This window comes from Lampris incognitus, chromosome 12 (genome assembly GCF_029633865.1).
Source record: "Lampris incognitus isolate fLamInc1 chromosome 12, fLamInc1.hap2, whole genome shotgun sequence".
NCBI classification, from domain to species: domain Eukaryota; kingdom Metazoa; phylum Chordata; class Actinopteri; order Lampriformes; family Lampridae; genus Lampris; species Lampris incognitus.
In genome coordinates this window covers 3,766,162-3,838,028 of record NC_079222.1, presented here as the reverse complement: position 1 = coordinate 3,838,028, position 71,867 = coordinate 3,766,162, and the positions used below count along the sequence as shown (strand labels likewise).

Sequence of the window (71,867 nt, the reverse complement as noted above, 5' to 3'; positions counted from 1 at the left end):
CACCGGGTGGTGTTATACAGGGATGCTGTGTTGCACCGGGTGGTGTTATACAGGGATGCTGTGTTCCACCAGGTGGTGATATACAGGGATGCTGTGTTGCAGCAGGTGGTGTTATACACGGACGCTGTGTTGCAGCAGGTGGTGTTATACAGGGATGCTGTGTTGCAGCAGGTGGTGTTATACAGGGCTGCTGTGTTGCAGCAGGTGGTGTTGGATGATTATTTCGGGACTGTTAAAAGATGCATGTTAAGTGTTTGTTTGTAATTTGACAGATATTGTTCATGTTGTTAAAAAGATTTCAAGTCTGTTTTTCGTTAATTGTTTTGTTGAATAAAGATTCGTTTTAAAAATTCAAATTCTCTTTCTCTCTCTCTGCTGCTCTCTCTCTGCTGCTCTCTCTCTCTGTTGCTCTCTCTCTCTGCTGCTCTCTCTCTCTGCTCTCTCTCTCTGCTGCTCTCTCTCTCTCTGTTGCTCTCTCTCTGTTGCTCTCGCTCTCTGCTGCTCTCTCTCTCTGCTGCTCTCTCTCTCTGTTGCTCTCTCTCTGTTGCTCTCTCTCCCTGTTGCTCTCTCTCTCTGCTGCTCTCTCTGTGCTGCTCTCTCTCTCTGTTGCTCTCTCTCTCTGCTGCTCTCTCTCTCTGTTGCTCTCTCTCTCTGCTGCTCTCTCTCTCTGCTCTCTCTCTCTGCTGCTCTCTCTCTCTGTTGCTCTCTCTCTGTTGCTCTCGCTCTCTGCTGCTCTCTCTCTCTGCTGCTCTCTCTCTGTTGCTCTCTCTCTCTGTTGCTCTCTCTCTGCTGCTCTCTCTCTCTGTTGCTCTCTCTCTCTGCTCTCTCTCTCTGCTGCTCTCTCTCTCTGTTGCTCTCTCTCTGTTGCTCTCGCTCTCTGCTGCTCTCTCTCTCTGCTGCTCTCTCTCTGTTGCTCTCTCTCTCTGTTGCTCTCTCTCTCTGCTGCTCTCTCTCTGCTGATCTCTCTCTCTGTTGCTCTCTCTCTGCTGCTCTCTCTCTCTCTGCTCTCTCTCTCTGTTGCTCTCTCTCTGCTGCTCTCTCTCTCTGTTGCTCTCTCTCTCTGCTGCTCTCTCTCTCTGTTGCTCTCTCTCTCTGCTGCTCTCTCTCTGCTGCTCTCTCTCTCTGCTGCTCTCTCTCTCTGTTGCTCTCTCTCTGTTGCTCTCTCTCTCTGTTGCTCTCTCTCTCTGCTGCTCTCTCTCTCTCTGCTGCTCTCTCTCTCTGCTGCTCTCTCTCTGTTGCTCTCTCTCTCTGCTGCTCTCTCTCTTTGTTGCTCTCTCTTTCTCTCTCTCCCCCCCGGTCTCTCTTCCTCTGTCCTTCCTACTTTTTCACAAGCACTCCTTTATCCTTTCTCCCAGTCTCCTTATCTCTCCCACACTCGTCCACACAAACACACTCTCTCTTTCTCTCCCTCTCGTTGTTTCTCTCTCAAACGCTCTCATTCCTCCTTTCTCTCTCTTCCTGTCTTCCCCCTTTCTCTCTCCCTCTCCCTTTCTTTCTCTGTCTCTCTCTGTCTTTGTCTTTCTCCCTTTCTCTCTTTCTCTTTCTCCCTTTCTCTGTTTGTCTTTCTCTCTCTGTCTCTCTCTCTCTGTCTCTCTCTGTTTGTCTTTTTCTTTCTCTCCCGCTCTCCCCCCCTCCCTCTCTCTCTCTCTCTCACTAATGTTAAGACAGAATTAATAATCAATACCATTTCCAAGTAAGCGATGAAATTGTTGCTTTAACCGTCCTGTACAGTGATTTTTTTTTGTCATGGAAAAATTTTTTGTGACTTTTTTCAGTCTTTTTAATAAATGCTTTTTAAAAAATAAAAATCTCTCTGTCTGTTTGTCTGTCTCTCTCTTTCTCTCTCTCTCTGTCTGTCTATCTGTCTGTCTGTCTGTCTCTCTGTCTGTCTGTCTGTCTCTCTCTCTCTCTCTGTCTGTCTGTCTGTCTGTCTGTCTGTCTGTCTCTGTCTGTCTGTCTCTGTCTCTCTCTCTCTCTCTGTCTGTCTATCTGTCTCTCTCTGTCTGTCTGTCTGTCTGTCTGTCTCTGTCTGTCTGTCTCTGTCTCTCTCTCTCTCTCTGTCTGTCTATCTGTCTCTCTCTGTCTGTCTGTCTGTCTGTCTGTCTGTCTGTCTGTCTGTCTGTCTGTCTGTCTGTCTGTCTGTCTGTCTCTCTCGGTCTGTCTGTCTGTCTGTCTGTCTGTCTGTCTGTCTGTCTGTCTGTCTGTCTGTCTCTCTCGGTCTGTCTGTCTGTCTGTCTGTCTGTCTGTCTGTCTGTCTGTCTGTCTGTCTGTCTGTCTCCCATTAAACAGCAGTGCTTCCCGAGCAGCGCCCCCGTCTCTCGGGCTGTGTCTCTGTCAACATGGAGACTTTCCACTGCAGATGGAATGTCGGAACTTTCCAGAACCTCTCGCAGCCTGGACGCCTGAGACTGCTGTACACCACCGAGTGAGGCGCTCACATGACAGCACTTACCATTCAACAGTATCGAAAAAAACAAACAAAACACAAATGATCACAGATTTAAAATAAAAAAAGAACAAAAATAAAGCAAATGCACAACATAGCAGGACACCATGTCTCACAAACAGTCTAACTACGTCTGAGTGTGTGTGTCTGTGTGTGTGTCTGTGTGTGTCTGTGTGTGAAGAGTGAAGAACACCAGTCACACCAGGAATCAGGAACTGCACAGTCAATACACACACGGTAGCAGGCTGTCTCTCATTATAATATATGTATCATAATACTACGATAAACAAAAATCTGTGCACACCAAAATAATGTCTGCCGCCTTCCTCCTCCTCCTTCCTCGCCTGACCCCCGGGGGGGGGGGGGGCTGGGAGGAATAGCGTGACCCTCCCACGTGCTACGTGCCCCTGGTGAAACTCTTCACTGTCAGGTGAAAACAGCGGCTGGTGACTCCACATGTACCGGAGGAGGCATGTGGTAGTCTTCAGCCCTCCCCGGATCGGCAGAGGGGGTGGAGCAGCGACCGGGACGGCGCAGAAGAGTTGGGAAATTGGCTAAGTACAATTGGGGGGGGGGGTTAAAAAAATCTCATCTCATCTCATCTCATCATCAGCCGCTTCTCCCAGGACGGGTCGCGGTGGCAGCAAGCTAAGTAGGGCAATCCAGACGTCCCTCTCCCCAGCATCGCCCTCCAGCTGCTCCTGGGGGATCCCAAGGCGTTCCCAGGCCTGATTGGACATGTAGTACCTCCAGCGATTTCTGGGTCTACTCCGGGGTCTCCTCCCAGTTGGCCGTGCCTGGTAAACCTCCAAAGGAAGGTGCACAGGAGGCATCCTAATCAGATGCCCAAACCACCTCAACTGGCTCCTTTCGACGCAATGCAGCAGCGGCTCTACTCCGAGCTCCCTGCGGATGTCCGAGCTCCTCACCTTATCTCTAAGGCTGAGTCCAGACACCCTACAGAGGAAACTCATTTCAGTCGCTTGTATCCGCCATCTCACCCTTTCGGTCACTACCCAAACCTCATGACCATAGGTGAGGGTTGGAACGATGATTGACTGGTAAATTGAGAGCTTTGCTTCAGGCTCAGCTCCCTTCTTCACCACAGCGGTCCGGTACAACGTCCGCATTACTGCTGATGCTGCACCAATCCACCTGTCAATCTCCCGCTCCATCCTACCTTCATTCGTGAACAAGACCCCGAGATACTTGAACTCCTTCACTTGAGGCAACAACTCATCCCCAACCCGGAGCTAGTAATCCATTATTTTTCGGTAGAGAACCATGGCCTCAGACTTGGAGGTGCTGACTCTTATCCCGGCCATTTCACACACAGCTGCAAACCGCCCCAGTGCGGTTTGCCAACTAAACCACATCGTCTGCGAAGAGCAGAGATGTAGTTCTGAGGTTCCCAAAACAGACACACTCCTCACCTTGGCTGCGCCTGGAGATCCTGTCCATGAATATCACAAACAGAATCGGAGACAAAGGGCAACCTTGGCGGAGTTTGACACCCACCGAAAACGTGTTTGACTTTGTGCCGAGAATGCGGACACCGCTCTCACTTTGATTATACAACGACTATGCGGCTTGTAGCAACTGCCCCGGTACCCCACACTCCCGTAGTACTTCCCACAGAGAGCCCCGGGGTACACGGTCGTAAACCTTCTCCAAGTCCGCAAAACACATCTAGACTTGCTGGTCAAACTCCCATGCCTCCCCCTCAGCACTCCCGCAAAGGTAAAGAGTTGGTCTGTTGGTTCACGGCCAGGACGGGATCCGCATTGTTTCTCCTTGATCTGAGGTTTGACAATTGGTCGAAGCCTCATTTCCAGCACCCTAGAGTAGATTTCCCAAGGGCGGCTGAGCAATGTGATGCCCCGATAATTGGAGCATACCCTCCGGTCTCCCTTTTTACATATGGGAACCACCACCCCAGTCTTCCACTCCACAGGTACTGTCTCCAACTTCCACGCGACACTGAAGAGGCGTGTCAACCAAGACAGCCCAACAATGTCCAGAGCCTTCAGCATCTCAGGGCGAATCTCATCCACACCCGGCGCCTTGCCACCAAGGAGCTCATCATCTAGCACAGTAATTAATTCTGAGGCAATGTATAGTATACTGAGATGCTATTTAGCAAAACCCCTGCGCCCTGTTCAGCATTGGCAGATTTCTATACCACTCAGCCAACAGTAAAGGGAACACCAGTAGATTACTGGATTAAGCTGAATACAGCTGCCGCAGCAGCTTGCAGACGCTCGAATGGGCAGGGAAGCAAAATGGACAATATGGGTGCAGAAATAGCTATGCTGTTCATTAGAAACTGTCCTGATTCTACTGTCGCCTGTGTTTTCAAATGTGAGCCCATATGTAATTAGTCACTCACAGAGGTGCAGGACGCTATCTATGAACATTAAAGAGAGCACCAAGTGAAGGAATCAAATGCAAATATGGCCAAAGCACATGTCCTCGAGGTAGCTGAATGGGCTAGCATTTAGCTTAGCCCGTCCCGCTTCCATGTCCTGTCAGACCGCCCGGTGTTAGCTCTTCGGGCACAGCTCCAGGAAGGGCCATGGTTCCTTTGCCCACAGGACGTAACAGACCAAGCTCTCCCTGCTGATCCAGCACCAGCTCTCCCAGTCATCAAACGAAGACAAACTTAGACGCAGATGTGGACAAATACACTGCATGAGCGGTACTGGGTGAGGCCGCCACAAACGTGAATTTGCGCCGCCGTCTTCCCACCACTTTTGAATATTGCACTCCTCCCATGTCTTACAGAGTTAGACAAGTTGTTTTGGAAATGACAGCGAGAGCTTAAATGCATTTTGAGATCCTACATTCAAATCCAAAAGCAGAAGATTATTTAAGCTTTGTCAAATAGATTTAAGAAAAATAAAAAATCCTCCCATTCAAAGACAGAACACCTGAGGTAAAAGACGTTTTTGGTCGTTGTTCTCAAAGGGCAACAAGATTCCCCCACATTCCTAACGTTTACATTATGATCAGAAAATCTGCATAAGGAACATTTACAAATTAAGTATCGAGACAGTAAACTGTGCGCTGATAAATGGAAATGCTCAATGAGTGAAGCACCGTTTCTTGTCACCTCATTCCTTTAGTGCATGCAGTGTTTAAAAGCCCATGCTGTCTTTCCAACCATTGCAGAATCATCAATGAGTGGAGTGAGTGTCCCCACTACAGCTCTGACAGAGAAAATGAATGCTTCTTCAGTGAGAACTACACAACCATCTGGAAGTACTATAAAGTACAGCTTCGCTCGGAGGATCAAACGGTGCTTTATGACGAGGATCGCTTCACCGTTGAAAACATTGGTAAGCTGGGCCAACTTAATTCGTTGGGCTCAAGTTGGCTGGTAAAATCTAATAGCACATCCAAACCATGATTGACCACTTGTCAAAGTAGCTGGTGAAGTTGATTACTTTAGCATTCACAGTAAACATTGAAGTAAATTTCAAATCCCTTGAAATAATCCAAATAGTGTCACTACAAACTTGATCATTTTAATCCAACAGATGTGCTCATCTGCTGCTTATGTATTGTCATTTAGAACCAAAGATGTTACAGTGTTACAATTTCATTTAGCAGACACTTTTATCCAACGCGACGTACATCTGAGAGTTAATACAGCACAAGCAAGGATCTAGTCAGGAGACGACAACGCAAGTACCTGCTAAAAAACTAGATTCAAGTCCGATAGGACGTAGTAGGTGTCAACAGGCAGTGCACAAAAGCAATGCATAAGGTGCATAGAAGCAATATATATATATATATATATATATATATATATATATATATATATATATATATATATATATATATATATATATATATATATATACCACCAGGTGTGTCGGTGTTGGAAAAGATAGAGAGGGACTCAGTGGATCAAATGGAGTTTGGTAACTCCCACTGGGGAACTACAGAAGAGAAGAGAAGAGAAGAGTCTGGCTAGTGACTTTGGGCCCCGTTGTGGCGGAAGTGCCAAGCGCCTGAGTGGGACTGAGTGTAGACCTGAATGAGGGAGCTCGGGTAGGGGGGAGCCGTTTTAGTTGCTGTTTTGTAAGCGAGCATTAAGGTTTTGAATTTGATTTGGGCAGCAACTGGGAGCCAGTGGAGGGATATGAACAGCGGAGTGACATGTGCTGTTTTGGGTTGGTTGAAGACCAGATGTGCCGTCGCTTTCTGGATCACTTGCAGAGGTTTGAAAGTGCATGCAGGGAGACCTGCCAGTAAGGAGTTACAGTAGTCAATGTGTGATATCACAAGAGCCTGTACCAGGAGTTGTGCTGCATGCTCAGACAGGTAGGGTCTAATTTTCCTGATGTTGTACAGGGAAAATCGGCACGACTGAGCAATCGAGGCCACGTGAACCTTAAAGGTTAGTTGGTCATCAGTCATGACACCCAGGTTTCGGGCAGACTTTGTGGGCATGAGTTGGGTTGATCCGAGCTGGATATTGATCTGTTGTTGAAAGGATGGACTGGCTTGGATGACAAGGAGCTGTCCTGGATAAGCCATGCGGTTTGGACACTTCTCCCCTCCAAGATACTCTAAAAGATCTCCCTGAGAGGTGGGACATGAACCAGCAGAGGGCAGATCTCAGGATCTGCCCTCTGCTGAGTGAGTGTGGAGCTCAGTGAGTGTGGAGAGGAGGATCTGGTGGTTAACCGTGTCAAAGGCAATTGACGGCTCTAACAGCAATAAAGCTGAGGACTGACCAGCAGCTCTAGCCAAACGCAGTGATTCTGTCAGCGACAGGAGTGCAGTCTCGGTAGAGGGACCACTTAAAGCCAGACTGATTCAGATCATACAGATTGTTCTCAGAAAGGAATTCAGAGACTTGGTTAAAGACCGTTCGCTCAAGTATTTTTGAAAGAAAGGGTAGGAATGAAAGTGTTAGAATTTCTCCAAAGACCACTTCTGCAGGGGAAGGGTGCTTAGGATCATACTTAGTTATGAACAAAGACAAAGATGGTCACTGATTGTTTGAATAATTGTGTCCTACATGCTTGTAGCCAACAATCTTCAGGGCCATTGTCGCCCGTTAGGTGAGTGTGGTAGAGTAAGACAGCAAATGGCGTAGATTAAGACAGTATTGAAGAACACAAGTACTGTTGGTTTTTCAATGAGGTTTAAAACCACTCATGGGTTGCCGTTGCTAAAAGCTAACACTGTGAATGAACCCCTTCCTCAGTGCGACCAGATCCACCAGTCAGGCTAAACTGGGCACTTCTGAATATGAGTTTGACTGGGACTCACTTTGACGTACTGATGAACTGGGAGCCACCACAAACTGCAGATGTGCATATGGGTTGGATGAGACTGCAGTATGAGGTCCAATACCGGGCGGTTGGCTCGGACCGGTGGAAAGAGGTGGGTGTTTGTTTGTTCGTTTGTGTAATTGAATAAATTGGGATTTCCATATATCACTACTGTGGGAGTCACCGCAGATGTGGTCTAAGTATTGTACACCGAATCTGTCTTTTTTCTGGCCAGTTATGCTCCAGCTTCAAATTATGAACAGTAATGCTAAACTGATGAATGATATGGTATTCCTGAGATGTTGTTGAACTCCTTCGGATAAAATAAAAGAATCATGTAAAACCTGGAGAACCTGGTAATATGTAGACTAGCTTTCTAGTCAGGAAAAATACCTGGAAAATTACAAAATTGCTCAAAAGTATTGGAAATAGTATTGACGTAATGGAAAATTGTAAAGTTAGGTTATAAAATTGTATTTTTGCAAGCTGAGATGGCATATTTTAGTGTGATTTGTAGCTGATATTGCATTTTAGTTCATATTTTTAGGTGCTGTGGTTGGAAGTCATTAGCTAAGAGTTGCACAGTCTTTTTGGAAATTGTTGAGGCTTCCACCGACAGTTAATACTGTATACTAAAACCTTACGTGAGCAACAGCTGTCATGTATATCCAAGCACAAATCGTGGGAAAATGTCCTTAAATGTCTTGGAAAGGGTGAGAACCGAGACGTCCAGGTAGCGCAGCGGTCCATTCCATTGCCTATCAACACGGGAATCTCCGGTTCGAGTTACCTCCGGCTTGGTCGGGCGTCCCCTGTGTAATGTTTGTACTTTGTTTGAGTTCCATGCTCAGACTGTTCCACAAGTTTACCCCACAGATTGAAATGCCCATGCTCTTCAAAGTTGTACCAGCACATAATTTCTTGAAGTTTAATTTGCTTCTCAAATTATATTCCCCTTCTCTATCTGAGAATATGTTTTGTATATTACTCGGTAGTAGATTGTTTTTTGCTTTGAGCAATATTTGTGCTGTGTTAAATACTACTAAATCGGCGCGTCCGGGTGGTGGGGCGGTCTATTCCGTTGCCTACCAACACGGGGGTCGCCCGTTCGAATCCCCGTGTTACCTCCGGCTTGGTCGGGCGTCCCTACAGACACAGTTGGCCGTGTCTGCGGGTGGGAAGCCGGATGTGAGTATGTGTCCTGGTCGCTGCACTAGCGCCTCCTCTGGTCGGTCGGGAAGTACAGAATGAACAGGTTTGGACCTAAAACCGACCCCTGGGGTACACCACAAGTAATATCCATGCATGACGAGTTATGGTCACCTGTCTTTAGAAACTGCTCCCTGTTACGTAATTACGTAGCTTCTTAGCCAATTCTGCACCACCCCTCTGACACTACGCCTTTCCTATTTATCTATTAATCTGTTGGGAGCAATGGCATCCCAAGCTTCTTTCTTTTTAGGTCTATAAATATTCCCACGGCAAACTTTTTTGGTCTAAGCAATTAATTATTACTGCAATTAATTCAGTGAGCATCAGAGATAAAGATCTGTTTGGTCGAAACCCGTACTGACTATCGGTCAGCAGATTGTGCTTCTCAATGAATTTGTCTAGTCTAGCAGCAACTAGTTTTCCCAATATGTTGGAGAATTGTGACAATAATGAAATCGATCGGTAGTTTGTAAATTGGTGTCTATCTCCAGTTTTATATAAGGGTATCACTTTTGCGATTTTCATTTTGCTTGGAACTTGTTTTTGTGTTTTTGATAATGAAGACAAGACTACAAAAAATTCCTTAATTTTCTAGTTGTGGTACTCGTTTATGATTCATTTGCGACGATGACTCGTTTATTTTTGTTAAACTCAACGACAGAGCTCTCAAACTGAGGCGTTCTCAGAAGACATGCTCAGGAAATCTGTGTTCTGCACCACAGGTCGGCCTCGATAAGGACACGCAGCGTTCACTCTACGGGCTTCAGACTAATGTGGACCATGAGGTCAGAGTAAGGTGCAGGATGCTTGGGTTCATACAGTTTGGAGAATTCAGTGATTCTCTGTTCATCCATGTGCCATCAAAAGGTAATGCTGAGTGTTACACATCTGTCCTTCATTTACTTGATATTATCTCCCTCATGCATTATATTCATTATGTTTTGGTTGTGCATGTGGTTTTGTGTGTGTGTGTGTGTGTGTGTGTGTGTGTGTGTGTGTGTGTGTGTGTGTGTGTGTGTGTGTGTGTGTGTGTGTGTGTGTGTGTGTGTTTACTTTCCATAGCGTCTAGATTCCCTGTTGGTGTCGTCCTCATCTTTGCTGCCTTGTGTTTGGTGGGTGTCCTGATGCTGATCATTGTCTCCAAGCAGCAGAAGTAAGAAACTTGCATCAGTTACACTTGTGTAAGGCTTGGTCTAGAAAGACTAAAAAGCTACAGGGACGTCCGGGTAGCGTAGCGGTCTATTCCGTTGCCTAGCAATATGGGGATCGCAGGTTCAAATCCCCGTGTTACCTTCCGGCTTGGTCGGGCATCCCTACAGACGTAATTGGCCGTGTCTGCGGGTGGGAAGCCGGATGTGGGTATGTGTCCTGGTTGCTGCACTAGCGCCTCCTCTGGTCGGTCGGGGTGCCTTTTTGCCTTACTTGTCTTTGAGATGTGATAATTGCTATTTATTATTCCAACCATTATTAACTCGCAGTGTAAAGTGGCCAGTGGATGGAAAATGACCTATCATGGCAACACATTAAAAGTCTGAAAATGCACCAACATTTGAAACTGATGACGTCAAGGTGGCGCAGTGGTTAGCGCAGCTGCCTCAGAGCAAGAAGGTCCTGGGTTCGAGCCCCGGGGAATTCCAACCTTAGGGGGTCGTCCCGGGTCGTCTCGTGTCGTCCTCTGTGTGGAGTTTGCATGTTCTCCCCGTGTCTGCGTGGGTTTCCACCGGGTGCTCCGGTTTCCTCCCACAGTCCAAAGACATGTGGGTCAGGTGAATCAAAGACATGTGGGTCAGGTGAATCAAAGACATGTGGGCCAGGTGAATCGGCCGTACTAAATTGTCCCTTGGTGTGAACGTGTGTGGGTGTCGGCCCTGTGATGGCCTGGTGGCCTTTCTAGGGTGTCTCGCCACCTGCTGCCCAATAACTGCTGGGATAGGCTCTGGCATCCCCGCGACCCTGAAGAGCAGGATAAGCGGTGTGGATGGATGTGAAGGAGCCCAGTTAATTCATGGGAAAGATAAAAACACCGACCACTTTCTAAATATGTGTTATTTGTGATATTGGGCTATACAAATACAATTGACTGTATGCAGTATGAACACGAGTGAGGGTAGGATGGAGTAGGAGACTTACAGGTGGATTGGTGCAGCATCAGCAGTAATGCGGACGTTGTACAGTTGTGGTGAAGAGGGAGCTGAGCCGGAAGGCAAAGCTCTCAATTTACCAGTCAGTCTTCGTTCCAACCCTCACCTATGGTCATGAGCTTTGGGTAGTGACCGAAAGGGTGAGATCGCGGACATAAGTGGCTGAAATGAGTTTCCTCCGTAGGGTGTCTGGGCTCAGCCTTAGAGATAGGGTGAGGAGCTCAGACATCCGGAGGGAGCTCGGAGTAGAGCCGCTGCCCCTTCACGTCGAAAGGAGCCAGTTGAGGTGGTTCGGGCATCTGATTAGGAGGCCTCCCGGGCACCTTCCTTGGAGGTTGCAGGGCACGGCCAACTGGGAGGAGACCCCAGAGTAGACCCAGAACTCGCTGGAGGGACTACATGTCCAATCTGGCCTGGGAACATCTTGGGATCCCCCAGGAGGAAGTGGAGGGCGTTGCTGGAGAGAGGGACGTCTGGAGTGCCCTACTTAGCTTGCTGCCACCGCGACCCGACCCCAGAGAAGCGGCTGAAGATGAATGAATGAATGAATGAATGAATGAATGTTAGTATAGTTTCCCACTGTCAAAGTAAAGTTAACATAATCTGCTCTGTGCTTCTTTAAGGCTGATGGTCATTCTTTTACCTCCTGTTCCTGGACCTAAAATTGGAGGGATTAACCCAGAACTACTCAAGGTATCTCCTTACATTTGACTCTATACCGGTAAACAAAGGCTGATTTTGGGACAACAGGTTGTACTTCGATGCCCTCTGAGTGTGTTGTGTACCTACACAATTCAGTCAAATATTTGCAGTTTAAATTGTCCAATTCCAGTCACTTCAGATGCACATTTACGTTTTTCAAAACAAAGTCTTATTTAAGCAACATTGGTGTGTCCATTCTGATGGTGGCTCGACTGATTTTGTTGTAGAAAGGCAAGCTGGCTGAAATGACGTCCATCCTGTGTGACCACCATAACTTGAGGCCCGATCTGTACAACAACGACCCTTGGGTGGAGTTCATCGAACTGGATATCGAGGAGCCCAGCGATAGGTTGACGGACATGGATACCGACTGTCTTATGGACCGTCCGTCCCCCAGTTGTTTGCCCCTGTCCATTGGCTTCGGAGATGACGATTCGGGCCGTGCTAGCTGCTGTGACCCGGAACTCTCCTGTGACCCCGAGGCGTCTCCGTTCCACTCGCTTCTCTCAAACCGCAGCCCCAACACAACCGCGTCTGTTGGTGCGGAGGCCTCAGAGCCTATTTCCCCCATCCAAACCCCTGCTCCTGGTGAAGGCCCCAGGGCAGTTCCTGGCAGAGAGGACCTGTACGCCCAAGTTACTGAGGTGAGACCATCTGGAGACGTGCTGTTAACGCCTGAGGAGCAGAAGGAGCCAGAGAAGACCGCAAGTGGAGTTACAGAGGTAGGAGTGAAGGATGGGGAGGAGAAACAAAATGGGATGAAAGAGCATCAGCCGCTGGTAATGAACACAAATGATGGCGGGTACACCTCCAAGGTATATGTTGGTGAAATTAGACCTGAACTGTCCTCAGAGGAAACTAGTGAACCTTGTGAGGGAGAAAACTCACTTTCTGTGCACTCTCAGGTTGTGCAGGACTACCAGAGGCCATATCTCAAATCAGATCTGACCCCCATGCCCTCGCTTTCCCCTGCCACCGTCTACACCATGGTGGAAGGGGTCGACAGGAAGAACAGTCTCCTGCTAACACCAAACCCAGCACCCGCCCTCCAGCTTACCACGCCAAAGGCCATGCCCACCCCAGACGGGTACCTGACCCCTGACTTTTTGGGAGACATCACACCATAGATGAACGGTGCACTGTTGATAGCTGAGGGTAATCCTTCAAAGGTAGTATAGGGCGGGGAAAAGTCTGAGGGTGACAAAGTGTCAAGGAACAGTGACCAGGAGAATTCGGGCATGTCTTAGGGAGCTCAGATGCCTTTTGCTACACAACATCATGAGGTTGACTTCAGCTGAGACGTTGCTAACCAACACAAAAAAATTACAAGTTCACAAAGAAATTGCCAACGGAAAGCATGTTGACAGTCGGTATTACTGCCACTTAAGATCGACATACCTTCAGTTGTCACCTTCTTCAGGTTCGGAAAGTAGCAGGGCTTGCTGTTTAGCAAACAGTCTGACAATGCACTTGAAGAAAAGAATCAAAGAAATAATGAGAAATTATAGTATTAGGGCTTCCGGGTAGCGTAGCGGTATATTCCATTGCCTACCACCACGCGGACCGTCAGTTCGAATCCCCGTGTTAACCTCCGGCTTGGTCGGGCATCCCTACAGACACAGTTGGCCGTATCTGCGGGTTGGAAGCCGGATGTGGGTATGTGTCCTTGTTGCTGCACTAGTGCCTCCTCTGGTCAGTCGGGGGGCCTGTCTGGGGTGGGAAGGGGAACTGGGGAGAATAGCGTGATCCTCCCACGCATTGTGTCCCCCTGGCGAAACTCCTCACTGTCAGGTGAAAAGAAGCGGCTGGTGACTGCACATGTATGGGAGGAGGCATGTGGTAGTCTGCAGCCTTCCCCGGCTTGGCAGAGGGGGTGGAGCAGAGACCGGGACGGCTCGGAAGAGTGGGGTAATTGGACAGGTACAATTGGGGAGAAAAGGGGGGGGGGCTAAATAAATAAATAATTACTATTGTGGCTGGATTCTCAGATACCCTAAAAGCATTACTATAAATCTCACAGCAGCATTACAGATATACAGCATATGGTTATGTATATGGTTTCCCTCCTCACCGTGCATTAGTGTCATCAGTGGCCCATCAGCAAGCAACAATTACTATGGTGTCATGGCGGTTTTCAGGCCATCTTTTCCTGACAGCCATCTTTGACAATATACCGCAAAACTTCAAGGCACAAATAACTTACATGCAAACCGTAATGGACTATGGCCTAGGTCTGGTCTTCCCATCTGCCAAGGCGTTTCTTTGCTTAAAGGATGTAGGAAACAAGTTATGTGGCAACGAGGCCCCTTGCCTTCATAGAATAGACAATCCCTGTGCTCCTTGTCATGGCTGCCTTAAAATAGATCTTGAGAATAATCCCTTTCTTGCTCTATTTCAGCATTCCGATGCACCTTCAGTCTGCCATTGAACGTTGCGTGTGTCCGCTTTCTCAAAATCCAGTAAGACAAAACTGCATCCGTGCCCCCTTCACCCCTATAGGTTGACACAGGTCATGATAACTCCCAACGCTGTGCTGCTGCTGCAGCAAGCAGGAACCGACTTTGTTGCATGGAAGCTCGGCACCGTTGCGCCCAAAGTTCGGCCCACTGACTGCGTAGGACAGTGGACAGCAGGACATTATTCAATCGCATAATGCAGTTTTAATGCCAAAATATCACAATTTTTCTCGCCGCCATCTTGCTGGCAGTTTGCACAGTGGATGAAATTTGGAAACGGAGTCTGCGTATTAGAGACGGGAGGCGGAGCAATGCGTCACTCGCATCCCCTCATGTTGCACTGAGCTGCCCGTTGCTGCCATGCCATTTTCAATATCTTGTATGAAATACAGTGATCTGAGAAATGTATGAGTCACACGGGGGGAGATGTGATCTTGAGAGGAACCAGCTGAAATGACAAAAACCCTCTTGAGGGAAAAATTGTTCAATATGTATCTTGATTTTGGTTTTTTTTGTTTTTGTTTGTTTTTTTAAGTTTGGTCTGTGCTCCATTGTGAATGGGATTGAAATCTGTGCTGGAAACAGCCTCTAGCAGAGCACGAGAGATATGTTGACTACACTTTCCAAAAGCTCTCATGTTGTCTGTTTAAATTCACGGTGGCCCAGTGGCTAGCGCTGCTGCCTCACAGCAAGAAGGTCCTGGGTTCAAACCCCAGACCGCCCCAGGTCCTTCCTGTGTGGAGTTTGCATTTTCTCCCTGTGTCTGTTTGGGTTTCCTCCGGGTGCTCCCGTGTTCTGCCGCCATCAAAAAGACATGCATGCTAGGGCTGATATTCCTGCCCGTGCCCCTGAGCAAGGCAATGGTAAGAAGAACTGGCACCACCTATCTCCCACGTACAATGCCGTCCTTTCATCTCTACCCAGGAGACTCCAAAGCTTAGCCTCCAAGAACAACAGTCGGTCACTAACGACTCCAGCGACTCTCATGACCACTGAATGGAGCACCAACGAAGTCGAAACTAACAACCCCAACGACCGTCGCTGCTAAACATCGGAACACAAAAGAGCCATTGACATCAATAGCTCTGATAATGACTCCAGAGAGACTAACCAGCCAGTCAGTCTAGTCAGGAAGGCACAAACTGATGAGGCCTCTTGGATGAGAGGCGAAACGTCTTCACGGATATTTACCAAGTCCAGTTGCACTTGATTCAACTCCTTTGGATAACCGTGACCTGGATGAACGAGAACATTCATAGACATTGAATTGTACAGACTGTAATGAGATGTGCCCACCGGGCCAATAGGTGGCAGTAGACATTAAGCAGACACTGGAGGGAAAACGTTTACATGAAATTAAATAAGTGTGGCCGTCAATTTGGTTCAGAACTCTCCCAAATGCTCACCGAAAATGAGGATTGTGGCCTTCTAACAAGTCGGAGCCCAGTATAGGTGCAATGTCGAGCAAACCAGCTACGTCAGTTCGACTCTTCCTCGTTTTGGGTTATGGAAATCCTGTCCGTTTTGCATGCTGTCCTGACAATGAGAGATGGGCAGGACAAATTTGCACCTAGGCCCAAAGTGGACACCAAGACTAGTTCCTGTAACCACCACCTCATATTGGGACCGCGGAGCCAACAGGGGAACATTTGTTTTTGGGGTAACCTGTTGTATCAAGGGAACCCTTCAAAGGGAAATTAACACCAGGGAGGCCTTGGTATTGTCTTAAGTGGGCAACACGGTGGCCCAGTGGTCGGCACTGTTGCCTCACAGCAAGAAGGTCCTGGGTTCAAACCCCAAGCTCTCCCAGGTCCTTCCTGTGTGGAGTTTGCATGTTCACCCCGTGTCTGCGTGGGGTTCCCCCGGGTGCTCCGGTTTCCTCCCACCACCAAAAAGACATGCATGTTACTGTTAATACTCCTGCCCGTGCCGCTGAGCAAGGCAGTGGAAAGAAGAACTGGAATTGGTCCCCGGGTGCTGCGGCTGCCCACTGCTCCTATACAACAGGATGGGTTACATGCAGAGAACACATTTCACTGTAACCTGTACAATGTCAAAATAAAGTGGCTTTCTTCTTCTTTCTCTCTTCTCTTCTCCTTCTAAATGTTTTGATACTGGTACCTATTTTAGCTCTGCAAATTCACAACCGGGTCCTTAACACTACGCTTTACACATACGTATATCTTGGTTGAGTAAAAATGTATTCATACTGTGGCTTATCTTCAGTTTTACATGTGTGTGTGCCAAAGACATGTCTGCAGGAAACAAAGTCAGGTGTAGCTCATGTTGTCACTAGCAGGAATCAGGAATCAGGAATCAGGGATCAGGGATCAGGAATCAGGAATCAGGGATCGGGAACATTTGTCATTTCATTGCATGAACGTGCGCACATGAAATAAAACGCAATAGTGCTTCCCCCAGCCCACAGCAGTGCAACGCAGAGACACAACCACATCCAAACTACAACAACACATATAGTCAACATATTATAATAGATAAATAAATAAATAAATAACTGTCCAAGAGAGTGAACGCCAGGATGGCTGTCGGACTGCCGGTCTGCATGGGCTAGCAGTTAGCTTAGCCTGCCCTGCTGCCTCGTCCTGTCTGACCGCTCTCGACGTTTCCTCCTCAGGGGGCAGCTTCCAATCAGGGCCGTGGTCCCTGGGCCCACCGGACGCGGCAGACCAGGCTCCCCCAGCAGAACCCACTTGGGGATTTCCGTGTGGGGATTTCCGTGTGTGTGATTCCGGCATGTCAACCCCCCTCGGCATCTCTCTATTCACAGTGACGCAGTTAGGCTGATGGCGATGTAACACGTGCTCGGCCGTCGCTTCTTCTTCGTGTGTTTTGGCTGGGGTCTGATTATTTGGATTTCACGCTGACGGCCGATGTGCAAAGCCGAACTGCAACGCTTGTCTCATTTCATGCCGTGACACACTGTCCACATAACTTCATTTTCACGACGGATTACCAACTTTTGTTTTTTATTGTTTCGGTTTGACCTCTCGGTGAACCCTCGGTGTGTGTGTTGTGTTGTGGTGTGGTGTGGTGTGTGTGTTGTGTTGTGTGTGAATAGGTCTTAAACCCCCGAGCAGCTGGTTGTCATTACTGGTGAATTTGTAACGTCACTGCACTTAATGTGTTGAAATGTGTGATTATAAATAAAGCTCTTTCTTACTCTCCTCCTGGTGTCCTTACTTCCACACCAGCCATGCCTCCATGATGGGGCCACTTCATTACACCATGTCTGTCTATCTATCTATCTATCTATCTATCTATCTATCTATCTATCTATCTATCTATCTATCTATCTATCTATCTATCTATCTATCTATCTATCTATCTATCTATCTATCTATCTATCTATCTATCTATCTATCTATCTATCTATCTATCTATCTATCTATCTATCTATCTATCTATCTATCTATCTATCTATCTATCTATCTATCTATCTATCTATCTATCTATCTATCTATCTATCTATCTATCTATCTATCTATCTATCTGTCTATCTGTCTATCTGTCTATCTGTCTATCTATCTGTCTGTCTGTCTTTCTGTCTGTCTGTCTGTCTATCTATCTATCTATCTATCTATCTATCTATCTATCTATCTATCTATCTATCTATCTATCTATCTATCTATCTATCTATCTATCTATCTATCTATCTATCTATCTATCTATCTATCTATCTATCTATCTATCTATCTATCTATCTGTACATATTGCCAAAGCATGTCAACAACAACAACACAATACAACAATGATTACAATGATAACAGCAACAACAACAATGATTATGATATTGCAGTTTTTCTCAGTGGCTTTGGTGCATTTCTCACATCACTATTTACATTTGCACAACAGTTAATGCATTTCTCAAAACGATTAGTACAAACTGCAAAACCTAGTGGATAACCTGCAAAAGTGTGTCACTTGCTCAACATGGATAGTTCATTCCTCAAAAGCAAGGATTCACGTCAATGACAGTGTCAGTGTCCTCAAGATGAAAGGTCCTGACACCATTGTTTATGAACAAGACAGTCAAATGGCTTTGTCATGTTTTCATTAGGACAGTTTACTCTGTCAATGTTTTCCAGTGCAAAAACTCAGATCTTGGTGACACTACCTGAAAATGCTCAAGACAGCACGAGATACTATTTACGCAGCCGTTTGAAAACTACAGTAAAGTTACACATTACGGTATTTAGTGAGGTATCTGAGTACAAGACGCTGAATATGTATGTTTCACATTTTTACTGCACATGCTCTTTGCAATTCTAATTGGTTCACAGCATTGTGCAAAAGAAAAAATACACCCTTATTCACAACAAACGTACACTCCCTTTGGGCAGAGCTGTGCACAACTGTGAACAATATTGCCGTACATACTGGAACTGAACACACAACATACACAGACAGTACTGTAAATCATTCATGCTCGTCCAGACCTTCCTCTCTGTCTGGCCACATCGTTTCATCTCCATCACAGCCAACATCCTCTCCTGCAATGCAGCGAGGAAAGCGTCTCCTCCAGTGGCGACTCCACCCTCTGCAGGACTCTGCTGTGATGTCATCACATGCTGCATCCATGGCCGCTAGCAGGGCCATTTGGGTATGTGGATGCCGGTCATATACCTTCCACCTCCAGGAAGAGAAAAACTCCTCTATTGGATGTAGGAATGGTGAGTAGGGGGGGGGGGAGATATTCCACCAGCATCCTATCGTGTGCTGCAAACCACTGTCTGACCACACCGGAGTGGTGAAAATGCACATTATCCCACACAACAACATACTTGTTCACATGGCCTCCAGTTAGACCCCTCTCATCCTCAGGCAGTATGTCCCTGTAAAGAGTGTCTACAAAAGTCAGCAGATGTTGTGTGTTGTATGGACCAAGACGGGGGGATATGGGGGAGGACGCCGTTTTCTGAGATGGCTGCACACACAGTAATATTCCCTCCTCGTGGGCCTGGGACATCAGTGGTTGCTCTCTGTCCAATGCGATTCCTCCGCAGCCTTCTACCTTGTGCCAGATTGAAACCCGCCTCATCAGGGTATATGAATGTGTGCAGCGGTTCCCTGGCCTCCAGCTCCAGTACACGCTGTCTCACAGAAGAGGAAGCGAGAAAAACTATAACTATAACTATAACAACATAATGCATTTGGGACAACATATTGTACAGTATGCACTGTGGATACACATACACAGAACTGGCATGTAAGTGTAGTGCATGGCACTACACAAAGTAAACAGTTTGCAGCACTGGACATTAGAGTGTGCATAGAACACATCCATGTTCTACCTGGTGACGGAGCTCCTTCACTCTGTCGCTGCTTCGTTCAAATGGCACTTTGTACAATTGTTTCATGCGCATTTCATTTCTCCTGAGCACTCTGTCAACTGCAGTGATTGAAACGGATTCAATATTCCCAAAGATGTTGCCATCCTCTATAACCCCACTTTGTATCGCTCTCAACCTTATGGCATTGTTTGCAATCACCAGTGCAGGAATGGCTTCCTCTTGCTGCGGAGTAAAAAGGGGCCCTCTTCCACCTCTGCAAGGTTGTCTTGCAATCCTATGGGGTGCAGAGTAAATATGGCAAATCTTTACTGTAACACAACTGTACACTACAATACACTAAGTCTGCGCTGCAGTAAAGCCGTAGGTCTAAATGTAAAATGTAAAAAGTGGCAAGTTCTGGTCCCACTGCAAGCTTCCTGTATGACACAATGACAGTAGTGCAGTGCAGACTGTTCAGTGCTGGATTACTGTCCATTACACACACACACCGGTTCTCCCGACGACACGTCTGAATAATTATATTTACAGTGGTTCTCCCAACATGTGGCTGCACCCTTCGACCGGCCTCAGCCATTGTGAGGCCGTGACTGACAACATGATCCACAATTGTGGCCCTGATTTCATCAGGAATCCACCTATGTACTTGGCCTCGTCTTCCTCTTCCCCTGTTTTGTCCCCTTCCCCTTCCTCCCCGCATCCTCACCCCTCTTCCACGAGGCTGACCTTCCATTTCTGTGTCACAGTATTGTAGAAATGGTACACACTATGTCCTGCTTGGTTCATATATGCTTGTAAAGGGGGGGGGGGGTCATGGGATTCAGCTCTGAGTGACGGTGGAGAAGTGGCTTATCATTGGTTGCAACTAATGCTTCACACACCCCTTCTCGTCAGTGAAAGCTGAGGTTCACCCTGAGAGACATTGTTCAATTTAGGAGAAATTTTCAGGAAAAAAAATAAGATAACATTTGCTTGAGAGATTTTGACAACTAGTTCAACATTTTTGTATGTAATGACTCAAGCAATGAAATGAGGACTATTAGTTTTATAGGGAATGGCTGGTCAGCATTCACAAGTATAGTTCATTTTGACTGACAGGACATAAGCAAACGATAATGTTATAAAACAGCAGAGAGTTGTATGAAAGCAGTTGATGCATGTCCAAAAGCATTTGCAATTTGTTGGAAGGAATGAGAAGCTGCTACTATGATGTGCACAAATGACTAAATGTTGTGGAGGCTGAACTAACTGTTGTGCAAATGTTGATAGTGATGTGAGAAATGCACCAAAGCCACTGAGAAAAACTAAACAACAACAGTAGCAATAGGTGGCGCCCCCCACTGTCTCTCAGGTGGTGGCAAGATCATATAAATCTTGCTGCAATGCTCGCCGCTGCCCCCCTCCCAGGACCCCCCGCAGCTTACCTGCGTCCTCCATGTCCTGCTACTCTGGAGTCACATGTTCCAGTTCCTGGACAAAAGCCCGGCGCTGTTTTTGAAATGTGTCACATTTAAGGAGGAAGTGCCCCTCTGTCTCCACCTCACCTGTCATGCACTGACCACATGTTTGATGCTCTTTTGGCAACCACGTCTTTTTGTGTCTCCCCTTTCAGTGGCGAGACTGTGGTGACTGAGCCTGTATTTGGTGAGGATCTGTCGCTGCTTCCTGTCTCTGACAGTTAAGAGGTTATCTGTCTGTCTATCTATCTATCTATCTATCTATCTATCTATCTATCTATCTATCTATCTATCTATCTATCTATCTATCTATCTATCTATCTATCTATCTATCTATCTATCTATCTATCTATCTATCTATCTATCTATCTATCTATCTATCTATCTATCTATCTATCTATCTATCTATCTATCTATCTATCTATCTATCTATCTATCTATCTATCTGTCTGTCTGTCTGTCTGTCTGTCTGTCTGTCTGTCTGTCTATCTATCTATCTATCTATCTATCTATCTATCTATCTATCTATCTATCTGTCTGTCTGTCTGTCTGTCTGTCTGTTTATCTACCTACCTGTCTGTCTGTCTGTCTGTCTGTCTGTCTGTCTGTCTGTCTGTCTGTCTGTCTGTCTGTCTGTCTGTCTGTCTGTCTGTCTTTCTGTCTGTGTATCTATCTATCTATCTATCTATCTATCTATCTATCTATCTATCTATCTATCTATCTATCTATCTATCTATCTATCTATCTATCTATCTGTCTGTCTGTCTGTCTGTCTGTCTGTCTGTCTGTCTGTCTGTCTGTCTGTCTATCTGTCTATCTATCTATCTATCTATCTATCTATCTATCTATCTATCTATCTATCTATCTATCTATCTATCTATCTACCTGTCTGTCTGTCTGTCTGTCTGTCTGTCTGCCTACCTACCTACCTACCTGTCTGTCTGTCTACCTGTCTGTCTGTCGTCTGTCTATCTACCTACCTATCTGTCTGTCCGTCCGTCTTTCTGTCTGTCTGTCTGTCTGTCTGTCTGTCTGTCTGCCTGCCTACCTATCTGTCTGCCTGCCTACCTATCTGTCTGTCTGCCTACCTATCTGTCTGTCTGTCTGCCTACCTATCTGTCTGTCTGCCTATCTGTCTGTCTGTCTGTCTGTCTGTCTGTCTGTCTGTCTGTCTGTCTGCCTACCTATCTGTCTGTCTGTCTGTCTGTCTGTCTGTCTGTCTGTCTATCTACCTACCTATCTGTCTGTCTGCCTATCTGTCTGTCTGCCTATCTGTCCGTCCGTCCGTCTGTCCGTCTATCTACCTAACTATCTCTGTCCGTCTGTCCGTCTGTCTATCTACCTAACTATCTCTGTCTGTCTGTCTGTCCGTCCGTCTGTCCGTCTGTCCGTCCGTCTGTCTGTCCGTGTGTCCGTCTGTCTGTCCGTCCGTCTGTCTGTCTGCTCTCTTGACGGCGAGTTCCCGCGCAAAGGCGCTGATAGCCCGCGTGCGCGTCCTACGGTAATATCTGACGTCGGCTTTTGTCGTTCAGATGAAGCAGCTTAACTTGTCGGGCAGTCCGACGTTGCTTAACATAATATTATTAATAATATTACCATTATTAGTTTTGCTCTACGTAACTAAACTAGTCTGTTACCACCGGGGCAAAAGAAGGCGAGACATGTCGAGCTTGATACGTGTGGATACGGACAAGTTGACCAACAGTTTCAGGCAGCTGGAGAAGGTGCGAACATGGCGGCTACACGGCTAGCGCGGCAAAAAGACGATTACTACTTTATTAGACGATGAGTAACCGTAGTTAACCCTAGTTAACCGTAGTTAACCGATGTTAACCGTAGTTAACTGAGGAAAATACATGTACATTTGGGCTAAATGCAACTGGCGCTTCTGTTCCCGCTTTTACTGGTAAAACTGGAAGATGGCGGCGCGAATTCCGGTTCGCGGCGGCCTCGCTCAGGCCGGCCTCGCCCGGCAGCGGCTTTGTCCCCGTCTGCGTCTGAGTTTGTGTTTTCGTTTGACGGCCGGGAGAGCTGGCGCTGGATCGGCTGCGGGAGCCTGGTCTGCTGGGTCCTGTGGGCCCAGAGACCACGGCCCTGCAAGGAGCTGTGCCTGAAGAGGTAACACCGACGGCGGTCTGACAGGACGCCGAAGCGGTGCAGGCTAAGCTAACTGCTAGCCCATGCAGCCCGGCCATCAATCCTAGCTGGCCTTCGTTCGTTTTTAGTTTCTACTTTAGATATGTGTGTTCGTTTGGATATGTGTGTTAGTTTAGATATGTGTGTTAGTTTAGATATGTGTGTTAGTGTGGATATGTGTGTTAGTGTGGATATGTGTGTTGGTTTAGATATTATGTGTGTTAGTTTGGATATGTGTGTTACTTTGGATATATGTGTTAGTTTGGATATGTGTGTTAGTTTGGATATGTGTGTTAGTTTGGATATGTGTGTTAGTTTGGATATGTGTGTTAGTGTGGATATGTGTTAGTGTGGATATGTGTGTTAGTGTGGATATGTGTGTTAGTGTGGATATGTGTGTTAGTTTGGATATGTGTGTTAGTTTAGATATATGTGTTAGTTTGGATATGTGTTAGTGTGGTTATGTGTGTTGGTTTAGATATTATGTGTGTTAGTGTGGATATGTGTGTTAGTTTGGATATGTGTGTTCTTGTAGTTTTCGGGTGTGTTTTTGTCTTTGTGTTGCACTGCTGTGGTCTGGGGAAACTTTCGTTTCATGTCATGTTCATGTGCGCAAGTGCATGAACTGAAACGACAAGTGAAGTGTTTCTGATTCAGATTTCTGATTCTGAAAATAGAAAATTGTAGATATTAAGGACATGAACGACATTATGGAGGACAAGATGAATGACTCCGCCCGGGTGTTGAGATGGTCACAGACCAGAGAGAGGTCTCTGGTGCAAGGTACTTTTTCTTTTCTTATCTTATATCAAAGTGTGTCTGTATATGTATACAGACGGGTGACATATTAAAGGAAAACCCAACATAAAGGGTCTTAGTAAGGTGTTGGTCCACTACGACCCTCCAGAACAGCTTCAATTCTCCTTGTATAGATTCTACAAGTCTCTGAACTCTACTGGAGGGATGGAACACTATTGTTCTAAAAGGTATTCCCTCATTTGGCGTTTTGATGATGGTATTGGTCCAAAATCTCCCATAGGTGTTTAATTGGGTTGAGATCTGGTGACATATGACTTACATAATTTTCATCCTCATCAAACCATCCAGAGACCCCCCGTACCCTGTGGATGGGAGCATTGTCAAAGGTGATCACTCAGAATAATATAACTTTGATTTGCAATTACCCTTCCCTGGACAAGTGGACCCAAACCATGCCAGGAAAATGCCCCCACCACATAACAGACCCCCGGACCCCTCACTGTAGCGGTCAAACATTCAGGTCACCTGTCTGTATATAGATGGGGGACAAACTAAAAGAACAGCTTGGATAAATACACTCACTTATATATTTATATTGTTATACAATTAGAAGGTCAATAAATTCATTCATCATCAGCCGCTTCCCCGGGTTTGGGTCACGGTGGGAGCTAGCTAAGTAGGGCACTCCAGACGTCCCACTCCCCAGCAAGGAGGAGCTGGAGGGCCTCCTGGGGGATCCCAAGGCGTTCCCAGGCCACACTGGACATGTGAGCCCTCCAGCGAGTTCTGGATCTGCCCCGGGGTCTCCTCCCAGTTGACCGTACCCAGTAAACCTCCAAAGGAAGGTGCCCAGGAGGTATCCTATAATCAATAAATCTGTTTTTGAATTAATCTAACTTTTGCCTATAGGCCTACATACTAATTTCAACAATTTGAGCTGTTAATACATTGATTTTGATCTAAATGATAACCATAATCCTCACCATATTTTTTTAACTGGAGTCTGAACTGATAATGATATGCCAGACCATGTCAAATCATGTCAAATGTTGAGTTTCTTTTTGGCCTATGTAGACGTCCTGTTTTCAAAGAAAGAAGAATCTCAGATCAACATTTGACGTGTTGGCCTTGTCTTTCAACTCCAGACATTACCGTCACCATATTTCTAACTTGAATCTGACCAGCGATATTGTGTGAATATGAGGGCATCTCTGACATGAGGGAGATGTAGTGTCCTGTGTCTCCCTCCTGTGGTTGACTGGTCTGAACAAAATGCATTCCTTCTGACATGAGTTGACCTAGTCAGTGTCATAGGTTTTCTCTTCACCAAACATAAGCTGAGGTCCCCAAACTCACCTGCCACTGTCCGTTTTTATTTACGCGTTATCGCACCTCCACTTTTGGTGGTTGGTTTTACACCGAACAAAAATTGCCCGTTATACTTGGCAATCTTGTGAGACTTTCTAAACGTTGACACTGACCCTATTGGCTCATTGTGATCATTCTCATTGGTATTGCCAGTTTAAAGTGCATCACCTCAACGCTTTGTTATAATGGTCACTCAAACTTCAAAATAAGACAGAACGCAGAATCTCCTCCTCCTCCCCCTACTACTACTACTACTACTATTTTCGGCTGCTCCCGTTAGGGGGCGCCACAGCGGATCATCCGTTTCCATCTCTTCCTATCCTCTGCATCTTCCTCTGTTACACCAGCCACCCTCATGTTCTCCCTCACCGCATCCATAAACCTCCTCTTTGGCCTTCCTCTTCTCCTCTTCCCTGGCAGCTCCATATTCAGCATCCTTCTCCCAGTATACCCAGCATCTCTCCTCCACACATGTCCAAACCATCTCAACCTTGCCTCTCTTGCTTTGTCTCCAAACCGTCCAACCTGAGCTGTCCCTCTAATATACTCGTTCCTAATCCTGTCCTTCTTCATCACTCTCAATGAAAATCTTATCATCTTCATCTCTGCCACCTCCAGCTCCACCTCCTGTCTTTTCATCAGTGCCACTGTCTCCAAACCATACAACATAGCTGGTCTCACATCCATCTTGTAAACCTTCCCTTTAACTCTTGCTGGTACCCTTCTGTCACAAATCACTCCTGACACTCTTCTCCACCCACTCCACCCTGCCTGCACTCTCATCTGCACTCTCCGTTACTTTGTACAGTTGACCCCCAGTATTTAAACTCATACACCTTCTTCACCTCTACTCCTTGCATCCTCACCATGTTGAGACAGAATTCGGGAATACGGGTGTTTAAAAATTTTGCACTGATGATACTCGTGATGATTATGACTAGATGCAGGGGTGGGTAATCTTATCCAGAAAGGGATAAGGGTGTGGGTGCAGGTTTATGTTACATACGTCATCCCACTAACCAACAAGTAGAGTCTTTGCTGAGGAACTTGATTAGGAGACACAGGTGTGTAACTGCTTGGTTGGAACAAAGATCTGCCCTTCTTTTTTGCTGAAAACATTTGCTTAAAACTGGTAGCGTGCCAGATAGGTTGGGTTTAGCACATTCAGAGAGTGATTTCTGTGACACAGAAGCTCTCCATCACAGAAAAGTTATGCTTCATTTATTTCAAAATACCTTCTAGTAAATTCTCTGGAACGCGTTGTCTTTAGTGTGTAGGGTAAAACAAAACATGAAAAGATGCCAATGTGATTCAACCCATTTCTGGTTTGTGTTGCAGAGAGAGATGGCATCCTAGCCACCGTGAACTCGCTTCAGCAGTGTCTGCAGGAGCAGTGTAACCTCAGAGGTATTTCTGTTGCCATCAGCGAGCAGTCTGGTCATATTTCTAGTAAATCCCTAGAAACCAAAGTGGTATTCTTTGATTTTTTTATTATTTTTTTTCCCAAAATTCCCTTGGCTGTTCTTGTCAGGCTGTAAAGGAGGGTATAATGTGTTGTCTCTATATTGGCTCAGCTGTGGTGCACATCCTCGGAGAGTACAGTACCTCTAGAAATTGAGAAAATGTTCATAATTAATATGTCTTGTAATGTTTAGATTGTGTTGCGCTTTTTATGATACCGTGTCTTTGGATCAAGATGCTGCCACTCTGCCATCTGGTGGCCATTCTGTCATGGTGCGTCTTAATGTTGATATTTTCATGTTGCAGATGTGAATGAAAAGCTGAAGAATGAGATCGCAGAGCGGGACCAGCAGATTGAGAGAACATTAGAGGTTATGATCATTACTTCATTTAACGATTTTACCGCCATCTAGACCCGTTGAGTTTATTCAAGAGTAGAATGAATGTCGCAAACCAAAACTGAATTGAATTGTACAGGATATGTCCTCATTATTGGGATCTGCTTTGCACAACCATCAGTGTACAAAAACGTGCTCATGACCAAAATGGATAATAATTTTCCAGTCATTCTCTTAATTCTAATTGTAAAGACATGTAGGTCAGGTGAATCGGCCGTACTAAGTTGTCCCTAGGTGTGTGTGTGTGTGTGTGTGTGTGTGTGTGTGTGTGTGTGTGTGTGTGTGTGTGTGTCCGTGTCCGTGTCCGCCCTGTGATGGCCTGCCCACCTGTCCAGGGTGTTTAGATAATGGATGGATGGATGGAGACCTTCATCAGCGCACACATCAAACATATGCTCTGTTGAGGGTCTTGTTGACTGACAGCTCAGGACATTAAGTGGAATTTGCACTGACCTGCCTGAGCCAGGCACCAGGCTTCCTGCTTTAATCTGGATCCCCGGTGCCAGTCGCCTGACATCCAGGCACACACTTCCCCACCTCTCCCAGTCTCTCCTGGTCCCCCTCACTTAGCATTCCCACAAAGGATGAATGATCCAGTGAGGACTGGAATCAAACTCATGCCCAACCTCTGCCCCACTGCAGCCCCACCGCCCGGGCTGCACCCTGTCCGCTGGCTGAAGGTTGCTGAGATGTTTGTGTTCCTCACAGCGAAGACCCTCATCAGCGTTCAGAATCAGAAACACATTTATTGCCAAGCACAAGAACATACAAGGTATTTGTCTTGGTATGCTTGTGCGACAGGGACAAATTAAAAGTAAATGTTAAAGATAAAAGTCAAAAGGAATAATAATAAAATATATATACACAAAAATAAAATAAAATAAAAATGTAAATAAGGTGCAATGAGGCGCAATCAACACCGGTTCAGAGTTCAAACATGAGAAAACATGGCCGCCACTGATGCCCGGCGCTCGGTGGCAGTAGCCGTATTGACAAAAAGGTAAAGTTAGAGTTTTAAGGAATTCAGAGACGCCATTATTTAGCTGGAGCCCTCAGCCTGTCTCACGGTTTCCTCTCTTACTGTTTTGTCTAGGAACAGAAGGAGTACAGCCTGCCCTTCCAACACGCTCTCATCCCCAACTCCTCAAATACGGCAGCTTGGTGCGTGACCTCACGCGTCACACTGGGACACTCGAGGTTCCCCTTTAGCATCAGTTTTGCGCGTGCGGGGCTGTGCAGTGGGTATCGGTGGTGCAGCCTTCCAGTCGGAAAAACAACCCAGGCGCCACAATAACATGTTGGCGTTTTACGTTTCTGCAGACCACAGATACGTTAGAATGTCGACGTGTCCGAACCAACAATATGTTTCATTTCAACATTTCAACTTCTAGCCAGTGTTGGTGGACGTCAGGTGACTTGTCAGCTTTCTGTTCTCAGGACCAGGAGGCTAAAGTGGCGGGACTGCTTGCTCAGATTGATGCTGAGGAGGAGAGACACCAATGGGAGCTCACGAGACAGCAGAGCAAACGTAAGTCAGATGATTCACACAACCAAACCCTCAGTCAGTGTAAATCCTCAGTCACGGACGGTCAGATAATGTTGATCCTCAAACTGTTTCAGTTCATTTGACTTGGAACTTAGTGATGCTTAATGCTGCAAAATACTGTTATACATGAACTGTTGATAAATTAATGATGTTTAAATTTAATGTAGTGATGCCGGAGACCGGGATTTTTTAAAAGAAATCAATACAGAAGGGCGTCCAGGTGGCGTGGCGGTCTATTCCGTTGCCTGCCAACACGGGGATTGCCGGTTCGAATCCCTGTGTTACCTCCAGCCTGGTCGGGCGTCCCTACAGACACAATTGGCCGTGTCTGCGGGTGGGAAGCCGGATGTGGGCACATGTCCTGGTGGCTGCACTAGTGCCTCCTCTGGTCGGTCGGGATGCCTGTTCGGTGGGGAGGGGGAACTGGGGGGAATAGCGTGATCCTCCCACGCGCTACGTCCCCCTGGTGAAAGTCCTCACTGTCAGGTGAAAAGAAGCGGCTGGCGACTCCACATGTATGGGAGGAGGCATGTGGTAGTCTGCAGCCCTCCCCGGGTCAGCAGAGAGGTGGAGCAGAGACCGGGACGGCTCGGAAGAGTAGGGTAATTGGACAGGTACAATTGGGGAGAAAAGGGGGGGGAGTAAATGAAAAAATAAGAATCAATCACCATCATCATCTTCATCAGTTCTGTAACCTATGGAGGTTGTAGGAGCACAGCTGATGCCTCAACGAGTCTCTTCCACCGTCCCCTATCCATCGCAGCTCTCCCCACCTCCACTACACTCATCTGTAGCCATTCTCAGGTGTTATTTACCCAGGTTTTTCTTGGTCTCCCTCGCTTCCTAGTCCCTTCTACCAGGCCTTGCAGGACGTCCTTTGCAAGTTTCCTTTCCATTCGGCAAACGTGCCCAAACCAGTTTAATTTCCTTTTTGTACCATTGTCAGTAAACTATCATGGTGACCAGTAGCTTCCTGAACTCTGTTCAGCACTTCAGTGTTGGTGACGTGCGCTGTGTATGGCATTTGCAGCATTCTTCTAAATAAAAAAATAAAAATCAATACAGAATACAAAATAGGTTATGTGTATCACTCAACGCAAATGTATTTTACATTTAGTCACTGGTGTTGCATCTAGTGTGGCTGCAGCTGTGGAGGGGGTTTGGTTAGTGTGCACCGTGGCTGTCCAGTGGTGCGTTGCATTCTCTGCATATTTGAACAACATTTGAAAGAGTGTGGCTGTAAAGAGTGACATGCCCTAAAAAAGCCACAAAAGTAAAGTAATAGAACACAGACTACTATTACTACTACTACTACTACTACTACTACTACTTTCGGCTACTCCCGTTAGGGGGCGCCACAGTGCATCATCCGTTTCCATCTCTCCCTGTCCTCTTTATCTTCCTCTGTCACACCAGCCACCTGCATGTCCTCCTTCACCACATCCATAAACCTCCTCTTTGGCCTTCCTCTTCTCCTCTTCCCTGGCAGCTCCATATTCAGCATCCTTCTCCAAATATACCCAGCATCTCTCCTCCACACATGTCCAAACCATCTCAATCTTGTCTCTCTTGCTTTGTCTCCAAACCGTCCAACCTGAGCTGTCCCTCTAATATACTCGTTCCTAATCCTGTCCTTCTTCATCACTCCCAATGAAAAGCTTATCATCTTCTCATCTTCTACCTCCAGCTCCACCTCCTGTCTTTTCATCAGTGCCACTGTCTCCAAACCATACAACATAGCTGGTCTCACTACCATCTTGTAAACCTTCCCTTTAACTCTTGCTGGTACCCTTCTGTCACAAATCACTCCTGACACTCTTCTCCACCCACTCCACCCTGCCTGCACTCTCTTCTTCACCTCTCTTCTGTACTCCCCGTTACTTTGGACAGTTGACCCCAAGCATTTAAACTCATACGCCTTCATCACCTGTACTCCTTGCATCCTCACCAGTCTGCTGTGCTCCCTCTCATTCACGCATATGTAGTCCGTCTCAGAACACAGACATAAGTCCAAATTGTGCTATTGAAGCACCTCAGACCACATACTGCCACATCCTGTCATTTTGTTCACATCCTGTCCAGGGCGTCTCCCTGTCTTTTATTCAAAGTAGACTGGGATCAGCTCAGCAAGACCCCAGTGACCTTGAAAAGGATGAAGTGGGTGAAGAAAATGCGTAAATAAAATACCTTATGAAATGAAACATCCTGGAATGGCTGCGTTTATTTCACATTCTTTCACTGATGCTTGGCAATGTTTGTTTTGTTTTTTTTGACAGTGGAAGAGAAAGATGCAGAGGTAAAGAAGCTGCTGGAGAGGAAGGAATCTGAACTGGATGCGATGAGGGAGAAATTCTTGAACCAGGAAAAAGAAAGGCAGAGTGACCTCCTGAGGATGCAGATAGAGGTATGGCTTCACCAGGAGATCCACAGAAACAACACAACAGCCGCCTGGGAGGTTTGAGATGATTTCAACAGGCTGTGGGGGGGGGGGGGATTTATGGGATGTGGGGAAAAAAAGGCTGTGTCTATGGTGTTTGTAACAAGTGCATTTATCTTGTGAAATAATACTTTTCATCCTGCATAAGCATGGCAATGAAAAAAAAAACCCCATCATTCCTTGATGTCACAGTTCCATGCCATACATAAATAATAATAATAATAATGATAATAATAATGTATTTTATTTGTGAGCACCTTTCAGAGCACTCAAGGACACCTTACAGAACACAGTAAAAAACCAGCAGCACTGTATCAGACAGCATAAAGTCAAAACAAAGCAGGTAGACAATACAAAGTTAACACAACAGATAAGTATAAAATCATCATCTGCACAAAACTCAGTGAAGCATGGATCAGACTGAATATGCCAATCTGAAAAGGTACGTTTTGAGATGGGATGTGAAGATTGAAAGAGAGTCAGTGTTGTGATGTCTTGTGGGAGAGAGTTTCATAGGCGGGGGGCAGAATGACTGAAAGCTCTAGACCCCATGGTAGTCAAACGGGCCGATGGTGTAGTGAGTTGGAGAGCAAAAGAGGATCTGAGAGTGCGGGAGGGTGTGTGGACATGAAGGAGTTCAGAAAGATATGAAGGAGCTGGGTTATTAAGGGCCTTAAAGGTGAGGGGCAGGATCTTGATGTCAATACAGTATTTAACAGGGAGCCAATGGAGTTGCTGCAGAACAGGAGTGATGTGATCTGTGGAAGGAGTTCTGGTACTGATACGGGAAGCTGAATTCTGGACCAACTGAAGTTTATGAAGACACTTGAGGGGAAGACCAAAGAGGAGAGAATTGCAGTAGTCAATACAGGATGTAACCGGGTGTGAATGAATATGGCAGTGCTGTTAGGTGTAAGTGACGGGCGAAGAGGATCAATATTGTGTAGGTGGAAGTGTGCAGCCCGAGTCACATTGTTGATGTGAGCTTCAGAAGAATGCCTACCGACCAGAGCAATGCCTATGTCAGGGTCACCAGTGGGAATCACTGCCTTTATAGAGGTTGCTAGAGACAAAGTTTGTAAAACTGGGGCGTCCGGGTAGCGTGGCGGTCTATTACATTGCCTACCAACACGGGGATCACCGGTTCGAATCCCCGTGTTGCCTCCGGCTTGGTCGGGTGTCCCTACAGACACAATTGGATGTGGGTATGTGTCCTGGTCGCTGCACTAGCCCCTCCTCTGGTTGGTCGTGGCGGCTGTTGGGGGACTGGGGGGAATAGCATGCTCCTCCCACGCGCTACACCCCGCTGGTGAAACGCCTCACTGTAAGGTGAAAAGAAGCGGCTGGTGACTCCACGTGTATCGGAGGAGACATGTAGTCTGCAACCCTCCTCGGATCGGCAGAGGGGGTGGAGCAGCGACCGGGACGGCTCGAAAGAGTGGGGTGATTGGCCAAGTACAATTTGGGGAGAAAAAGGGGGGCAATATTTTAAAAAAAAGTTTGTAAAACAGTGCTGGACTCCATAAAAGACATGCTGTCGATAACCTGTGTGTGTCTGTCTGCCTGTCTACATGTCTGTGTGTGTGTGTCTGACTGTAAGTTCCGGTATTTCTAGTCTCATTTGATGTCCAGTTCTTCATACCAAGAGACAACATCAGTTACTCAGGCTTAACCTTGCTCTTGTTCTGTCAGTTTGGCGCTAAGCTTTCCAAGGTTCAGAGTATGGCACAAAGGAACCAGCAGCCCCAGAGCTCCAGCCCGTTCCTCCACATCTACAAGAGGGTGAGTTCTCTCCCCCTCTCTCTCTCTTCCTCTGTCTTTCTGCCCTTCTCATTCTCTCTGTCCGCCTTTATTTCTTTGTCTTCCCTCTCTCTGTCTCTGTCTCTCGCTCCTCTGTCATTCAAAGGTACACAAACACCTAGTGTTCTACGCTCACAAGTGTTGTGTCGTGCCTTAACTTAACAACTGTGTTGTTTCTATCTTGACTCGTGTGTGTGTGTGTGTGTGTGTGTGTGTGTGTGTGTGTGTGTGTGTGTGTGTGTGTGTGTGTGTGTGTGTGTGTGCGTGCACGCACATATTTATGTGTGTTTGTTTCTCCATGAGTATGAATGACCTGTGCATGTGTGCCTGCAGAAGCTGCTGTCCTTCCAGGAGGAGAAGAACAAGGAGATCGATGTTCTGCGTCAGAGAATCAAGGAATTGGAGGAGCGTCAGCGCGCCATTAGCCTCAGTGAAAACTGCTCTAAGAGGAGGAGGGTTTAGCTGCCATCACAGGCTTGTTGTCTATACCACACCTTGTCTTACGTGTGCACTGCTCTTTGGGCTTATTGAGCTCCTTTGATATAAGCTCCAAGGAGCTCAAAGCTCCTGTTGTATAAAAAAGTGGGCACCTATTTTCTTTTCTTTTTCTGGAGTTTCCAGAGCTGTTATTTATCTTTATGCAGGCTTTTTTTCAGATATTGCCAAACATCTTCTTAGCAAACTCTTGTTATTGTTCTGTTGTTACACACCGTTAATGTGTTGACAGTGTTGCTTGTGTTGTCATCCTTCAGTACATTTACATTGTCACTGGCTTTTGGCCAGTCAGGGCTCTCAAACCATTGGCCCAGGTGACCAGCGTCAGTGTCAGTATAGGCTGCATATATAGTAGCACAGGTCCCCTGCACACTTACCACAGGCAGCGCTGCTGTCCAAGGACCTAATCCAATCAGTCACCTGCGTGGTCACAGCATGCAGCAGCGCACAGACGTAATGCGTAAAGTAGTCTGAAGGCCATGCCAGTTAAGGAATTAATCCAACCTCATTTACTTAAATGGAAGAATAAACAAAATTAGTAGATTCTAATTTGGCCTGTTTTTTTTGTTACACGACACAAAAACAGCAACTATTTTATGACCCCGGGGAATTCACACAACCCACTGTGATCCTTAAAACTTAGAACGGTTTGGGGTTCGTGACCTCCCTTTATTTCTGCAAGTTAGAGATGGTCCCAGCTCACCGTTGGACATGATTGTCCCTGGGCTGTTTGATCATTTCTGCAGTCAGTTTTGGTTATAGTCAGGGTGGGGGTTCAGGCTGGGGTTATGGTTAGCCTGAGACATCTCGCAGAAATCACCATTTGCAAGTTTGTGGCCAGGGAATACAAGCATTTGGGGGAACAAAAAAGGAGAGAAATAACCTCATGCTATTAAATAAATACATGCAAATGAGTATATTTTCAATTTTGTTCTTTACCCTTTACTTAAGATATACCAAGTATTTTTACTTCATACTAAATAGTTTTTCACTGAATAAGTCATGAGTCCAATGAAACCTGACACTTTCTATAAAGCAGCCGTTTTGGACGTTACGTAATGTAATGAACCAAATAGGAATAAATCCCAGATGTTACGCAGATATTAACCCTTTAAAGTAGATGCATAAACAGCACCACAACAGTTGATCAGTTCATTTTGTGGTGGAGCAGGGGGACATTTAAAAACATTGGAAAAAATGGATGCATGCTTGTTAAAGTTTGCCCCAAACTATGTTTGAACGACTTAGTTTGATTTCTAGCAAGCTTGTCTTTAACGTGAATAATTTTGAGTAGACTAGATGAGTGTGTTCACTTTTACCAGAGTATTTGATTTGATTTGAGCAGATTGTTTCAAAAGTAGTTCCACTTTTATTGAAAAGTCATAGCTTTCCATAATTTGGAATAAAACAGTTTGCATAAACCGTATGTTTGTCCTGTGTCTTCCATGTGCCACAGTGTCACTGCATCTCATCTCATCTCATCTCATCTCATCTTATTTCATCTCATCATCAGCTGCTTCTCCGGGGTCGGGTCATGGTGGCAGCAAGCTAAGTAGGGCACTCCAGACGTCTCTCCCCAGCAACGCCCTCCAGCTCCTCCTGGGGGGTCCCAAGGCGTTCCCAGGCCAGATTGGACATGTAGTCCCTCCAGCGAGTTCTGGGTCTACCCCGGGATCTCCTCCTAGGTGGACGTGCCCAAAAAACCTCCAAAGGAAGGCGCACAGGAGGCATCCTAATCAGATGCCCGAACCACCTCAACTGGCTCCTTTCGACGTGCAGGAGCAGCGGCTCTACTCCGAGCTCCCTCCGGATGTCCGAGCTCTTCACCCTATCTCTAAGGCTGAGCCCAGACACCCTACAGAGGAAACTCATTTCAGCCGCTTGTATCAGCGATCTCACCTTTTTGGTCACTACCCAAAGCTCATGACCATAGGTGAGAGTTGGAACGAAGATTGACTGGTAAATTGAGAGCTTTGTCTTCCAGCTCAGCTCCCTCTTCACCACAACAGTCCGGTACAACTCATTCTATATTGATTTAAGATGACATACTTTAAATGTCATTGCATTTATTCACTGAAGTTGATCCTCTCCATGTATTACGGTGGAGTGTTGTTTGTGTACAATAGCATGACCATAGTTTACAGGAGCTACGGTAGCATGTATCTCCTGTGATTGCCCTGGCTCACAAGGATAGTACACCTGAATGTGTATCGCTGTGGTTTCCCCCGCTCACGGGGACAGCACACCTGAATGTGTATCCCCTGTGATTTCTCCGGCTCACAGGGACGGCACACCTGAATGCCTGTGATTTCACACCTGAATGCCTGTGATTTCTCCGGCTCACAGGGACGGCACACCTGAATATGTATCCCCTGTGGTTTCCCCGGCTCACAGGGACGGCACACCTGAATATGTATCCCCTGTGATTTCTCCAGCTCACAGGGACAGTACACATGAATGCCTGTGATTTCCGTGGCTCACAGGGACAGAACACCTGAATGTGTATCCCCTGTGGTTTCCCCAGCTCACAGGGACGGCATACCTGAATGACAATGACACATTTTGTAGGATTCCTGTCCTCACACTCTGTAATCTCTTTATCTGCACTGCTCCATGAGCGAGTCTAAGCGGGACAGAGAGCTAATCTCTATGGGAACATCAGGTAATACCGTTACATAAGGTTTGATTTCTACCACAGCTCACCACAGAACTATTAGATCAACCTTGTGTTGCACAGGAACTCTGCCTCTTGCATAGGCACTTTTTTAATGCACCACAATATGCAAAGAAAAAGCTCAATGCACCCCGAGGCCCTACCTGTAGAGTCATATGGTGCTTTTACTGTATTAACTTTCTGTATCTCTGCACCCTGCATTGATGTTAGCTGTTTGAAGAGATTTAGAGAGACCTAAATAAAGACCGGATTAAAGTTCATGACACCACCTTAATCCCTAATCTGTCAAGGAGAGAGAGATGGGGCAGACAGAGACAGACAGTGGTGTGTGGACTGTGGCGAGTGAAGTCCCCGCCATCTGTCCACGTTAACTTTATGGCAAGCACACTTAGATGTACCCCGGGTGTCTGCTCATTTATGTAGTCTGTTGCGAGAAAGACCGAGGGAGAGCTGGCTAAAAAGGACAATTAAAAAAGAAAATAAAAGACTACCACTATTTTCTTAGATACTCAAGTTTTAAGTATTGGCGTCTACTGAGACAGATGCAGCGGATTCTTACTAACCATGGATTCAGTTTCTGTGTGGATGCACAGCAACAGTGTGGAAACCTGGTATGGAAATTAAGTTTTTACTTGATATTTTATTGGATCTTGGAGCTATTGATCCTGTGTGTTAAGTTATCTCTGACCTTGTACACATGTCAGTGTTAGAAGTGCTAGTAAATGTATTGCTCACAGTTTCTAGTCAAATTCAGATGGTGTTACTGGCATGACGTAACAATGTACATGTAGTCAACGATTACTGAACTGTAAAGGCGTATTTTGTTAGGCCCTCTAACTGTCGGACATCCTTCTGTAATAGTGTTTTCATTTTAATTCCCTAATATTCAAGAATAGGCTTTACTTTGATGCACATAATCACATTATCAGAGCAATTATGACATCTATTAAACGGCAGATACCCCATCCTGGAATAATAATATTAATATAACGACACATTCATTTAATTAATTAATACATGAATTAATTAAAGTAATACTTAAGAGGGTTTAACCAGTATGCCTAGACTACATTACAGATTAACTTTACAATACATTTTGTAGCAGTCTGAACAATACATGCATTGTTTTGTTCTCAATCAGACATTTTAAAAGATAGTCTTAAATCTGCACCGTCGGTTCCACCTTTGTTCAAGCTTACTTTCAGTCCAGTGGATTTTTTGGAGATAAATGTGATGATTACACTTTTGGTATCTGTCATTTAGAGATGGCGTCTTCCACACAAGTGATGCTAATGCTTTTGAGTTCCTAGTGAGCAGTTGTTCATAACAATGAGCTGGTAATCACCCGTCACATGTTTTCTCTGAAGATGACATGATCCTGAGATCGCTGCAGTGATGCCGGGAAGCCAGTATCAGGTGACGACCACCAAGCTCCACCACAGCCTCTACAGCCTGACAGACAGCTCGGTCGCCAGCCTAGAGGATGAGGATGGAGACCTTCCACTTCGTCCCACTCCCTTACAGAAGCTCACCATGGACATGTGCAAAGACGAGAAGACCATCAAGGAGCTGATCATAGGCCGCAGGGTGGGCTTCTACAAGGTCCGCGGTGGCATCGGCTACGGAACTTTCTCCAGGGTCAAACTGGCCTTCCACGCTCTAACTAAAGGTAAGAGAATCTAGTTATTTTGCCCAAAGCCACATTTCAATGACTGCTTCTCAGTGAGACTACAAACTATATTTTAATGAGGACACACGGTGTCAAAGGTGTGACGCACCACTGTGTGGGACTTTGTTGTGAACAGAAAGGAGACATGAGCATTGTCATTAGAAGTTTGTCATTAGAAGTAGGCTGAGTATTTCCTGCACATGTTCAGTTGAGCTGCTAATGCTACATATTATTTACATCATGTCCTGATAGATGCTTCACAGTGACGTTGGTAGATAGATGCTGCTGCAGCAGTTCAGCAGAGCTAAAGTGAGCTTGTCTGAATCCTGTTTCTAGCAAACCAGCAACCCAGAAGAGCAAGCTGACACATCAGAAAGACTTGAACACCTTTATCAAAAGACTGATTTGTTTAAGCACACTGAAGGTGATAGAGCACGTCTTACGCGTCTCTGCTGGTGGCGTTTCTGTGAAACTCCACCTCTAATGAAATATATGGGCAATACCAAGTGATATACGACGAGGGAGAGGCTAAAAGAAAAGAGTGGTGGGGTGCAGAAAAAAACATTCAGTTTTCTCACCAATGAGTATTAAAATGTTGAATAAAAAAGCTATCTTCAAAACACAGTCACAAACATTTTTGGAAGAGTCGCACCCCACCCTGACTCAGAATCGCCATATATACACTACCGTTCAAAAGTTTGGGATCACCCAAACAATTTTGTGTTTTCCATGAAAAGTCACACTTATTCACCACCATATGTTGTGAAATGAATAGAAAATAGAGTCAAGACATTGACAAGGTTAGAAATAATGATTTGTATTTGAAATAAGATTTTTTTTACATCAAACTTTGCTTTCGTCAAAGAATCCTCCATTTGCAGCAATTACAGCATTGCAGACCTTTGGCATTCTAGCTGTTAATTTGTTGAGGTAATCTGGAGAAATTGCACCCCACGCTTCCAGAAGCAGCTCCCACAAGTTGGATTGGTTGGATGGGATGGGCACTTCTTGCGTACCATACGGTCAAGCTGCTCCCACAACAGCTCAATGGGGTTCAGATCTGGTGACTGCGCTGGCCACTCCATTACCGATAGAATACCAGCTGCCTGCTTCTGCTCTAAATAGTTCTTGCACAATTTGGAGGTGTGTTTAGGGTCATTGTCCTGTTGTAGGATGAAATTGGCTCCAATCAAGCGCTGTCCACTGGGTATGGCATGGCGTTGCAAAATGGAGTGATAGCCTTCCTTATTCAGAATCCCTTTTACCCTGTACAAATCTCCCACCTTACCAGCACCAAAGCAACCCCAGACCATCACATTACCTCCACCATGCTTAACAGATGGCGTCAGGCATTCTTCCAGCATCTTTTCATTTGTTCTGCGTCTCACAAACGTTCTTCTTTGTGATCCAAACACCTCAAACTTGGATTCATCCGTCCACAACACTTTTTTCCAGTCTTCCTCTGTCCAATGTCTGTGTTCTTTTGCCCATCTTAATCTTTTTCTTTTATTGGTCAGTCTCAGATATGGCTTTTTCTTTGCCACTCTGCCCTGAAGCCCAGAATCCCGCAGCCGCCTCTTCACTGTAGATGTTGACACTGGTGTTTTGCGGGTACTATTTAATGAAGATGCCAGTTGGGGACCTGTGAGGCGTCTGTTTCTCAAACTAGAGACTCTAATGTACTTATCTTCTTGCTCAGTTGTGCAACGCGGCCTCCCACTTCTTTTTCTACTCTGGTTAGAGCCTGTTTGTGCTGTCCTCTGAAGGGAGTAGTACACACCGGTGTAGGAAATCTTCAATTTCTTAGCAATTTCTCGCATGGAATAGCCTTCATTTCTAAGAACAAGAATAGACTGTCGAGTTTCAGATGAAAGTTCTCTTTTTCTGGCCATTTTGAGCGTTTAATTGACCCCACAAATGTGATGCTCCAGAAACTCAATCTGCTCAAAGGAAGGTCAGTTTTGTAGCTTCTGTAACGAGCTAAACTGTTTTCAGATGTGTGAACATGATTGCACAAGGGTTTTCTAATTATCAATTAGCCTTCTGAGCCAATGAGCAAACACATTGTACCATTAGAACACTGGAGTGATAGTTGCTTGAAATGGGCCTCTATACACCTATGTAGATATTGCACCAAAAACCAGACATTTGCAGCTAGAATAGTCATTTACCACATTAGCAATGTATAGAGTGTATTTCTTTAAAGTTAAGACTAGTTTAAAGTTATCTTCATTGAAAAGTACAGTGCTTTTCCTTCAAAAATATGGACATTTCAATGTGATCCCAAACTTTTGAACGGTAGTGTAGGTGGTAGGGCTAAACATGCCGTTTATGAGAGTTAGCAGCCAGGTCCATGTGGCGCTTCACATCTTAACATCTTAAAAAAATAATAAATAAGCCAAGCAACATACCAAAACCAAATACTGACCAACACAGCCCTGCACGTGGTGTCTGTTATCCATCCCCCTTCCTCCCCCTTCGATCTCTTTCACCCCCCTGCTACGCCCTCTACTGCCTGGATGTGAATGGGCCCATCTCCCTGTCTAGACAAAGTGGCCCTGAAGGTGCTGGATAAGACGAGGCTGGATCTGCAGGCCCAGCGTTTGCTGTCCAGGGAGATCTCCAGCATGGAGGGCCTGCAGCACTGTAACGTGGTTCGCCTGTATGAGGTGGTGGAAACCCCCAGCCGTCTCTACCTGGTATTGGAGTATGCCGGAGGTGGGGACCTCCACACCCACATCTGCGAGGAGGGCAAACTATCGGACAACAAGAGCAAGATCACCTTTGCCCAGATCCTCTCTGCCATCAAATATTTGGTGAGTATATTAGAAAAACACCGTAGTTTGTCTGTTTTTAAGTCTTTACTTGGTGTAAAGATGAAATATGGCATTTTTGATCTCTAGTAGCACGACTGAGCAACGTAGGCCCCTGTACTGAACAGTCAACCAGTACTGAACAGTTCAGTTAATTTATCATGGGTGAAAAATCAAACGTGTGTGAACTGTGAATGTACTCTGGAGGCAGGGCATTGACCTCATCGCTCTAGAAGTCTATTGTTCAGCCTAGTTTGAGTAGTAACAACAGTTATGTGTGCGCTGATAAGCCTCACATACCAGGTCTGACGTTTACAGGGTTGTGTTGTCCTTGTAGCGGCCCAAGATATGGGAAAAAAGCCTCTTTGGTTGAGTTATAGTTGTTTTACATTAAATTGTGATTCAAAAGGACAGTACTACTGTACGTTGACATTCCTGTTTGATAGCGAGAGGGTGTAGAGGTGGTTGGGGTTTGCAGGGTGTTAATGGAGGAAATGGAAGTGGTCATGGTCTCAGTGGACCAGAAGTGTCCTCTGGATGGAAAGTTTTTGTGTTATCTTAGTGGACAGGGTTGGTGACCATCCATTTTGGAGGTTGTGTAAATTATGAAAGTTATCAACTAAACTAAAGCAACGAGGCTAGAAAAGGATACGTCCACTGGGATCTGGATAGGACCTCTGATGTGGTTGTGAAATGAATTAGAAGTAATCATCCAAGCACATACCTTCAGTTAACAGTCCTTGTCAGCTGTGTCATATCTGGAATGTTCCGTTGCTCCTGTGCTTACCTGTCGTGTGTGCTAAAGCATTATGCAGGACAAATCATCTTTCCTCTTGTATGTGTTGCCTTTCTGAGAAAATCCAAACCAACTCATGTTTTGCAGCACAAGAACAACATTATCCACCGGGACCTGAAGGCAGAGAACGTCCTCTTCACCAGCAGCGCCTGTGTGAAGGTGGCCGACTTTGGATTTAGCACCCGTGTGTCAAACTGCAGCGAAACCCTCGACACCTTCTGTGGCTCCCCTCCCTACGCAGCCCCAGAGCTGTTCAGGGACGAATGCTACATGGGGCCGCCGGTGGACGTGTGGGCCATGGGGGTCCTACTCTTCTTCATGGTGACCGGCACCATGCCGTTCCGGGCCGACACCATGGGCAAGCTGCGGCATTGCATCCTTGAAGGCGCTTACACCCTCCCGCCATGGGTGCCAGGGCCCTGCCAGAGGCTGATCAAGGGCATCCTGAAGCCCGTACCGGTGGAACGCTATGCAGTAGACCAAATGTTGGGCTGTGACTGGCTCCTACCCGTGGAGTTTCCCTGGTCGTTGGTACCTACTGACCCACTAAGCCCCCTTCGCCTGCTGGATTCCAGTCCTGGGGAGCTGGAGGAGGAGGAGGAGGAGGAGGAGGTCAAGAGCTCTATGGAGGAGCTGGGATTCACCATGGAGCACATACGGAACAACCAGCCCAAAGGCAGCCGGAGCCCCGTCATTGGGGTTTATCGCATCCTGTCACACCAGGCCCAGAAGAGGAGGGGCTGTGACACTGTGCCTGTGGTTCGAGGCATGGTCCGAGACCCAAAGAGAGAGGGCCTCCGAGCCTATCGAAGCCTCAGGCACACCTCCAAGTTCTGTGTGCTTTCATGATGGACTCAGAAATACACCATGAGCAACACTATGTCGCAGTGGCCTGTCTTGTATACAAAACATTCTTCTTGTTTTTTATGATAGTTGAAGAAAATTGTTTATTTTTGTGTTTTGCAAACAAATAGCATTCAGTGATTAATGCTTGCAGTAATACTTTTGCACACTTTGTAGCCTTTCATAAGTTATTTGCTATTACTACCATGCATCTTTTGTTTAAAAATAGCCTTTCATGTGTTGATTGATTGATTGATTGACCTATTGATTGATTGATTGTTTGATTTTATTTCGATCATGTTAAAACAACAAAACAAGGTATATAGGCAGGAATGCACAACAAATGGAAATAACGGAACATATTATGCAAACTCTCTGTAACAACACAAGTCCTAACTGGTCCATGCTGGAAAGGGGTGTAGGATGAAGTAGAGAACTTTCCTGATCCTGCCCTGTTTATACATTATCAGTCAAATCAAACCACAACACAACTTTCAAAACAAAGCAAAAGTGAGGAAAAAGAAAGACGAAATAACAACAATTAAACACAAGAGCACAAGTCGGCCCGTTTGTGTGGAAGTGCCTCGTGAGTCCACGTTGTTGAAGGGCGTGCAGCTAATGAGCCCTAACCTGCAACATGTTGTGTAAGAGATGTAAAACCTGTGTGAGACGTTATCACAGCCCTGCACTCCACACTGTGGTGTTTGTACTGACGGCCAGACATGTTGCAGCAGCATTAAAGTGGCTCGGTTCTGAGGTCTATACTGAGGTGTTGTGTCGGGCTGATGGGTCTTTGTGTTGTGTAGGAGTCCTCTGGGTTCTGCTCCGAGGCGTCGAAGTTGTGAGACGTCTCCTGTGTGCCACTTATAAATAAAACTCACTTCAGTGGCTCTGCAAGACGCTTATGTCATGTTGCATATTGGACAAAACAACAGCCCGGGATTCTGTTTGGTCCCTGTATGAGCGGGTGGAGGATGCTGCACCCAAACAGAAACGAGTCCACGTTGTGCTGCGGCCTTCGTCTCGTGTTTACCAAAGTTCCACTGCGAGACTGCAAGCGGCAGCTGGCAGGACACCAGATGATATGCAGGACCTCCCCGTAACCGGCCCAAACCAGACAGACAGACCCTCTCCCTCTGGCACTGAAAGCTGCACCGTGTATAGATCCACCCTGCCTGACCCCCCCCCCCCCCCACCTGCAGAAAGCGGCAGATGGCGCGGCGTGGCTGCGGAGACATCTGCCGGGCCGGACAATAGGCGCTCTGTGCGGACTGCGGGATCTGACAGCCGAGCGCGCGCTGCTTTTGTGCGCCCCCTATACACATGCAGATGAGGAAGGACCCCCCCCCTTTCTTTAACCGCAAGCACAACGGGACAACCCAACAGCAAGCAGACGACAGACTCCAGCCCCCGCCGCCATGGAACATTTGCTAAGTTTCTAAAAAGTTTTGTCTGGGTATGAACACCCCAACCCCCCCCTCCTTACGCGCAACACGCGCGGCGGCGCGCGCATGCGCAGACACGTGGACAAGTCCCCCCTCCATCCCCCCTGTAATATGTATACCCAAACCTTGTTTTGGGAAAAGACACACCATACCGGAAGTGGGCTTTTTCTCACTTTATTGGCACATTTCTCCATTTACACTCTGCAACAGTTTGAAAGTGTCACATCTGTAACGCTACAAATTAGTTTGCTGTTATAATTTTACACAATTCAAAACTCTACGTTCAAATCTTACACAGTTTCTGCTCAGTTTTCCTACGTTTATCCTCCTCGTTTAATTCTGTAACATCATCAGATACTGTAAAGTGAAACCTTGGAGAGTTCTGGGTACTGGAACACCTTTCTCCGTTTTCAGCCAGCCTGTTCTCAGCACACGTCAGGCTGCTGATGAAGTAACTTCTGCTGACTTGCTTTTCTTCTTTCTTTTAACACGATCAGATATTCTGAAGTGAAACCTTTATAAAATGTTACATTTTCTAAATTAATTAACTTCTGTTGGACTTTCCTGTGTTTTTCTTTTTTTTTCTTTTCGTCTATACATAACCAAATGTTCTAAAGTTAAACCTTGAGAGCATTATAAGTTAACACTTTATTTGTTCGATCATAATTTTGTCATTATCAAATATTCTAAAGTGAAACCTTTAGAGGATTAAGACAATTCTGGAAAGTGGGAAACATCTGGCTGTCTGCAACTGCTGTCGTGTTGCTCAGCAAGAGGACATCTTTAAAAAGTCTCTTTTTAAGAAAGCCTCTTTCACGGCACCGCTTCTTCTCCTACTGCGCATGCTCCAAACTGCGACACGTGACGCTGCGCGGACCGCAGGACGCCCCGTGCGCTTCTCCTCTCTCTCCAGACCTCATCCGCACAAAGAATGAGGGTCGATGTGTCGCTCTCGAGGCATGCCTGACCCCGTTCACAGAAAGAAGGGGGTCATCTTGGCATGGACGGGACGAGAGACGACGGCCGCGGCGGGCCAGGTGGGCCCTCCAGGAGGGCCGGCGCCATGCTGCCCGGACGGATTCCTCCTCAGGAGTATCCAGGATGAGCAGAGATGGCGTCCTTCTCTTCGCGAGAACGAATATTTCCATAGAGGAACTTGTTCAGCATCTCGTCACCAGAGAGGAGTCGGGTCCCGGATCAGCGCTTGGGGAGGGTGATCTCAGGAACCCAGTCGTTCAGACCGCGGCACTCCTCACAGAACAGGTGCAGCTTCTCCAGAGCAGGGTCCTCCCACGAACCATCGGCCGGGTTCTGTTCAAGAACAACACAAGGAGAGGCACGTTAGAAACCGGCAGAGCCCTCTCGTTACTCTGACCGAGTTAGGCCCAGCAGGGGGCGCAGATACGCACCGTGATGAGGACGCAGTGCGCGTCTTCGTGCTGCTCGGCCTTGTCCCCAACAACGTCCGCCAGGCGCTGCACGTCGCTCACTCTGACGATGCTGATGTCGTTGTCGAAACAGAAGGACTGGATGAGGGTGAAGTGGATCTGGAGAGCGACGTCGCACTCGAACTCCTCGTCCATGGCCAAGACGCAGAAAGACACGCTGTCCGGGTCTCTGAGGAGACAAGGAGAAGAAGAAAACAAAAACACAATAAGCACACAAGCCTGCATGACTATCCAAGGCGACAAACGTAACGACAGTGTGAGAGGGTCTGCCTTGCAGGAAACTGGTCTACTTACAGGTTCATAACTTTCGCAGACTCGTAGACACCGACGGTCAGGCAGTCGCTGGCTTTGGCGGACAGGAGGGCCTCCTCCAGGGCTTTGCCGGTGCACCGGGTGTGTTTCTGGACCAGAACTTCCTCCAGAGTCATGCTGGCGGCGCGACTTTATTCCGCAAGAGAAGACGGGGGGCAGAAAGGGGTGCTGTTGTCGGAGGGTAAATCCGAGAAGCAGAGTAGCTTCGGACTCCGAGATGCGGGTTCTTATACCCCGCAGCTCGTGCGACCCCCCCTTGAGAGCGCCGCGTGCTCATTGGCCGAGCGTGAGCGGTGTATTGGTATGCTAATTATATTGTCGCGCTCCGACTCGTGGCAGATTGATAAGGGTCAGTAAGCCACACTCCCCCCTCACCCTCCCCCCCCACCCCACGCAAGGTCCACGTACACTCATCACTTGCCCCGTTTCTTGAAGATGTGCAGGGTAGAGGACTCCCATTACAAAGCTATTTTGCACACACACAAAAAGTATATATTTATATATATATATACACACACGTATATATATATACACACACACATATATATATATGTATATATGTATATATCCGGAAACGTGTTTGGAACATGTTTTTGTAGATCTGTTTTATTGGTTCTTTCTCTGGAAGGGCAAATAAATTGTTGTCTGCAGTAGCTTCCTGAAAGAGCTTCCAAACGGAACAACAACACACAAACCGAATAAATAAGCAATATAATAAAAGATTTATGACGAAGTCTTTGCAAAAGTTGCCGCCAGCTCTACACCGTGTAACCCCCAAACCTAACATGAGAACACCAGAATAGACGAATGTGGCTCCTAAGTTTTCTGGGGTTTTTTTTTGGTGAAAGTGGGGCTCAAGGTGGAGAAAGTGTGCAGACGGGGTCCCATCCCCCTCTCTCCGGGCTGGAGGCAGGGCAGGTGGAGGGTGCCATCTGTAGGAGCAGAGGCGGACTAAAACCTCCTCTATTGTGCGCGCAGAGGCCTCCTTTATCACGGACACCATGCACATGAAAATGAGCAGCGCGTGCCAGAGCGGTCCCTGCAGTCTGCACCGCTGCACCACGTGGCTATCCGCGGTCCCGAACCCGCGCCTGTTGTGGCCCGTTTACTTTGGGGTGCAGGAGACCCCCATTGTCCGAATGTGACTGGACAAAACTCGTTTCCAAAAAAAAAACAAGTCACCGCAGGTTTCCACGTGCTGCCTTTCCATGAATTCCACGTCAAAGTCGGTTTTCGTGGTTTTGTCAAAAGTTTGGACAACATAAAAGTTTGGACAACATAAAAGTTTGGACAACATAAAAGTTTGCGCTTTGTTTGTTTTTAGGACTGTCAGCAAAACACCAAACGCACGAGCCTATTTTGTTGCAGGGCTGTTGGACCATGAAGGCGCTGCGTCAGACTCAGCTATGACCGTAATATTCATAATATTATACCTACATGACCACAATATTATACCTACATGACCGTAATATTCATAATATTATACCTACATGACCGTAATATTCATAATATTCATAATATTGGTTTCATCGTAAGTGAACTTATCATGATCCAGGTCAGAGCTGCTGCTGCTGCTGCTGCTGCGTAATCGGGGTGGGGGTGAGGATGGTTTGGGGGGGGGGGTGACCCAGGTTGATTGATTCAGCGCCATTGTTGTGTGGATGGCAGGGCGGCAGATGGAGAACTCTCGCTATGAGGACCCCCCCTCCCTCCCTTAAAGCGGGGTCACACCGGACCCCCCGGGGGCGCCGCTCCATTGTCCACGAGCCTCCACATTCGCTGCTCTGCTGTCGACCTGAACGCAAAAGCTCAGGGTGTGGACTCCAGACCCGGTACGACAGACAGCGCGAGTCTGGTCTTCAGAAACCCCGCCCTGCGGTCCGAGCTGGAAACACGTGTCAGAGTGCTGACACGTGTTTTTATACACAACAAAGACCCTCATCTGCAGGACGGGCTGGCGAGGGTCCTGGTTTGTTTGTTTCCTCATCTGCAGGACGGGCTGGTGCGGGTCCTGGTTTGTTTGTTTACCCCTCGCGCCGAGCTGAGGGTGCGGCCATGCTGTCACCCATCTGCCCGCGGGTCCGCACGCTGCCACGTGTATACAACACCCAGCGGGGGAGACTCGGACTCACGCCACACAAAGTTGAACCAGCTCACCTGGACACAACGTTTACTGACAGATACGTCTCATCACTCATCTAAGTGACCTCTGACCTCTGGCTGCAGGTCTCCCCACCCTTATAAACTGTATGGTACTACTGTCAGTACACACCTTTACCAGTATTTTACTGCTGTCAGTACACACCTTTACCTGTACTCTGCTGACCCATGACCCAGGAAGGGTTTTGTCAGAAGAGCTCGTGATCTATACCAAATGTGTTTTAGGTAGCTACTTATGTATGTATGTATGTATGTATGTATGTATGTATGTATGTATGTATGTATGTATGTATGTATGTATGTATGTATGTATGTATGTATGTATGTGTGTGTGTGTGTGTGTGTGTGTGTGTGTATGTATGTATGTATGTATGTATGTATGTATGTATGTATGTGTGTGTGTGTGTGTGTGTGTGTGTATGTGTGTGTGTCTGTCTGTCTGTCTGTCTGTCTGTCTGTCTGTCTGTATGTATGTATGTATGTGTATGTATGTATGTATGTATATGTGTATATGTATGTATGTATATATGTATGCATGCACGCACGTGTGTATGTATGTATGTATGTATGTGTATGTATGTGTGTATGTATGTATGTATGTATGTATGTATGCATGCACGCACGTGTGTATGTATGTATGTATGTATGTATGTATGCACGCACGTGTGTATGTGTGTATGTATGTATGTATGTATGTATGTATGTATGTATGTATGCACGCACGTGTGTATGTATGTATGTATGTATGTATGTATGCACGCACGTGTGTATGTATGTATGTATGTATGAATGTGTGTGTATGTATGTATGTATGTATGTATGTATGTATGTATGTATGTATGTATGTATGTATGTATGTATGTATGTATGTATGTATGTATGTAGCTATGGCTGCCGTGCATCACCCAGGTGGTGCTACACGCTGGTGGTGGTTGAAGTGAGTTTCCCCCTTCAATGCGAAGCGCTTTGGGTGTCTAGATAAAGCGCTATATAAATGTAATGACGACGATGATGATGATGATGATGATGATGATGATGATGATAAACAATGCAGCGCTATAACGACCCAAACCACCGAGCAGCTTCATATGCACATATGGGCGTGTGCATTACGCAGGGTAACAATGGCCGTGTGTACTATTCACACAGGCCTGTTTGTCGTCACAGCGTTGTAGGACGGCGATAGAGAGGCCATGTATGTGAAGAGTGGACGACCACCCCTGACCCGGGGAGGGGGGGGGCTGCAGGTACATCTGTCTTTCTTTTTCTTTTCTTTGCATTATTTTAACTTATATTTATTGAATTTCGCATTTTACAAATTATAGAACCAACACATGAAATAAATCCAGTATAATTCCCATTCCCCCCCCCGCCCCCTAACATGTGCCCCCCCCAACATCCTCCGAAATCCCCCCCCAACATCCTCCGAAATGACACCAAGTAAGAATAAATACACCACAGCGATACAACGAGCTCATTACATAAACACAGATAATGATAATAATAAACTACACTCCTCTTTATCTTGTTAAACTAATCTTAATTAGACCGCTACAGTCCTGCCTCAACCCGGAAGTGATCAGGTCATGAGCCATGCCAGTCTTGTCCGGGTTGTGTTATCACACAAAAGGCCCCCAGGCTCCACCTGTCTCGCTTACCTGGGTTACTGCGCATGCGTAAAGACGCTGTGAATCGAAGTTTGACGGGGCTGATGGGGGCGGGGGGAGGGGGCATTTTTTAAGACGGATCAACAGGACGGGCGCGTGCAAGTCGACCCCGACCCCATTGTTGCCGAGCCGCATCTGCCGGTCCCGGGCCCCGCCCCGAGCAGCGCGCGACAGGTGTTGGTGTGTAAAGGAGCCTCTCTGGCGATCACCGAGCTGTGGCCCTGCAGACTGGCCAGCTGCGTTATAAACAACACAACACAACACAACACAACACAACACAACACAACACAGCACAACACAGCACAGCACAGCACAACACAACACAACACAACACAACACAACACAGCACAACACAACACAACACAGCACAACACAACACAGCACAACACAACACAACACAACACAACACAACACATCACAACACAACACAACACAGCACAACACAACACAACACAACACAGCACAGCACAACACAACACAACACAACACAGCACAACGCAACACAACACAGCACAACACAACACAGCACAACAAAACACAACACAACACAACACATCACAACACAACACAACACAGCACAACACAACACAACACAGCACAGCACAACACAACACAACACAACACATCACAACACAACACAACACAGCACAACACAACACAACATAGCACAGCACAGCACAACACAACACAACACAACACAGCACAACACAACACAGCACAGCACAGCACAACACAACACAGCACAGCACAACACAGCACAGCACAACACAACACAACACAGCACAGCACAGCACAACACAACACAACACAACACAACACAGCACAGCACAACACAACACAGCACAACACAACACAACACAACACAACACAGCACAGCACAGCACAACACATCACAACACAACACAACACAATACAGCACAGCACAGCACAGCACAGCACAACACAACACAACACAACACAACACAGCACAGCACAACACAGCACAGCACAGCACAGCACAACACAACACAGCACAGCACAGCACAACACAACACAACACAACACAACACAACACAACACAACACTTGTTCACGGAATACCCGTGCGGCAGGTGCGGACTTGTGCGGCGGTTTCCTTTGTCCGCCTCCGCCCCCCCCCCCTCCGCCTCTGCCCTCCGCCTCTCCCCTCATCTCCCCCACCCCCCACAACCACGGACAGACGGCGTCTTCTGGTTTCCATGGAGAGTGATGCGGGAACACACATCAGCCATGCAGATGCCACGCGCCTCAAGTGAGGCCTCGCCTCACGCACGCCAAGCAGAGACGCGTGCCACAGTCTGATCCGGTCTCTAAAAATAGGCCAACATCACGCGGAACAACATTTATAACTGATTTGATTTCAGCATTTAAAAAATCTACACCATATGAGAGCTCCTAATAATAATAATAATGACAATAATAATAATAATGATAATAATAATAATAATCTAATAATAAAATAATAATAATAATGATAATGATAATAATAATAATAAAAATATTAAAATAATAATAATAATCTAATAATAAAAGAATGATGATAATGATGATAATGATAATAATAATAATAATAATCTAATAATAAAATAATAATGATAATAATAATAATAATAATAATAATAATGATAATAATAATAATCTAATAATAAAATAATAACAATAATAATGATAATAATAATAATAATAATAATAAAAATAATAAAAATAATAATAGTTGTAATAATAATACTTTTCTGATCCAACGAGGATCAGAAGTAACATTTTTCTTCGTGCCTCGTGGCGGAACAAGCAGTACGCGTGGTGACCAGTCAGGTGTCTGGGTCACATGATCAGGGATGATCTATATGATGATGATGATGATGATGTGCAGCACCAGTGTTGCAGGCTGCACGCAGAAGCCAACATGCTGGCACGCAAATGTCACATGTGTACAGATGAGGTTAAAACTGCTCTTTTTAGGGCCTACTGTGCGCCACTCTATACTGCCCTCTTGTGGTGCGATTATAGCAAAACAACCCGGAAGAAGCTGCAGGTAGCATGTAATGATGCGTTCAGAAACTTTCCCCAAGCTTCCAACATGGACAAGTGCAGGTCATATGTGACTAGTAATGTTCCCTCTTTTCATGCTGTGTTGAGGAATTTTGTGTACAAACGGATGTGCCGATTGATTGATTCTAAGACTAATTATAATGCTGTTAACTGAGCCTACACAAGGTGACACCAGGCACTCCTCTTGTTTTGTTGGAACAGTTGTCTGTATCGGTTTTAATCAATGTGGACGTGTGAACTGCTGTTTTAGCTACGTTTTTGTGTTGTTGTCCTGCGTTGTACTTGTCTTATTAACGTGGGCCTGCCCATGTGTCTGAATGAAGTAAGATTTGATTGAATCATAATAATAACAGTGCATTAACAGTTACCATCGTCTGAGTCTGGGAATACCAAGGCTTGCGTGGGGGAACGACTAGACCGACTGTGTTGCAGCCTGACTGAAAACAGTTTTAAGGTGCCGTTTTGGGGCGCAGCAAACATGGCAGAGACTGCACCTCAATTCTACAACTTTCAGGGCAGGAGTCTCTGCTTCGTGTGTAGTTTAATTATTCCTGTACACCGAAGGTTTGGATAAAGGGCAGCAGGGAGTTTCGCATTTGAGCCATTCAATCAAAACTGCCCCATGTCTTTTCTCTACAGGCACGCGCCCAAGAGGGAGGTTGTCGTTGTTGTTGTTGTTTGTTTTTGTTTTATTTTTGTTTTGGTCTCCAAACGGCCAATCACAGAGCGCGAGTGTGCCGTAGTCTCCGTATAAATAAGAATATAGCCCCCCCCCAAAAAAACAACAACAACACAAACACCCTGCTCTTTCAACTTGTGTCACCACCGCGGCAACTGTGAGAGTTTAGTGTGAAGATGCAGTCTGCAGGAAGAGCTGAGGTGAAGATGCGGCCTGCAGGAAGAGCTGATGTGAAGATACAGCCTGCAAGAAGAGCTCGTGTGTAGATACAGTCTGCAGGAACAGCTCGTGTGAAGATGCAGTCTGCAGGAAGAGCTCATGTGAAGATGCAGTCTGCAGGAACAGCTCATGTGAAGATGCAGTCTGCAGGAACAGCTCACGTGAAGATGCAGTCTGCAGGAAGAGCTCATGTGAAGATGCAGTCTGCAGGAACAGCTCATGTGAAGATGCAGTCTGCAGGAAGAGCTCGTGTGTAGATACAGTCTGCAGGAACAGCTCGTGTGAAGATGCAGTCTGCAGGAAGAGCTCATGTGAAGATGCAGTCTGCAGGAACAGCTCATGTGAAGATGCAGTCTGCAGGAACAGCTCACGTGAAGATGCAGTCTGCAGGAAGAGCTCACGTGAAGATGCAGTCTGCAGGAACAGCTCATGTGGCGACGCAGTCTGCAGGAACAGCTCATGTGAAGATGCAGTCTGCAGGAACAGCTCACGTGAAGATGCAGTCTGCAGGAACAGCTCATGTAAAGACACAGTCTACATGAAGAGCTCGTGGATGCAATCTGCAGAAAGAGCTCACGGGAAGATACAGTCTGCAGGAAGAGCTGATGTGAAGATACAGCCTGCAGGAAGAGCTGAGGTGAAGGTGCAGTCTGCAGGAACAGCTCATGTGGCGACGCAGTCTGCAAGAAGAGCTCAGGTGAAGATGCAGTCTACAGGAAGAGCTTGTGTGAAGATGCAGTCTGCAGGAACAGCTCATGTGAAGATGCAGTCTGCAGGAAGAGCTCTAGTGAAGATACAGTCTGCAGGAAGAGCTCATGTGAAGATGCAGTCTGCAGGAAGAGCTCATGGGAAGATGCAGTCTGCAGGAAGAGCTCTGAGGCGCTGCTCTCTGCACACACTGTGGACCGCCTGACCATTGGAGTCTACAGGAGTGCCAAAATAATGAATGAGTGAGTATACAATCTTGATGGAAATACTTTGTGAGGATATATGTATATATATACATACATATACATACACACACACACACACACACACACACACACACACACACACACACACACACACACACACACACACACACACACACATATATATTATAGCAACTTTGTGGGGGGGGGGGCGGCAGCTGGGAACCGCTGTGCCGGGACGCGAACCCGAGTCGGACCCTTTAGTCGACTGGTTAACGTACTCGCCCGTTACTCGGCGAGGAACGGAGCTGATATGCTGAACCGCGAGGACGCGCTTCCCGAAGGAGGGGGGGGGTAGTGTAACGATTTAGTTTAATCAGGGGTGGGCGGTCTTATTTAGAAAGGGTCAGTGTGGGTGCAGGTTTTTGTTGTTTTCTTGTAGTTTTTGGATGTGTTTTTTGTCTTTGTGTTGCACCGCTGTGGGCTGGGGGAACCGATGTGTCGTTTCAGATTCTGATTGCCAGGTGCTCTGACACTGAATTGTGTGTGCGTATATACACGTGTGTGCATCTCATGTCTGCATGTGTGTGTGTGATGCGCACAAGTGTGTGTTTGTCCATCAGCAGATACGTGACACTGCACATAAAAGCTTTCACCCATGCCAGAAAAGCCCACTGCTGCGGGGCAGGGAGGGTCTACAAGTGACTGCTTAATGGACATTTGTACAGGGTGTGTCTTTAATTGTCCCGTGTCAAAATATGCTATTATCTGAACTCACTAACCCCTCACCCCTACCAACCTCTGCTGCCCCTCACCCCAGCCCGTTTTAAAGGGGCTCTGTTTCAGCCACATGGCCCTTCTCAAGTGTCCTTTCAATACAAGCCCCCCCCCCCTTATTTCCTTTGTGTCCTCTATTGGTGAGCTGAGGCTGCCCCGAGACCTACAGCAGATGGTGCTGATGTGTGTGTGTGTGTGTGTGTGTGTGTGTGTGTGTGTGTGTGTGTGTGTGTGTGTGTGTGTGTGTGTGTGTGTGTGTGTGTCCTTTAAGGGGGTGTGTTCTTTTTAATTGGTGTTGTGGATGAGCATGTTGCCTGGGCTACAGGCATCGGAATCCCCTCCAAAACCCTTCATCATCTGCACCAGCGCCTCTCCAGTCTGATGTGTTTCTATTCCTGTTATCTATTTGTTTGTTTATTTATTTTGGGGTGGAGGTTGAATTAAGTCATGTGATTTGCTGGCAGAACAGACTGCAAATGGTCCTCACTTGTCATGCCCTGCGACCACGAGTCAGTGCCATCGCCTTCATTGTGTCCTTCTAGTCGCCTTGTGACGTCATGGTTGGGATGAAATCTTTGCATTATATCAGACACAACATTTTTCAATCTGATTATATGAACTACGACGATGTGGCTACTTCAGAGACGCGACCCGGGCTTGTACTCGGCTGCATCACCAGCATCTCCAGAATTACACCAAGAGATGACCTCTGCAGACAGTATTGCTGCTTCAGCTACACAAATACATATCATGTAGGCGTTATCAACACCATCTCCGTCATCATCACCACCACCACACCACAATTATCGTCATCATCGTCACCATTATCTTCAACACCACCACCATCATCACCATCATCACCATCATCACCACCACCGCCATCATCACCACTGTCATCATCATCACCATCACCACCACCACCATTATCTTCATCACATCATCACCACCACCATCATCATCACCACCACTACCATGAACATCATCACCACCATCTCCATCAACCTCATCAACGTCATCATCACCACCACCAACCCTACACACACACAACACCCCACGCCTAAATTAAAAATGACACCGATGTAAAAAGAAAAAAAAATCCATAGCATTGATTATCATGAAGTACACTTTGTCACCAATAGTCATGATAAGTCGTGTTGTGTTCGTGTTCTAACAGTCACAGGACTCTTTCTGCAGGATGCCTGTCATCTGTGTCGTATGTGTCTTATGTGTCATGTGTGTCGTGTGTGTCATTTGTGTCATGTGGCCTCTCTTGTTTGCAGACCAGTTGTCACCCAGTCTGCTAGCTATGCTAATATCTGCCATCATCATTAGCATAGCCCTGCTGCTCAGCTACTGCAGCTCGTGCTGCGCTAAGGGTCACGACCTGAGCTGATTCATCTGTGCAATGTGCGATACATGCAATATCTGTACATGCAATACATGAAGTATCTGTACATGCAAAACATGCAATGTCTGTACATGGAATACATGCAACATTTGTACATGCAGTACATGCAATATCTGTACATGCAATACATGCAATATCTGTACATGGAATACATGCAGTATCTGTACATGGAATACATGCAACATTTGTACATGCAGTACATGCAATATCTGTACATGCAATACATGCAATATCTGTACATGCAAAACATGCAAGATCTGTGCATGTAATAATGTAATATCTGCAATACAACATCTGTACATGCATTATATGCAATATCTGTACATGCAATACATGCAACATATGTATATGCAATACGCGCAATACAATATCTGTACATGCATTATATGCAATATCTGTGCAATGTGCAATACATAGTGTGTGTGCAGAAAAGCACACACACACACACACACACACAACAGTCTGTAGACACATGAAAAGTCATGCACACATTCAGAAATGTAAAAATGCACACGTGCGCGTGCGCACACACACAAATGCACACAGACACATGCAAACATATATATATATACTATATAAACAAACACACATGCAAAAGTATACTCACATACACACACTTGAAAACTTAAACACAACTACACACGTGTAAACACACGTATACACACACATATTAACATAAACACACACGCACATCAGCATGCACACGTGCACAAACCTCTCTGTCATCACACTCCCCCAAACTCTTCCCTGCCTGCCAGCTGTTTATGTCCAGACTTCACCAGACAGGCTGATGTCTGCTGGTGATTTATCTGATTACTAATTAAATTATCATATTTGAAGACACTAGTATAGATCACCCTCCTCTGCTAAATGTATGCAGACCAGAACACACATCTGTGTGGTGTTCCATTTAGGGGGATGGTTTTTTCAGGTAGTATTGTGATGTTGGCTATCTATGCGAAGAATGGTTTATGCTGTCTTTATTTACAGATGAATATACTACCTGCCATATATGTTCTACCTACCATATATACATATATACATACATACCATATATACTACCTACCATGTATAAATACCTACCATATATATACTACCATTTATATACATATATACATACACATACACACCAACCATAGATATACATACCTACCTACCATATACATAACTACCATATATACATACCTACCGTATATACATACCTACCATATATACATACCTACCGTATATACATATATACTACCTACCATGTATAAATACCTACCATATATACTACCTACCATATATACTACCTACCATGTATACATACCTACCATATATACTACCTACCATGTATAAATACCTACCATATATATACTACCTACCATGTATAAATACCAGCATATATATACTACCTACCATATACACACACACACATACACCAACCATAGATATACATACCTACCTACCATATACATACCTACCATATATACATACCTTCCATATATAATACCTACCATAGATAGTACCTACAATCTATACATACATATACCACAAATCATATTCACATACCTACCGTATATACAAACGTACCTCACATACCTACGATATATACATCCCCACTGTATATACTACCTACCATATATACATATATACTACGTACCATATACACTAACTACCATATGTAGATACCTACCATATATACTACTACGTACCATGTATACTACCTACCATATGTTCATACCTACCATATATACTACGTACCATATATACTAAATACTGTATATATTACATTCCTACCATACATGCTACTTCCCATATACTACATACCTACTGTACCTCCATGCTGTGGATTTCTTCTTTTATAGATCAAAGAAAGTTGAATCAGTTCATCTGGACACAACGTTTATTGACAGATAGTTTCACCACTCATCATCATCATCATCATCATCATCATCATCATCATCATCATCATCATCAACTAAGTGACCTCTTCAGTCTCAGCTGGTCTTACCTGGATTATTGAGCATACAGACTTTCTTTTTTAGGCATTGGCAGTCCAGATTTCGGAACAATTTGAATAACTGCAGTGAATAACAAATAAAAGGAAAAAAGAAGAGGCAAAAGAAAGATGATTAATGACTCCTTCTACACCACTGTCTTCATTATAAACACAACTTTTAAATGTTTCCCAAACATGAATGTACTCCCTCATTACCTCATTACCATTGCCCGGATACACCAGCATGTCGTCAGAGAAAGCAGTAAGAAACTGTAAGTAAACATGATGGTATATAACATGATGGTAAATAGACATGATGGTATATAACATGATGGTAAATAGACATGATGGTAAATAAACATGATGGTAAGTAAACATGGTGGTATATAACATGATGGTAAGTAACATGATGGTATAAAACATGATGGTATATAACATGATGGTAAGTAAACATGATGGTAAATAAACATGGTGGTATAAAACATGATGGTAAGTAACATGATGGTATATAACATGATGGTAAATAAACATGATGGTAAATAACATTATGGTAAATAGACATGATGGTACTTAACATGATGGTATATAACATGATGGTATATAAACATGATGGTATATAACATGATGGTATATAAACATGATGGTATATAACATGATGCTATATAACATGATGGTAAATAACATGATGGTAAGCAACATGATAGTATATAACATGATGGTATATAAACATGATGGTAAATAGCATGATGTAAATAACATGATGGTATATCACATGATGGTAAATAACATGATGGTATATAACATGATGGTTTATAACATGATGGTACATAACATGATGGTATATAACATGATGGTATATAAACATGATGGTAAATAACATGATGGTAAATAACATGATGGTATATAACATGATGGTTTATAACATGATGGTACATAACATGATGGTATATAACATGATGGTAAATAAACATGATGGTAAATAAACATGATGGTAAATAAACATGATGGTATAAAACATGATGGTAAGTAACATGATGGTATATAACATGATGGTAAATAAACATGATGGTAAATAAACATGATGGTATAAAACATGATGGTAAATAAACATGATGGTATAAAACATGATGGTAAGTAACATGATGGTATATCACATGATGGTATATAACATGATGGTAAGTAAACATGATGGTAAGTAAACATGGTGGTATATAACATGATGGTAAGTAACATGATGGTATAAAACATGATGGTATATAACATGATGGTAAGTAAACATGATGGTATAAAACATGATGGTAAATAAACATGATGGTAAATAAACATGATGGTATAAAACATGATGGTATAAAACATGATGGTAAATAAACATGATGGTATAAAACATGATGGTATAAAACATGATGGTAAGTAAATATGATGGTATAAAACATGATGGTAAATAAACATGATGGTATAAAACATGATGGTAAATAACATGATGGTAAATAAACATGATGGTATAAAACATGATGGTATAAAACATGATGGTAAATAAACATGATGGTATAAAACATGATGGTAAATAACATGATGGTAAATAAACATGATGGTATAAAACATGATGGTATAAAACATGATGGTATATAACATGATGGTAAGTAAACATGATGGTATAAAACATGATGGTATAAAACATGATGGTATATAACATGATGGTATATAACATGATGGTATAAAACATGATGGTATAAAACATGATGGTATAAAACATGATGGTATAAAACATGATGGTATATAACATGATGGTAAATAAACATGATGGTATAAAACATGATGGTAAATAAACATGATGGTATAAAACATGATGGTATAAAACATGATGGTATATAACATGATGGTAAGTAAACATGATGGTATAAAACATGATGGTAAATAAACATGATGGTAAATAAACATGATGGTATATAACATGATGGTATAAAACACGATGGTATAAAACATGATGGTAAATAAACATGATGGTATATAACATGATGGTATATAAAACATGATGGTATAAAACATGATGGTAAATAAACATGATGGTATAAAACATGATGGTAAATAAACATGATGGTATAAAACATGATGGTAAATAAACATGATGGTATAAAACATGATGGTATAAAACATGATGGTAAGTAAACTTGATGGTATAAAACATGATGGTAAATAAACATGATGGTATAAAACATGATGGTAAATAAACATGATGGTATATAACATGATGGTAAGTAAACATGATGGTATAAAACATGATGGTAAATAAACATGATGGTATAAAACATGATGGTATAAAACATGATGGTAAATAACATGATGATATATAACATGATGGTATAAAACATGATGGTAAATAAACATGATGGTATATAACATGATGGTAAGTAAACATGATGGTATAAAACATGATGGTATAAACATGATGGTAAATAACATGATGATATATAACATGATGGTATAAAACATGATGGTAAATAAACATGATGGTATATAACATGATGGTAAGTAAACATGATGGTATAAAACATGATGGTAAATAAACATGATGGTAAATAACATGATGGTAAGTAAACATGATGGTATATAAACATGATGGTAAATAACATGATGGTAAGTAAACATGATGGTGTATAACATGATGGTAAATAACATGATGGTAAGTAAACATGATGGTATAAAACATGATGGTAAATAAACATGATGGTAAATAACATGATGGTAAGTAAACATGATGGTATATAACATGATGGTAAATAAACATGATGGTATAAAACATGATGGTATATAACATGATGGTATATAACATGATGGTAAATAAACATGATGGTATATAACATGATGGTAAATAAACATGATGGTATAAAACATGATGGTAAATAAACATGATGGTATATAACATGATGGTAAGTAAACATGATGGTATATAACATGATGGTACATAACATGATGGTAAGTAAACATGATGGTATATAACATGATGGTAAGTAAACATGATGGTATATAACATGATGGTAAGTAAACATGATGGTATATAACATGATGGTAAATAACATGATGGTAAGTAAACATGATGGTATAAAACATGATGGTAAATAAACATGATGGTAAATAACATGATGGTAAGTAAACATGATGGTATATAACATGATGGTAAATAAACATGATGGTATAAAACATGATGGTATATAACATGATGGTATATAACATGATGGTAAATAAACATGATGGTATATAACATGATGGTAAATAAACATGATGGTATATAACATGATGGTAAGTAAACATGATGGTATAAAACATGATGGTAAATAAACATGATGGTATATAACATGATGGTAAGTAAACATGATGGTATAAAACATGATGGTAAGTAAACATGATGGTATAAAACATGATGGTATATAACATGATGGTATATAACATGATGGTAAATAAACATGATGGTAAATAAACATGATGGTAAATAACATGATGGTAAATAAACATGATGGTAAATAACATGATGGTAAGTAAACATGATGGTATATAACATGATGGTAAGTAAACATGATGGTAAATAAACATGATGGTATAAAACATGATGGTAAATAAACATGATGGTATATAACATGATGGTAAGTAAACATGATGGTATAAAACATGATGGTAAATAACATGATGATATATATAATATGATGGTATATAACATGATGGTAAATAAACATGATGGTATATAACATAATGGTTTGTAAAAAACATGATGGTAAATAACATGATGATATATAACATGATGGTATATAAACATGATGGTAAATAACACCATGGTAAATAAACGTAATGGTATACAAGTGTAGTTTGTATTGCTCGATACACACACACACACACACACACACACACACACACACACACACACACACAACAACCCTTCTCCTCTACTCGCTCGTGTTTCTTTTTGCAGTCATACACGTGTGAGCATGTATGTATATTCACCCTTACAATATGTGTCTCCATGTTTGCAGGTGTGCAAGAGTGCATGTGTGTGTGTGTGTGTGTGTGTGTGTGTGTGTGTGTGTGTGTGTGTGTGTGTGCGTGCGCGCTGTATTGTCCAGAAACAGATCAGATGGAGAGACTGTAAGGTAATGTAATGTAACATAATGTAATGCAATGTAACGTAATGTAATGTAGCGTAATGCAATGGAATGTAACGTAACGTAACGTAACGAACTGTAACGTAATGTAACGTAATGTAGACGTGTTGATATGGAGCCCCTCGCCAAAACAAACCACGGACAATAGCTGCAGCCACCACTTTTACACACGCCTCAATGTGCACGGTGTGTGCGCGTGTGTGTGTGTGTGTGGGGGGGGGGGGTGCAGGAGGGGCCCCCTCACGAAGGTGTACTGGGACCTCACCCTTCTTTCCCCTTTGTCTGTGAGAGCGGCGGGGTCCATGAGCAGCTGCTGCGGCTGCAGGAGACATTCGAGACGGTCCCATTCAGCAGCGCACAGTCTGCAGCAGGCAGCAGCATGGTGGGGGTTGGGGGGGGGTGGGTGGGACGAAGAAAGAATGGTAGTGTATGGATGAGGAGAAGGAGGCGGGGGGGGGCTGGGTGATTCGGATAGAGTGGTGGTAGTTGCGGTGGAGTGGTGGGTGGGTGGGTGGGGGCTGGTGGATGGGGTTGTTCACAAGACGAAAGGCACACTTTGTCAGAGCAACATGGGGCTGGCTCCCCATTCATCGGGAGGCTCAGCAGAGGCAGTAAAAGGGGGAGGGGGTGGGGGACTCTGGGAGATCGGGCCCTTTAAAGTGGAGGAGGAAGCCTTTAAGGTTGACAGGCAATAATGTGAGCCCATCACTCACGGGGACAAAAGACCCCCCTGAGGGTCGCCATATGGACGCAGGCAGATCATCTGTTCAGGAGTCACTGCTGCTGACCAGCACTGAAACCCAGACATGGACCAACGGCAGCCCTGCTCTTCCCCTGCTCCACCCGGCGACCAAAAAACTCCACTTTGTGATTGGCTGCAGAGGAGTGTGACGTAGCTGAGGACGTGCTGCTGGCAGGGAAGTGTTGCGCCGGGTAGCAGCAGCAAAGGAAAGGCTGCATGATGGTTGTCCAGTCTTACCTCCAAATGTTCTGCTGGAACTGGTGTGTGCAGACCCCCCACCCCCCAACTGTACCTGGCCAATTACTCCACTCTTCGAGCCGTCCCGGTCGCTGCTCCACCCCCTCTGCCGATCCGGGATGGGCTGCAGACTACCACATGCCTCCTCCCATACATGTGGAGTCACCAGCTGCTTCTTTTCACCTGACAGTGAGGAGTTTCACCAGGAGGACGTAGCGCGTGGGAGGATCACGCTATTCCCCCCAGTTCCCCCTCCACCCCCGAACAGGCGCCCCGACCGACCGGAGGAGGCGCTAGTGCAGCGACCAGGACGACGCATAGCCACATCCGGCTAATTGTGTCTGCAGGGACGCCCGACCAGGCCGGAGGCAACACGGGGATTGGCGGTTCGAATCCCCGTGTGGGTGGTAGGCAACGGAATCCACTCTGTGCATAACTGTAGTCCAGTTTAAACGCAGAGGACAGTAACAGTGTCCGTGTCTTGTCCAGGCCGGACTCAGGATTGAGACCGAGGTCCTGTGATTTGTTCTAGATGCGCAGCATCTGTAACTCCTGGTGAGATGCGCTTCTCTCCGCCCACCACTAGTTGGCTCGGTGTGTGGCTGCGAGCTCTCTGATTGGTTGGAGTCCTCAGGAATTGGTTCTGAGGGAAACATCGCCCCCTCTGCTACATCCGGACCCAGGGCCTTTCGTTGCCCCTGTTTTGAGTCCAGAACTGACCAAGAGCAGCAGAAGCGGTCTGTGGTGTATGGCGGCCACGTGGTGTACGTGGATAGCTCCATCTATCCTCCCCTCGAGATGAATAGATGGAGCTATCCTCTTTAAACCTGTTGAATGGTTCTCATCAGCTGATGAAACCAGCAGAGGAACACCTGCTCTGTGACCTTTTACCCCAGCGGTGCCCTACTCTGCTCCTGGAGAGCCACCCTCCGCCCATTTTCCACCCCAACCCTAATTCACCACCCCTGAGTCTACTGACTACCTGCTGACCAGGAGCGCCATTACTTGAATCAGATGTGTCAGATCAGGGTTGGAGTGAAAACCTGCCGTCCTGTCCCGTTCCGTACACATGCTTACGTCGCCATCTAGTGACCACATGGTAACATTACAGCGTTTAACGTCGCTGCCGGCGATCACAGCGCAACACTTCCATCTTCTGGTGGAGAGTAGCTCCTGCAGAGCAGCCCAGTTTCTACAAATCTGAACTCACTGGATGAAAAAAAAAATACAAATAAAAAAACCACTGCTCTCAGACCAAAACCACCTGCCTCCATTTCCCCCCTCCAGGATTTTAGGAAAATAAACGTTTTTGTTCTCATATACAGGCGTGCGTAACTGAAATTATATTGGCTTTATTAAGTTTCCTGCGCTCAAGGTAACGCGAATTCACAAAATAAATATCGGGACAAACCACCACGTAAAATCTCATTTCAAATGAGGAGCAGGGGTCGAAAACAGCTCACAAAACACCACAACTATGTTTTCCAGAGACGAAGTTCCCACCAGTTTGTTTAAGCTGCAATTATGCATGCTCGGGTTCTCCAAGCAGTACAGAAACCCACTGGTGCCTGTAATGTAATAGACAGGCTGGACGGCTGGACGGCTGGACGGCTGGACGGCTGGACAGACGCGTGGATGGAAGGAGCAGTGAACGGAGCAACGGAGGGATCCACAAATTCATCCGTCACCGTCCATGGATGGATGGAGGGCCTGCAGTTCCAGGTAACCCAGCAGTGGACATGGACGGCCTCCATTTGCCAGTGTACACAAAACAGACCACCCACAAAGGAGGAGGAGAGGAGGAGGAGAGGAGGTGATGGCCTCCCAGGGCCTCAGCGCATATCCAAGCTGTGTTTACTGAGTCAACAGGAGCAGCAGAGATACGTGTGTGTGTGTGTGTGTGTGTGTGTGTGTGTGTGTGTGTGTGTGTGGTCAGATGTCTGCGCTAGACAACTCTTACGGTGCTTTCCCTGCATGAAAAGAGCTGCTATCTGTGCAGCCTTGCAGACTTGCATGCTGGAGGCCTCGGGGCTCGGATGTTTGTGCTCCCCAGAACACACTTAGGGTCCCGTGCAGTCCTCTGCAGTGGGCCAGGGACAGGAAAGAGGGGCTGACAACAGACTCACATCTGGCCAGTGTTAGCCCGGCCCGGCTAGCGCTTGGCTCGGGAAGAGTGAGGCAGGGTGAAGTCATGTTGACTCACCCGTTTTAATGCTCTTCTGTCTGGCACGGCTGGGGAGACACTCTGAGAGCGAACCTCCGGAGAGGTTCACAGCGCTAGAAGAATTCATGTGTGGTTGAGAACGAATTAAAGCAGGCCACATGAGTGCGTATGTCATCCGGATCAGGCCTCAAATATGGTTTTGAGGCAAAGCCCACAGTTCTGGTTTGCAGTGTTGTGCATGCAGGATGCAGACAGGCATCGCCGGTGATGTGACAACACGTGTTTAGCTGCGTTCCTATAGGAAAACAAGGTGATTTTGCTGGGAGGGAAACTCCAGCGATGTGGGGCTTTTTCGTTTTGCCGCCACATCTGCGTTTCATGTGAACAATAAAACCGAGCACGATCCTAGTCAGCGAAACTCGCAGGTCACCGTGTCAGTGTCTGTTGCGCCACTTCACATGCGCGAAGCATCTGTGGTCAGACTAGCAGGAACCAAAGCGAACCGACACCATCGGAAGGATAACTACAGCCTAGGCCATTTTAGTGGACCTCTCTAGGTTAAAAACCACGTGAAGGTTAAAATATGGCAGGCTGGTCTGGTCCTGCCCGCCTGCAGGATTCTCTCTCCCCATAGCAAGTCTCCATCCAGCGTAGAGGAGTCTGAGCTGTCCAGTCTGAGATCCGAGCTCCAAGTCCATCCGAGAGCCTTCTGGATGACGTCCTCCAGCAGCAGTCTCGGCTCCTCCCCGGGTGGATCCGCTGCAGCTGGACGCTCCCTGAAGCTCTGGGAGCCCGTTAGAAGGCCCGACCCCCGGCTCGTCCACTGATCGGCCCCGCTCCCGGGCGTCCGTTGTGAGGAAGCGGAGAAGGATTTCTCTTCCTCTCTTCCCTCCTGACGTGGATGAAGACTCCGGAGCTGCCCGCCCCCGTCCACTCCAACAAGAGGTGGAAACTGCCCGACGACCCCGGCTTCTCACGGGTAAGGCCGCAGATGTCTCTCTCCTCTGCTGTCTCCAATCTCGAGCGCCCTCTGCCTCCGACCCATCCGCTCAACGGCGCACTGGGCGCAGCTCTGGCCAGCGATGACGTCATCGCCCTGCCAGGTGAAACTGGTTCGGTCAGCTCTGCTACTCCCGACGCTACCCCAACTGGGGCGGCACGGTGGCGCAGTGGTTAGCGCCGTCGCCTCACAGCAAGAAGGTCCTGGGTTCGAGTCCAACCTTGGTGGGTCGTCCCGGGTCGTCCTCTGGGTGGAGTTGGCATGTTCTCCCCGTGTCTGTGTGGGTTTCCTCTTTCTCCCAAGCGTTCTGTCTACAGTGGGGGTGGTAAGGAGAGACGACCTGACATGCTTTTCATTGGTGACTCCATGATAAGATCTGCTGAACTCCCAGACGCTGTCACCTACCGTCTCTCTGGTGGCAAAGTTGCAGACATGACCGAACTGTCTCCAGTGCTCACAGACCTCCACCCTTCAGCCCGCACGCTTTATATCCATGTGGGCACGAACAACATTATGAATAAACATCAGTCAAACTATTAGAGGTTCTTGCAACCACAGTCCAGAACCGGGGCAAAGCCTGCATTTTATTTCTGGTCCCGTTCAAAAAGCCCTGAGCATGTTACCGGTCTCTGCAGTCTGCATGAAGGTCCGAAACCCTCTGCATTGCAACTTGGCCCGGTTTGATCGGCACCTTTGATTGTTTGTGGACCAGACATGACCGCTACAAATCAGACGGCCAGCACCCAACCTCAAAGGGCATTGAACAACTTCCTCAAAACCCTTTTCAGCATACTGCCTTTTACTTCCAGCTGGTATCTACCCCAGCACGAGCCTGCACCAATGGTCTCCCCCACCCACTCTGGTGAGCATCTCTCCTCGGGTCCTGCTGAGCACTCCTCCATCAACAATATTCCTACTGTAGAGCCGAAGTAACGGAGAAGACCGTAGGTTCACACTTTAGCCGTGTAGGCAACTTTCTTTAATCCACGGTAAATCAGAGAGACAACCAAACCACAGCTCGACTGAGCGGAGGTGGCAAGAATAACCAGAAAACTGGCTGGACAACCATAACTTAACCCTGCGTTAACCTGCCAGGGCAACCATGACTTAACCCTTAGTTCCTGGGTTGAATTCTGTCCCCAATACGTGTCCACCACATGAGCCCCCCCAGAATTCGCCCTAGTAATCAAAGTCAGGCAGGCGCGGGTGGACGACAGGCCGTCCGCGGCGGCTCCGGATAACAGGGGCCGGAGTGTCTGTGGGAGGCATTGACGCGGGCCTGTGGAGGTCGGCCTGAGGAGCAGAAGAGGCAGCTCGGGTCCGTGGCCTGGTCCGCAGCCATCTGTGCATAGTCAAGGCCTAGGTGGACCGCTCCAATCACTGCCCTAGACAGGCAGTCAGCTACCTGGTTAGACTTACCAGCGACGTGCTGGATGTCGGTAGTGAATTCCGAAATGTAGGAGAGTTGTCGCTGCTGGCGAGCGGACCATGGCTCGGCCGTCTTGGACATGGCAAACGTGAGGGGCTTGTGGTCCACGTACGCAGTAAACTCGCGGCCCTCTAGCAGGAAACGGAAATGCCGGACGGCGAGCCAGAGACCGAGGAGTTCCCTGTCAAAAGTACTATACTTGCGCTCTCGGGGTGTAAGCTGGCGACTGAAAAAGGCCAAAGGCTGCCAAGCCCCCCCCACCCACTGTTCGTGAACCGCACCAACAGCATAGTCCGATGCATCCGTGGTTATGGAAATAGGCGCTGTAGGTGAAGGATGCGCTAGCAGGGTAGCCTGGGAGAGCGCAGCTTTAGTCTCGGTGAACGCACGGTCCCGCACTGCTGTCCAGTCGACCGCCTGGTTGGGGGACATGCCTTTCAGCGCCTCGTACAGTGGCCGGATGATAAAGGCGGCTCGAGGAATGAAGCGGTGGTAGAATGTCACCATCCCGATGAACTCCCTGAGCGCATGAGCTGTTTGGGGGCGCGGAAAGGCCGCCACCGCTTCCACCTTTGAGGGCAGGGGGACTGCCCCGTCCCCAGTGATGCGGTGCCCGAGGAAATCAATGGCTGTCAGCCCGAACCGGCACTTCGCCGGGTTGACGATCAGCCCATGCTGGCTGAGGCGTGTGAAGAGGGCATGAAGATGGGACAGGTGTTCTTCCTCGGAGGCGCTGGCGATGAGTATGTCGTCCAAATAGACGAAGATGAAATCAAGGCCACGGAGCACTGAATCCATCAGCCGCTGAAAGGACTGGGCCGCGTTTTTGAGTCCAAATGGCATTCGTAGGAATTCAAATAGGCCGAATGGGGTTGTCACCGCTGTCTTGGGGATGTCTGAGGGGTGCACGGGAACTTGATGATAACCACGGACCAGGTCGACTTTTGAGAAGACGCATTTGCCAGACAGGTTTGCAGAAAAGTCCTGGATATGCGGGACAGGATAGCGGTCAGGCGTGGTGGCGTCATTTAGTCGGCGGTAGTCCCCGCATGGGCGCCAACCTCCATCAGGCTTAGCGACGATGTGGAGTGGGGACGCCCACGGGCTGTCAGAGCGGCGGATGATCCCCATGCGTTCCAGGTGCTCGAACTCAGACTTGGCAATGGCGAGTTTGGCGGGGTCGAGACGCCTGGCTCTGGCGTAGACCGGGGGCCCCTTCGTAGCAATGTGATGCTCCACCCCATGCTTAGCGGTGGGTGCAGAGAAGGTAGGCTGGGTGAGGTCAGGGAACTCAGCGAGGAGGCGGGTGAACTTGTCTGCCTCTGAGAGAGAGTTGGCTAGACCTGCATAGGCCGCTTCCCTCCGCGTACATGCGAAGGAGGAGAAGGTTAAGGCATCGACCAGACGGCTGTTCTGAATGTCCACTAGCAAACCGTAAGCGCACAAAAAATCAGCTCCGAGGAGGGGAAGCGTTACATTGGCCATGACGAACTCCCACGTGAAACGTTGTCCACCAAAACACAGTTCTACAGAACGCACGCCGTAGGTGTGGATAGGGCTGCCGTCAGCCGTCGCCAACTGGGGGCCCCGCTCCCCGCCCATGATGTCGACGTCAGTAGCAGGGAGCACGCTTCTCTGTGCGCCCGTGTCACAAAGAAATCGCCGACCGGAGATGGTGTCGAGGATGAAGAGTAGCCTGCTCGTATCGCCAACACTCATGGCCACTACTGAGTGTTGGCCCTCTCGTTTCCCGTCGGCCTGTAGTTGCAGGGGGAACGGCACCGTTTAGCTTTCGCACCAAATCGAGCGTGGTACATACAGAGTCCAGAGGGCTTGTAGCGGTCTGATGCTGTGGCGCCACCGTCGGGCCACGCCCGCGATGTCGGCGGGGGGCCAGTGAAGGTAGGAGCCAGCACCTCGGCATGGGAGGAACGTTGTGTAGCGACGAAGAATCGGTCAGCCTCCTTTGCCAGCTCACGGGGATCAGTGATGGTGGAGTTAGCGAGCGCAGTCTGGACGTGGGGCGGCATGTTGCGCAGAAACAGCTCCATAAACAGGAAACATGGCTTTTCTTGACCCAGTAGGTTTAACATCCTGCTCATTAGCTCCGATGGTTTGCCATCTCCCAAGCCCTGAATTGCGAAGAGGCGACGTGCTCTCTCCGTTGCTGACAGTTCAAAAGTTTCAAGGAGGAGATGTTTAAGTGCGGCGTATTTACCATCGGCCGGTGGGTTGGTTATGAAACCGCTTATCCTGGAAGCCGTAGCGCACCCCAGCGCTGCCACTACGTAGTAGTACCTGGTCTCGTCTGCTGTTATGTCTCTGAGCGCGAACTGTGCCTCAGCCTGCGCGAACCATGTAGCCGCGGAAGACTCCCAAAACTCCGGCAGTTTAATTGCAACGGCGTTCGTAGCCATAATGTGTGTGGTTTCAGAAAACTTATCCGAAAACCGACGTCGGGGTCACCAGTGTTGAGCCGAAGTAACGGAGAAGACCGTAGGTTCACACTTTAGCCGTGTAGGCAACTTTCTTTAATCCACGGTAAATCAGAGAGACAACCAAACCACAGCTCGACTGAGCGGAGGTGGCAAGAATAACCAGAAAACTGGCTGGACAACCATAACTTAACCCTGCGTTAACCTGCCAGGGCAACCATGACTTAACCCTTAGTTCCTGGGTTGAATTCTGTCCCCAATACGTGTCCACCACACTACTCCCATTAGGTTTATATGTAAATTGATTAAATTACCATGCCGTCTATAGACCCAGAGGTACTACTAAATCTACAATACCAGCAAACTTGGTTTCCATGCCACCCACTCCGACAACAAATCCCGGTGTATCTTCTACTCAACAGCAACTACCCGGACCCGTCCCACATCGACACTTTCATCCGGCCCACATACCGCGTGGAATGATGGCACTTGGGCGGTCCGCTCCTGTTTGCCAGATCTGGGCCAGAACCAAATCATAGCAATGCCACATGTGCCACATATTTGCCAAAGGTGGCCATATTTGTTTTGTGATATTTGGGCCATATTCACCATTTACCACACGGGGCCACTTCAGGGTCACATCCAGACCACATGTTGCCCAGAGCACCGCGTCTTTGCCAGAAAAGGCCCACATGTGATTTGGCATATTTGGGCCATATTTGCTGTTATACATGTGGGCCACTTCAGGCTCACATCCATGTTGTCAGGGCCAGAAGAAGGCCATCAGTGCCGCATCACTGCCTGAAGTGGCCCACATCCAGATCCTGTCTGGGTGAGTCCTGATTAAGCCTTGGGTGCTGTATCCTGCTAACTGAGGCATGTCCCCCAATCCCCCCTGTTTTAATCAGCCCAGGCTGTCCGGCCATGGAGGTGGGGTAACTCATTTTTAATAATAATTAAAAATGCTCCCCTGTCTCTCTTGATACTTTTTCTTCTTTCAAATCTCTGGGTTTTCTCTTAAATGGCCACCATCCGATCCTCGGTATTTAATCCATAGACCACCTCAGACCAACACGAGCTTTAGTCAAGACTTTTCTGAGTTTCTTTCTGTTATTCTGGGCAAACACGACAGAGTTCTTACCCTTGGGGATTACGTATATCGTACATGTTTGTTGCCCTTCCACATATTGTTCTGTCAATGATGTTATTAAGCCTCTCTGAGTCTTTTAGTCTGGAACCTTCTGTTAAGGAGCCAGATCGTGACAGGGGGCAGGCTGTTGATCTGGTGTTGTCTTGTAAGCTTTCTCTTAATGACACTGAACTGCTGGATTTTAATGTCTCTGATCACAAAGCTGTGATTTTTCACACCCTGCTCACAAGCCACCTACCAGTATCCTCTCTCTACCTGTATCCCCTCTCTACCCGTATCCCCTCTCTACCAGTATCCTCTCTCTACCTGTATCCCCTCTCTACCCGTATCCCCTCTCTACCTGTATCCCCTCTCTACCCGTATCCCCTCTCTACCTGTATCCCCTCTCTACCTTTATCCCCTCGCTAGCTGTATCCCCTCTCTACCTGTATCCCCTCTCTACCTGTATCCCCTCTCTACCTGTATCCCCTCTCTACCTTTATCCCCTCGCTAGCTGTATCCCCTCTCTACCTGTATCCCCTCTCTACCTGTATACCCTCTCTACCTGTATCCCCTCTCTACCCATATCCCCTCTCTACCCAATCCCCTCTCTACCTGTATCCCCTCTCTACCTGTATCCCCTCTCTACCTGTATCCCCTCTCTACCTGTATCCCCTCGCTACCTGTATCCCCGCTCTACCTGTATCCCCTCTCTACCTGTATCCCCTCTCTACCCATATCCTCTCTCTACCTGTATCCCCTCTCTACCTGTATCCCCTCTCTACCTGTATCCCCTCTCTACCCATATCCTCTCTCTACCTGTATCCCCTCTCTACCTGTATCCCTTCTCTACCTGTATCCCCTCTCTACCTGTATCCCCTCTCTACCTGTATCCCCTCTCTACCTGTATCCCCTCTCTACCCATATCCCGTCTCTACCTGTATCTCCTCTCTACCTGTATCCCCTCTCTACATGTATCCCCTCTCTACCTGTATCCCCTCTCTACCTGTATCCTCTCTCTACCCTCTCTACCTGTATCCCCTCTCTACCTGTATCCCCTCTCTACCCTCTCTACCTGTATCCCCTCTCTACCTGTATCCCCTCTCTACCTGTATCCCCTCTCTACCCGTATCCCCTCTCTACCTGTATCCCCTCTCTACCCGTATCCCCTCTCTACCTGTATCCTCTCTCTACCTGTATCCCCTCTCTACCCGTATCCCCTCTCTACCAGTATCCTCTCTCTACCTGTATCCCCTCTCTACCCGTATCCCCTCTCTACCTGTATCCCCTCTCTACCCGTA

At 46.4% G+C, this 71,867-nt stretch overlaps 4 protein-coding genes across 6 annotated transcripts in view; 3 read left to right on the top strand and 1 right to left on the bottom strand.

The window, feature by feature from the left end:
* The window catches only part of LOC130121435 (growth hormone receptor-like), a 43,864-nt gene extending 26,434 nt beyond the window's left edge, over positions 1-17,430 (top strand). For 2 of the 3 annotated variants that reach the window (XM_056290216.1, XM_056290215.1), the window contains 7 exons: positions 2,290-2,425; positions 5,618-5,784; positions 7,668-7,846; positions 9,669-9,813; positions 10,009-10,099; positions 11,711-11,780; positions 12,017-13,724. In XM_056290216.1, the coding sequence (XP_056146191.1) occupies positions 2,340-2,425; positions 5,618-5,784; positions 7,668-7,846; positions 9,669-9,813; positions 10,009-10,099; positions 11,711-11,780; positions 12,017-12,916 (1,638 nt within the window). In that variant the 5' untranslated portion in view covers positions 2,290-2,339 and the 3' untranslated portion in view covers positions 12,917-13,724. Of the gene's footprint in view, positions 1-2,289; positions 2,426-5,617; positions 5,785-7,667; positions 7,847-9,668; positions 9,814-10,008; positions 10,100-11,710; positions 11,781-12,016; positions 13,725-16,880 lie in introns of those variants that run through there. The other variant, XM_056290217.1, reaches the window with a different exon arrangement.
* A 5,242-nt stretch (positions 17,431-22,672) lies between these two features.
* On the top strand, positions 22,673-33,378 carry LOC130122128 (coiled-coil domain-containing protein 152-like). Its single transcript, XM_056291172.1, has 9 exons — positions 22,673-22,735; positions 23,825-23,930; positions 26,613-26,681; positions 27,042-27,106; positions 28,227-28,294; positions 28,525-28,700; positions 30,956-31,083; positions 32,809-32,898; positions 33,250-33,378. Exons 1-9 carry the CDS (start codon positions 22,673-22,675, stop codon positions 33,376-33,378), a joined length of 894 nt encoding a protein of 297 aa, XP_056147147.1.
* Positions 33,379-37,480: 4,102 nt separating this feature from the next.
* Positions 37,481-42,257, top strand: nim1kb (NIM1 serine/threonine protein kinase). The gene is made up of 3 exons (XM_056291085.1): positions 37,481-37,754; positions 40,302-40,570; positions 41,451-42,257. The coding sequence occupies exons 1-3, from the start codon at positions 37,481-37,483 to the stop codon at positions 42,210-42,212; spliced, it is 1,305 nt and encodes a 434-aa protein (XP_056147060.1). The 3' UTR covers positions 42,213-42,257.
* A 2,591-nt stretch (positions 42,258-44,848) lies between these two features.
* On the bottom strand, positions 44,849-45,864 carry gadd45gb.1 (growth arrest and DNA-damage-inducible, gamma b, tandem duplicate 1). Its single transcript, XM_056290870.1, has 3 exons — positions 45,394-45,864; positions 45,061-45,268; positions 44,849-44,962 (listed from the first exon to the last, which is right to left on the bottom strand). Exons 1-3 carry the CDS (start codon positions 45,525-45,527, stop codon positions 44,849-44,851), a joined length of 456 nt encoding a protein of 151 aa, XP_056146845.1. The 5' UTR covers positions 45,528-45,864.
* Positions 45,865-71,867: the final 26,003 nt, after the last annotated feature.

Bases quoted from the DNA above. Each gene is read 5' to 3' on its own strand.
- LOC130122128 (XM_056291172.1), top strand. From the start codon at position 22,673: ATGTCGAGCTTGATACGTGTGGATACGGACAAGTTGACCAACAGTTTC. The intron at 27,107-28,226 runs GTTATGATCATT...TGTTTTGTCTAG, and splicing joins AGATTGAGAGAACATTAGAG to GAACAGAAGGAGTACAGCCT. The intron at 28,701-30,955 runs GTAAATCCTCAG...TTTTTTTGACAG, and splicing joins CAACCAAACCCTCAGTCAGT to TGGAAGAGAAAGATGCAGAG.
- nim1kb (XM_056291085.1), top strand. From the start codon at position 37,481: ATGCCGGGAAGCCAGTATCAGGTGACGACCACCAAGCTCCACCACAGC. The intron at 37,755-40,301 runs GTAAGAGAATCT...CTCCCTGTCTAG, and splicing joins CTTCCACGCTCTAACTAAAG to ACAAAGTGGCCCTGAAGGTG. The intron at 40,571-41,450 runs GTGAGTATATTA...CATGTTTTGCAG, and splicing joins TCTCTGCCATCAAATATTTG to CACAAGAACAACATTATCCA.
- gadd45gb.1 (XM_056290870.1), bottom strand. From the start codon at position 45,527: ATGACTCTGGAGGAAGTTCTGGTCCAGAAACACACCCGGTGCACCGGC. The intron at 45,269-45,393 runs GTAAGTAGACCA...TTGTCTCCTCAG, and splicing joins TCTGCGAAAGTTATGAACCT to AGACCCGGACAGCGTGTCTT. The intron at 44,963-45,060 runs GTGCGTATCTGC...GTTCTTGAACAG, and splicing joins CGCACTGCGTCCTCATCACG to AACCCGGCCGATGGTTCGTG.